The sequence below is a fragment of the Electrona antarctica genome, assembly GCF_951216825.1.
Source record: "Electrona antarctica genome assembly, chromosome: 3".
NCBI classification, from domain to species: Eukaryota; Metazoa; Chordata; class Actinopteri; order Myctophiformes; family Myctophidae; genus Electrona; species Electrona antarctica.
In genome coordinates, this window is record NC_136808.1 from 19305204 (window position 1) to 19377292 (window position 72089).

Below are 72089 nucleotides of genomic sequence, written 5' to 3' on the forward strand. Positions count from 1 at the left end.
CTTTAGTCCACTGTAGTCTGGAAATGGGAAGTTTTTTTATGTTTTTTGACCTGTGACCTGGTGCCAATTTTTGTTTTACACCTCTGCTGCTTAGCGGACAGTGTGGTGTTGTAGAGGAGGTCTCCCCGGACGCGTGCGTATGTCACACTAGTCGAAACATAGCAGGGATTTCTGTCCAGCGTCCACTTTAGTCCACTGTAGTCTGGAAATGGGAAGTTTTTTTATGTTTTTTGACCTGTGACCTGGTGCCAATTTTTGTTTTACACCTCTGCTGCTTAGCGGACAGTGTGGTGTTGTAGAGGAGGTCTCCCCGGACGCGTGCGTATGTCACACTAGTCGAAACATAGCAGGGATTTCTGTCCAGCGTCCACTTTAGTCCACTGTAGTCTGGAAATGGGAAGTTTTTTTATGTTTTTTGACCTGTGACCTGGTGCCAATTTTTGTTTTACACCTCTGCTGCTTAGCGGACAGTGTGGTGTTGTAGAGGAGGTCTCCCCGGACGCGTGCGTATGTCACACTAGTCGAAACATAGCAGGGATTTCTGTCCAGCGTCCACTTTAGTCCACTGTAGTCTGGAAATGGGAAGTTTTTTTATGTTTTTTGACCTGTGACCTGGTGCCAATTTTTGTTTTACACCTCTGCTGCTTAGCGGACAGTGTGGTGTTGTAGAGGAGGTCTCCCCGGACGCGTGCGTATGTCACACTAGTCGAAACATAGCAGGGATTTCTGTCCAGCGTCCACTTTAGTCCACTGTAGTCTGGAAATGGGAAGTTTTTTTATGTTTTTTGACCTGTGACCTGGTGCCAATTTTTGTTTTACACCTCTGCTGCTTAGCGGACAGTGTGGTGTTGTAGAGGAGGTCTCCCCGGACGCGTGCGTATGTCACACTAGTCGAAACATAGCAGGGATTTCTGTCCAGCGTCCACTTTAGTCCACTGTAGTCTGGAAATGGGAAGTTTTTTTATGTTTTTTGACCTGTGACCTGGTGCCAATTTTTGTTTTACACCTCTGCTGCTTAGCGGACAGTGTGGTGTTGTAGAGGAGGTCTCCCCGGACGCGTGCGTATGTCACACTAGTCGAAACATAGCAGGGATTTCTGTCCAGCGTCCACTTTAGTCCACTGTAGTCTGGAAATGGGAAGTTTTTTTATGTTTTTTGACCTGTGACCTGGTGCCAATTTTTGTTTTACACCTCTGCTGCTTAGCGGACAGTGTGGTGTTGTAGAGGAGGTCTCCCCGGACGCGTGCGTATGTCACACTAGTCGAAACATAGCAGGGATTTCTGTCCAGCGTCCACTTTAGTCCACTGTAGTCTGGAAATGGGAAGTTTTTTTATGTTTTTTGACCTGTGACCTGGTGCCAATTTTTGTTTTACACCTCTGCTGCTTAGCGGACAGTGTGGTGTTGTAGAGGAGGTCTCCCCGGACGCGTGCGTATGTCACACTAGTCGAAACATAGCAGGGATTTCTGTCCAGCGTCCACTTTAGTCCACTGTAGTCTGGAAATGGGAAGTTTTTTTATGTTTTTTGACCTGTGACCTGGTGCCAATGTTTGTTTTACACCTCTGCTGCTTAGCGGACAGTGTGGTGTTGTAGAGGAGGTCTCCCCGGACGCGTGCGTATGTCACACTAGTCGAAACATAGCAGGGATTTCTGTCCAGCGTCCACTTTATAAAGTCCATGCTCTCCAGTGAATAGCATTTATCCATTTAGATAACTTTTTAATTACTTATCTTTACACAGAAACATTACTTATTACTTATTTTTACACAGAAACATAATGTGTGTCCTATAGCATCGTTTAAATGCTTAATTTATAGTTTTAATGTGCAAATTAAACTTTTTTTCAATACTCTAGAGGGTACTCTTATTTTGAAGAGATCGTCCACCGGAAGTCTTATATTTGCTCACTAGATTTGCCAAAAAAACAGTGCTCAGCCTGGGGGGCCGGGAAGTAGCAGCTCTTTACAGTACAGTACAGTGCATGACAGGCAGACAGGCGGTCTCTCACGCACCGCCGTGTAACATGTGCCTGCTACAAAGTTACACAACAAGTGGTTTCCGTTCAGGAGGAAGAATAAGTAGAGTTCACAAGTGGACGGTACCCGAGAAGTTCGGAGCACGATGGAGAAGCTGAAGAAAGATGCGAATAAGACGAACCCCGCTGCCACAGCCAGCCTTTTCTCCCAGGTATTCTTCTGGTAAGTCACCAACACGGTACACGACAATACTGCAGCGGACCGACCAGCGGTGAACAGTACACTCATTTTAAAATGAGCTAGTTCTGTTTTCTTTGACCTTGAGTTTCAAACCGAGATGTGCTGTTTTACAGTGTCATGTTAAGCGTCCTGTGATGGCGCGATAACAAGGAGGCTTCGCCGGGCGGCTCGCCCAAGTTTTCTTTGCCAATTTCCAGTGACATTTCCCTGCTGAATCATTTGACGTAGCCTAGTGACCGAAGAGTATACACCTTAGAGTATATCTAAGGTATACACACACCCGCAACACGCACGCACGCGTGGCCGCGTGCTCATTAATATTGGTAAAAAGCTGGTTGATCAGACTTTACCGTTCATAACAAGTCTGGCTACTCAAAACAGGGCAGAAGCCAAACACTGCTTATTAAGAAATCATACTGTCAATTAGAATAATTGCACAGATGCCTTTCTTTTTGTGTATAAGATATTGCATGGTTGCCCCCCCAATGGATGCCCCCCCAATGTAGTATGGGGGGGGGGGGGGGGCATACTACATTGGATGTTGATAGATAGTATGCATGTTGATAGATAGTATGCATGACCAAATACCTTTATCGATATTGTGACAATAATATTGTATTGTCATATCTTTTGTAATGTTAAAAAATACCTGATCTATAGGTATAAATGTAAATCAGCTATTTCCAATATTTCACCAACAAATAAATACAATTATCTGAAAGTGTAAAATAGGACTAGACGTGTTGTCTTTTCCTGGGTTTAAGCAGAAGTCCTATTTTACGCTTAAAATCTACAACCATAATAATTATGCTAAATCACAGATGAAGAGATATCTAGTCTCATCACAACATCAATATAATATTGATTGATATAGGGTATTCTTTTTCTGTACCTGTGTTTCATGTACGGACTACTGACATAACAACTGAATTAACCCACAGGATCAATATAGGTGTATAATCCATCTATATATCTATCTATATTGCCCAGCTCTAAACTCAATTTACCCACAGAATTGAATATGCACGCACACACACACACGCAAGCGCACAATGAACTTGAACTTGTTTAAAAGGTAGGAAGGCTGCACAATCCATCGCGATCATGTTGACTAAATCAACCTGTTACACTCATTTTAAAGTTTTGTTGCAGTACTCCGTCCATTTGGTGTCTGCTGCCCCTTCTCTAAGGTCACAATGACCTTAGCGAATGGGTGGAGAAGTTGGGATTCTTGCATATTTAATTTGCTGCGGTTTGCCTTCACACTGTCATCCGCAGCAATTGGAAACGCAGCAGGGGGGACCTTTTATCAATGTGTTACATTCATAAACTAGCCTACACAGTGAAATCTATGGTGATAAAATTATACTCATAACGTGCATGTGTCCGGCCGTCTGGGACTGGACCTGGACCCTCCTCTCTCTCTCGCTCTCTCTCTCTCTCTCTCTCTCTCTCTCTCACACACACACACACTATACGGAGTATACGCACGCAGCCACGCACTAGTGTTCTACTGGGCATGGAGGCACAGCGCTGAGCGCACTGATATAACAGACAGCAGTGCAAAATGTTTGCTGCGCAGTTTCTGACAATGCGCAGCAGGATTCGTTTTATTCGCAGTGAAGCTTTCTGGTGTGAATGTCACCTAACTGTCTCTCTCTTTCTTTGTGTTCCCTTATGTACTTCCTGTATCTGTCCCTCCTTCTCTTCCTGTGGTATTATTATTAGCTGGCTGAACCCGTTGTTCCATATCGGCTCCAAGCGGAGGTTGGAGGAGGATGACATGTATGAGGTGCTACAAGAGGATGGCTCTGAGAGGTTGGGACAGGAGCTACAGAGGTAATTGAACTATAATCACATTGGATTATATCTGTGACGCTACGCCACTTCTCAACAAGTGGGTTGGGATGTGAAAGTTGTGCACAAGATGCTGTGATAGGGTCGTAGACAAATTATTGTTGAGGGACACTAAGCCCCTCCTATGCGCAGCTTTGTGGGTCTGTGTGAACACAAACATTGGCTTGTGATTGGCTGATCATTTGATTGGCTGAGCAAAGTACATACAAGTGAGGGCAGAAAAGTGAAGATGCCAAAAGTGATTGGCCTGGAATGACTTTTGTGATGATTTTATTGGATGAGCACAGAATGTGATGTATGATGATAAGAGCACCCCTCACTTCACTCAAGTGTGATTTTGTTACTTTATACACAAGTTCTGTATTCATGGTCAACAGAAACACCAGTGATTCCTGTTGGGAACCAATGGATAAGGGATGGATGTATCTTACTATTAACCGTTTCCCCGCCAAAACATTTAGCCTGCTTTATTTGTCAGGAAGCGACGCTGCCAAAATACGTAGCCTACCTTTATTCAGTTGTATAAATGTGTTTGATCTGATCTAGTGGAAAGGCTACTCACATTAGCTTTGGATCGCTATCTGTTGTTAATTTAGACACTGGACTGCGCCATCTTGATTGTGCACGCGCATGTGTCACGCTTTCAGTCACTTTAGTCTCCAAATCCCCCTCCCAGGCGGCATTTCTGGTCAAAACCACATTTATTGCACAGAGCCTGGCGGTCGCAGTAATGGCGCCGGCCTATGCTTCTCCTCGGCTTGTGAAACAATAACAATTGATCCGACAACACATACACACCATTAAGCTGACACAACATCCGGTCGCGGTGTTTTGGATCTTCAAAATAAGGGTTGAACGGGGCGATATCGAGGAAGAACTTTTTCCAAAAGGTGTACAGTATTTGTTAAAATCATGCTTTTATGTGGAAACGCCCACCAGTTCATTAAGTATGCCTGGTTTGCCTGGTGGGTGGTGATCCACCTGAACTGAAGCCGCACCCACAGCTGTAGTTGTATGATAAATTACTTCAATTATTTCCACTCTGCTGATAATAGTTTCATGGAGGATCTGGCTAACATGTCAAAGCAAGACATTATGATTTGCTTGTTCCACGGTCATCGTTAGTATCATTGGCATCACTTATTGGAGGTTTCTACACTTGATGCTAATCTAGGGTACTATAAGCAATTTTAGGTAATTTTATGGTCGGTGATGGTAGAGCTTATTGGGGGCTGAATGAGCCATTAAACCCTAACCTTACTATTAACAATAAATTACGTACCAGATATTCTTAGGTTACACTGAAAATAATTCTCTTCCGCTAGAAACTATGTGACAAATAAAAATATGCCAGATAACTTGTAGCCATGCCATAACTAACTGAACTGCTCCCAAGTCGCCTCTCCTCTTCTATACAAAGCAACTTATTTTTGACTTGAGTCAACCACCAAATCAGACCACAAGCAGCCGAGCAAACATAGTTTAGTGAGAAAAAAGGAACGGAGAAATTCAAACTGGATGGAGGGGAACTTTAATATTAGTTAAAATAGGCACTTCTTTGTAGAGCAAAGTGACATGACACCTTTCTCCCCTACAGGTACTGGGATTATGAGGTTCAGAAAGCTACCAAAGAGCTGAGGACACCTAAACTCACCAAAGTTATCATTCAGTGCTACTGGAAGTCCTATGCAGTGTTGGGCATCTTCACGCTGATTGAGGTCTGTGACTGTGCTGTTAATCCAAAATATATCCATAACACAGAATTGTTGCAATTTCAATCATTAAACGTCCCTTCTCTAGTGTGATGCAAAAGTCCTAACCTACAGTATCAATTTGCATACCATCAGACAAGATTATATTGTATTTTTGCTGCACTATATTATTGATCTCTTTACATCAGAATTATAGGATTTACGTACATGTAAGACAATGTCACAGAAAACTTCCATAAGACACTGTATTCTACTTTCATTCTATCTAACAACCCTAGCCTCTGACACTAGTATAAATATAGAATTATGAACAGTCAGGCTATTATTGCTGTGTGCCACTGCCACGTGAAACCATGCAGATCAAGCTGAGTGCACTTTAGCCTAATCTTACTGTGTTTTCCCTACTTGAGGCACAATGGAACAAAGTCGTCCGTAATACTGCTTCACTGGCCATTGTTTTACTACCCTTCAGTAATGGTCTGAAGAAATTAGCCACACTCCATATTTATCAAGTAAACATTCCTCACACAACACACTTCAGTTCATAATCATCTCCCCCTTGCTGATTTAATTAGCTTCTTCAGATGAAATGCAAGCACACATTTCAGGTCACTTTTTGCCCTGTACAATGTTAAACGATATGTAGTGAAAATAGGCGATTCACAATGTGTTGTATTGCAACGTGTTATGAGCTTGCACTTTTCACCTATAGTGCAATGCCCAAAATAGGGATGCCAGGTTACAAATAAACAATTTGTTCTTTATTTTAATTGTTTTCTTTCTTACTTACAAATTGCAATAATTTTCTCTGCCAGCGAAAGGTTTATGCTCATCTGTTACTGCTATACGTATGTGTACTTACTTAATCCATAGACCTGAGGCTGATTCTAAAAAAAAATCTTCTAAATCCTAAAAGTTTTCTGAAAAACCTATGTTTCTATGTCAGTGGTGCTCAAACTATTTCATGTCAAGGACCCCCGGAATTATATGTAATTGGCTGCCGACCCCCATCTGAAAATATGTTGTTTCAGGGACCCCCAAAAGCAAAGATTTGAGTTAAAAACGTTCCATCTGAAAGAATATACAGTATATTCAAAGATTTGCGCCATTTTTCAAAAATAGCAGATCTACAAGCTCGTGGCTCGTAGCTTGTAGATCTGCTATTTTTCAGTATAGTATAACATAATGCTTAAAACACCAAAAGGGGTTCCCGTCCTGAATGGGTTAAACAAATAACTTGAAACAAGAGCATTTGAAGAGTTCATGCTCAAAAGGTCATAATCTTCTCAGTTCTTCTCACGGGTCTCTGCTATCTCTTGCAATAACCAGGAGGTCATTAAGGTGATCCAGCCAGTGTTCTTGGGGAAAATGATCCAGTATTTTGAGAAGTACGACCCAGAGGACATGGGGAGCCTGTATGAGGCATATGGATATGCTGCTGGCTTGTGTCTCTCCACCTTGTTCCTGGCTGTGCTCCATCACCTCTACTTCTTCCATGTCCAGAGAGCAGGCATGAAGCTCCGAGTGGCCATGTGTCACATGATCTTCAGAAAGGTCAGCAAGCATACCGTTAAGATAGTGGTGGAAAGTAACTAAAGTACAATTTTGAGGTATTTTCAATTTCCAATACTTTTACTTCTACTCCACTGCATCTCAGAGGCAAATATTGTACTTTTACTCCACTACAATTATTTGGAAAATGTAGTTACTAGTTACTTTGTAGATTTTGATTATTGTTACAGAATATACATTAACCACTGCAGCCCTATATACATTTGAAAACTTGAAATGGCACATTCTGCATAATGAGTACTTTCTACGTTTGGCACTTTAAGTACATTTTGAAGCCAATACTTTTGTACTTTTACTCAAGTGCATTTTGAATTCCGGACTTTTACTTGTAACAGAGTATTTCTATATTGCAGAATTGATACTTTTACTTAAGTAAAAATGTGAGTACTTTTTTCACCATTGATTAGATCTACAATGTAATCAAGCCGCGCACCTTTGCTTCAGGAAATGTAATTTGTGACACCTGTGTGCGTTCAGGCCCTGTGCCTCAGCAGTGCTGCGATGGGGAAAACCACCACGGGTCAGATTGTCAACCTCCTCTCCAACGACGTGAACAAGTTTGATGAGGTATGCCACACTCGCTCTTATGAGCACAGCTTCTCTTGACTACATTTTCCCATGGCGTCGCACAAATAAGTAGGGTTTGAGATGGAATCTGACAGTTGGATTATAAAATATCTTGTCAGAGTTTACATTTTAGATGAAAGGCCATGGGGTCACTCAAATGAAAAAAGTTTGTTCATCCTCCAAAGACCATGAATGCACTATCTTCATTCTTTACATGGCAATCTGCTGATTAGATTTGAAGAAAGTTCATAATGTGTATGGTTCATCGTCCAGGAAGCATGAAGGTGCACACTGCACAGCAAAGTCCAGCCCATACATTGACACGAAGGTAGACAGGAACGCCCACAAACGTCACATCCGGTTTTAGCCCGGGGTAAAGAAAATGGTCTTCCCCATAGAGTTATAATAGCGTACGATCCTTTGGATCACTGTCAGGGCGATTTGTTGGATCATAGAAATATTGACAACCAAGAAAAATCCATCAGAAGGACATCTGGAACGCAATCGTTAAGTCGCCCTCAGAAAGTTGACTTATTATTAAGTATATGAGACAATTTAGCCATGGTTCACATGGCGCAGGTCTGTCATGGCGGAACTTCAACCTGTTTTACGCACTTTTCCCATTTAGAACATTATATATATATAAATATAAAGTGCTCGCCCCAGAGCCACGGATGTTACAATCCTCCTCGGGTGGGTAGAAGTACCCCTATCTTCCGCATTGTTCAATCAAAAGCGTTTAAATCCGACCGGTGGCCATTTTATCTAGAGTTATAATGCACCAACCGATAGGGCTGCATAGTTGAAAGCGCATGGCCACAAACTGATTAAACTTGGATTTGTATTGAACAATACGGAAGATACCGGTACTTATACCTGTCCTAGCAGAATTGTAACATCCATGTGGGAGTTCTTTTGCCACTTTTTGAGACTTTCAGATGCCTTGGAAATGGAATCAGAACTTACTATCCTGAAGCCAAATCTGAGCCTATGTTGATGTAAATGTGTTGTCCATAATTATAGCATTACCGAACACTTCAGGACAGGTGTGGTGTCTTTACGCTGTCCCGAGTTCAAACCCGGTTCACACAAACAGGCCTGGACTGGAGGTTAAAATCTCAGAGCTCAGCTGGCTCTGTGCCCGTTTCTCCACTTTAAAGTGTTGAGTTTCGTTTTAATCAGTGGATACGACACCTGCGGTGAGAACTCCACAGCTCTCATAGGCATGCTGTTCCCCTGGCAATGAGCTGTTAAGCACACCTTGCATAAAGGTCATGTGCTTGGATTGCTCCAGTGTCTCACTGTCTCCCCAACTCAGGAAAAGTCATTGTTGAATGGGCTCAGCTTTTAGATTACCATGCACAAGAATGTTCAATCCCCTTCCTGGCTGGAGTATGTGCTATTATGTCACCTGTCATTGTTTGCGGTATTCTTTAGTCCTGTAATTATGTTGGATCAATGTTTTGTACTTCATTAGTGGCCTATTTACACTTTTTAAATGCCTGTCCTCAGCCCCCAATCCAACCCTTGATGCTGAGTGTCAAGCATGGAGGCACTGGGTCCCATTTTTAGAGTCTTTGGTATGACCCGGCCGGGGATTGAACCCCGACCTCCAAGACTCAGGGTGGACACTCTAACCACAAGGCCACTGAGCTGGTGCAATATAGCCATGATACCACCGGACAATAACCGTGGTTATAAGAATCCCATAAAGCCCTAATACACACACACACACACACACACACACACACACACACACACACACTTACTTTTATGGCATATTTTTATGAAACAAACACTTTGCAGATAGAAAGAGGATAATTCAAGCATTTCATACAGCTGCAATGTTGGTGAGTTTGACGTCGTTTAATACAATTAGATAGGACTTTTCTGTTCAGATGTATGGGATGTCAATGGGAAATTGCAGCTAGTTGCCACCAGGTGCGTAGCGTTGATTCAATTATTGACTAGGCAAATTACGAGTGGGGGGGGGGGGGGGGTCAGATGCGGGGGTGGTTGGGAAGCGCAACTCTGGCCGATTTGCATGCTGTGGTTTGCTTCTAACAGAAATGTGCATGCACATTGGGCCCGGGTGGCCCAATGGACCCTACGCCGGTGGTTGCCACCCTGCCAGTAGCATTTAAAGTATGAGGTATAAAGTACGGCAGCCTTGTGTTCATAAAACAGAAAGATTGGGTATTGGGTAAGACTGACGTTATGTATCTTTCAGGACCTTTCACTGCTTCGTCTCAACCATTACTCAATGGCTCTTCCTACAGGAAATACGTAGGCTGCGACCATGAGACTCGTTTCTGAATTCGTCTATACCACCACTGCTTCCAGTGATTGGTTGGAGAAGACTACTGTCAAAACACCTGTTTGGTGTTCTCACTGTTCTGGCTGTTCACCCACACACACTTTGTGTCCAGCCTACTGAAAGTTATGTTGTTGTGAAGTTTATGTTCTATTAAAGTATTTGTTCACACAGTCAGGTGAGTCTAATTTAAGTTAACATGGTTATGTTTAGGGCCACGGAAGCCAGGTTTTTGTGTTCGTCCTGTTTTGGCAGATTAGGTTAGATCAGGAAAGAATTAGGGTTCGTAAAGAACGGGATGTCACTGAAATGTGAATACTACGTCTGTCTGCCGTCTCCCCTCTATTAGCATAAGGGTAACCCTTTCAAATGTGAATATATCATTGAGACAGTTCTTGTAGGATTATTTGTAGGCTAACTACAGTTGAATTACAGTGTCTTATATCTTGTGTGGTCTCTCTCCAACATAATCCCGGTGCCTAAATCTGGAGACCTCTCGAAGCCAGACAACTACCGAGGCATCAGCCTGACCTGTATCGCTGCAAAGGTCTACAACCGGATGATACTAAACGGGATTCGGCATGCCATCGACCCTCACCTGAGGGAAAACCAAAACGGCTTTCGAGAGGAGAGAACCACACTAGCCCAGATCCTGGCCCTGAGGAGACTAATCGAGGAGGTGAAGAAGAACAACCTGACGGCCGTATTGTGCTTTATTGATTTCAAAAAGGCTTTTGACTCAATACACAGAGGCACCATGATGAAGATCCTGAAGGCCTACGGTGTCCCTCCCAACTTGCTCCGGGCAATAGAGACCATGTATGCAGGAACAAGGGCCAAGGTGGTGACCCCAGATGGCGACAGTGAGGAGTTTGACATCCTGGCTGAGGTAATGCAAGGAGACACGCGCTCAGGAAGGCCATCAGTGGACGAGAGCAAGATCTTGGCCTCACTCTTACACCAAGCAGGTCAAGAAGACACCCTGCAGTAGTCCTGACAGACCTAGACTATGCGTATGACATCAGCCTGCTCTCCAACCACATGGAGCTCTTGAGCAGAGTGGAGTCTGAGTGTGCCAAGGTTGGCCTTCGGCTGAATGCCAAGAAAACTGAGGTGATCACCTATAACATCCAAACGGAACATCCACCTCTCACAACAACAGGAGGTACTGCTCTGAAGTACTTGGGCTCATGGGTCAACTCAACAGAGCAAGATCTAAAAGTGAGGAAGGCACTTGCATGGAGGGCCCTGAATGGCATGGCCAGTGTATGGAACTCCAACCTCCCCCTACAAATCAAACTCAGAAGCCAACTCTGCAGAAGGCTCTAGACGGGTGCTACACCAGAATGTTACGTTTAGTGCTCAACATCAGCAAGAGTACACATGTTACCAACGAGAATCTGTATGCTGGAATATTCAGGGTGAGCGACAAAATAGCAGCTAGGAGAATGAGACTCGCAGGACACTGCCAGAGTCACCAAGAGCTCCCAGCCAGCAAACTGGTGCTGTGGGAACCAACACATGGGCACCGGTCATGAGGACGTCCCATACTAACATACCAGTATGTGGATGTACTCAAGAAAGATGCAGGAGTGCAAAGCACCAACGAGCTGGCCGGATGTATGGAGAACCGGGATGACTGGAGGCAACGATGGAGGGCTCGTCTGAGGACGACCTAGACTCTAGGTCCTAGAGTGATATGGGCTGGCCTCACGCTGGGCAAGACCTACGCTGTAGAGTGCATTGGTGGAATTTGGCAAAAGTAGCGGGATTTTGGCGGAAGTCCCACTCAAGGAAATGACGTTGACGCTTTACAAATCGGTTTACATTCTCTGTGTAGAAGTGTTGTGATTGGTCTGAAAATATCGTATCCGGGGGAAATATATCTGACGGATGTTCCGGCCCGACACTTCCGGCTATGCACGCTCTGCATGCCTTAGGTTGTGACCAGGCTTTTCTCTTTGCAGATGATTAAGGCTGGGACTGAGGCAAGGGCTGGCCTGCAGTACACTGTTCTCCCTTAACCCAAGGTTGTGCTGTCTCAATTGTGGGCGTGAATTTGTAGGATTTGTGTGTTTTCTGGTTACATTTTGGAAATAAGATGAATTAGCTGAAATAGTGGCCTCAAATATGTGACGTTGCGGCTGAGCGGATCCCTTGGTCCATATGTTTTTACAGTCTATGGAACTGCAGCGGCCATTGAGGTTTATATATTATCTACGTCTTGTTGTTTTCATGGACAGGTGACCATCTTCCTGCACTACCTGTGGGTGGGGCCTCTCCAGGCAGCAGCGGTCCTAGGGCTGCTGTGGATAGAGATTGGCCCATCGTGCCTGGCAGGCATGGCGGTCCTCGTCATCCTGATGCCCATGCAAACCATGTTTGGCAGACTTTTCTCCAAGTACAGGTAACTTACAGACACACCTTCCATTGATTCCTATTCACTACATCCATTCCCTAGCTGCCTAAATAACCTCACCGCTACATGCCCAATGTTACCTTGGCCATAAGCCCTTAAACACAAGCCCTAGAAGAGCTTCTTGAAGAGAGGAACCGCAAAATATTTTCCAACCCAAGTTTTTTTTTGGTTCTCATAAGAATGAAGACTGAAAAGTCTGTTTCAGTTGTAAACAAGCTCCCATGACAGTTTTTGAAAGGGAAAGTGGTTTTGATTCCATTCAGACTCAGCGCTAGTCGCTAACCCACGTTAGAGTCAACGACCATATTTACGATATGAAAACCATGCATCTGTCACTTAAACACTGTACAACCTGCAGCATTAGGTGAGTAATTCATTGTATCTATGTTGGAATGCTTCAGTGGTTGAGCTGCTAACAAACATCCTCCTGCTGCTTACCAGCTACAAATACACTGTCTGTGTAGCTTTGCATCTTTGTACCATTTCTGAATATCTAGCAGCACGTTTGATATTTGACTCTGTCGCCGACTGGATATCATACAGTATGAACTGGGTTGCGACTGCGCCCCGATAAGGCCTGTATTACAGCCAATGAGAGCACACTGCTCACAGCACTGCTGTCTATCTGTCTGTATGTCGACTGTATCGATAGATGATTAGATCATGATAAGATATATAACCTTCATTCCGTCCGTAAATCCGTGTCGTACATATTGGTAGCCTATATTAGCCCAATATTGCCGTTACGCATTTCACTTGAATAATGTTGATAAAACCGCATTGCCGTGCAGAGCAATTTGAGCAAACTTTTCATGCGCTGTGTGTGTGTGTGTGTGTGTGTGTGTGTGTGTGTGTGTGTGTGTGTGTGTGTGTGTGTGTGTGTGTGTGTGTGTGTGTGTGTGTGTGTGTGTGTGTGTGTGTGTGTGTGTGTGTGTGTGTGTGCGCGCGGGCCAGAGTTATTTAATGAAACTCAAGATTATAACGTCCTGTCTCGCTATAGCGCTGCTATCACAAACATGTCGCCCTGTGTAGCCTGGCTAGGCTATCACAAACATGTCGCCCTGTGTAGCCTGGCTAGGCTATGAGAGAGAGAGAGAGAGAGAGAGAGAGAGAGAGAGAGAGAGAGAGAGAGAGAGAGAGAGAGAGAGAGAGAGAGAGAGAGAGAGAGAGAGAGAGAGAGAGAGAGAGAGAGAGAGAGAGAGAGAGAGAGAGAGAGAGAGAGAGAGAGAGAGAGAGAGAGAGAGAGAGAGAGAGAGAGAGAGAGAGAGAGAGAGAGAGAGAGAGAGAGAGAGAGAGAGAGAGAGAGAGAGAGAGAGAGAGAGAGAGAGAGAGAGAGAGAGAGAGAGAGAGAGAGAGAGAGAGAGAGAGATGCGGGTCTCGCACTTGTATCGGCATCCTGCACGTGCATGTCAAAATGAATTGGAATAAAAAAACAAATGATCTGATCATGTAGAATATATGTATCGGGTCTGGATCGCATCTTGGTGAACTCTTGCAGTGTGTGATCCCTGGTTGGCAATCAATCGTTTAGTGTGAAAGCCACAAAGATATAATGACAGCCGATTTAAAAAAAAGAGAGACTCCTGCAGTGTGAAATCCACAACGATCTGATGACTCGCAGACAACTTTAAAACTCCTACAGTGTGTAGGGGCCATAACGTTGTGGTAGATTCGAGATGTCCAGCCCCCTCCCCACACACACACACATGCGTACCAAGCCAGGTGCTCCTTTGAGAACTAGCCCAAAATAGTTCTGTGCAGCCCTGAGTATAACAGACATTTCTTCCGTTACTAGATTCCCCCTCACCCTGTCACTAAAACTGTACCAGACTTGTGTGGTTATTGGTTAAGCAATACTGGATGTTTGCATCTCATGAATCCATATTCTCCCCAGTGACTATTTTCGGCTAGGTTTATCAAATCTACCCACGTTATGATAACACAACTTTTCTGTTTCAAGTTTTCATTTTCATTCCATACTGTAATCCAGAGGATCCAGTGGCTTCCTCTAAAATAGACACACCACGGTATGTGAAATACACCATGAGACGTAGTCAAAGACCTCCGCTATGGTCTGGACACACGGGGGGGCATAGGTCATCGTTACTCAACAGACCGAGTCTACTATAGCACTTTTCTTGGAAATTGTCTTGCTTTGCCACTAAATCTGTGTTTTACACAGTCATACTGTGTTACTGATTATAAGACAGCAGTTGGATTTGTAGGGTGAGGTTGAGTTAAAGTATCCCTCATCATTAACTTTAAGATCACGTAGCTTAGTCCCCCCCACTCATGTGAACATGCTGTTCACTTTCCATTCTATGTGTGTATGTGTGTATGTGTAAAAATGCATTAACTCCCCACCCCCGGCCTTCCCTTGCAGGAGTAAAACAGCTGCCTTTACCGACAACAGAATCCGTACCATGAACGAAGTGGTGTCTGGAATTCGGATCATCAAGATGTATGCCTGGGAGAAACCATTCTCAGCGCTGGTTTCTGAAGTCAGGAGGTAAAGCAAAGTATGAAACTGAATCAATGTATTTTTATTATTCCATTTATTTTTGAGTGGTGCAAACCACTCCAACAACCAGCTTTGTTTGTATCCGTGTTTGTGTGTACCTGTACGTGGGGCCCAAAAGAATGAGCATGGTTACTATGGTCACTGACATTACGTCAGACCACAGCTGATCAGGCTATATAAGACCTTGCACCACTCAGTTCACACGGGTGTGATTTTTTTATTTAAAGGATCAAATTTCATTGCATTCAGACCTCATGGCTTCAAATGGCCATATCCTCTCAAAGCAACAAACAAACAACAACAGAATGAATATCCGGTCCTTAGCTCCTCCTCTCCCCTGTGCGGCTTCTCTTGAGTCTTGACCTGCTTTATACAGTATATGTAAAGTGTCTTGAGATAACTTGTGATTATTTGGCACTCTATAAATAAAATATACTGTAAATATATAAAATACAATTTTAATTAAAAAAAAGCATTAAATATAACTCAAATTGATTGATTGATGCAATGTAAGCTGGAATTAAAGCTTACTTTAGGATTTCACATAAAATACAGAATCGGTTTTGAAGAATTAGCAGACACTGAGAACCACCCGATGAGTCGTCAAAACTATGACGGCAAATCGTCGACTATACCTTTTTTTCACTGACAAACTAACCTATGATGACTAAAACTATGACTGAATATACTGCCAATTTCGTCAACAAATAAAAACTAGGCTGAAATGTTAGGGAGGGACTAGTGGAGAAGAGATCAAGTAAAACAAAAAAATCACACCCGTGTGAACTGAGTGGTGTAAGGTCTTATATAGACTGCTCAGCTGTGGTCTGACGTAATGTCTGACGTAATGAAATCACACCTGTGTGAACTGGGTGACCATAGCAACCGTGCTCATTTTTTGAGCACAGACAGACAGACAGACACGTAAACTAACAAAGCCAGTTGTAGGAGTGGTTTACACCACTCAAAAAAGTCATCATGGGTGCGTGTGGGTGTCACTGACTGGAAATAGCTGATCTGCAAGCAGACAACGCGGCGCAGAGTGACGCGCTGTGTGCTTGTAGATTAGTTATTTTTGGCATGCAACTACAGTAAGTGAAAATCGGCATCACAGCCCACCAATTTTAAAATCTTATGATATTTAGTCAAACTAAAACTACACTAAAAGTAAAACATTTCAGGTGACTAAAATATGACAAAAACTTAACAGAATTGTATTCAAAAGACTATGCTGTCAAAGTCAACACTGCGATGAGTGCAGCTCAAGCTTTGAGCCCAGGATCAGATGTCAACTGCCTCTCACTTACAGTACAGCAGACTGTGTTGTCCAGCACTAACATGGCCCACTAGCTGGGACACAAATGGTGTCGGAAAAAGTGTGAAACCCAAACCGGCCAACAATCACTGAAATGGACCAAAAAAACAAACATTTAAATTATATTTGTTTCACCTGGCAACCTAACTACCCAACCTAACTGCTCCTCTTATCTCCTCAGGAGAGAAATCTCCATGGTCATGAAGAGCTCCTACCTGCGAGGCCTCAACATGGCCTCCTTTTTTGCGGCCAGCAAGGTTATTGTCTTCATCACCTTCACAGTCTACGTGCTCCTGGGGAACCCCATCTCGGCCAGCCGTGTCTTTGTGGCCGTGGGGCTGTACAGTGCCGTGCGCCTCACCGTCACCCTCTTCTTCCCCGCGGCCATCGAGAAGCTGTCTGAATCCCGGGTCAGCATCCGCAGGATCAAGGTATGGGGGCGGCAAGCCGCCAAGTTGAACTGTGGAATCTGCACATTTGTGCTTAATTTAAGTTACTTACTCGCATGGAAGCAATGCTCCGAAATAAAGTGATTAATAATGACAGATTTTTCACTGCTCGCCTTTTTAGTGAAATGTGCCTTTTTGAGATCAAAACAGGTCCAAGATGCATTTAAATGCACGCCTTTTTAACTATCTCTACCACTAGCTGTTAGCATAAACCCCAGCTCCAGGGGCCAGCATACACGCTCACTTTGCCCGCCCCCCACACACTCTTGTCACACACACTACCGCTGCATTGGAACACTCACACACTCCTTACCTCTCGTCAGAAGCGTTTACATGGCGCCAGCGTCGCAGTACAAAGGCACAAATTAAATCCGAAATGTGGATGGCAGAAAATCCACCAAGGACAGCGATTTTAGAATCTGAGTTATGACGGTTTGAAAATCCTCCCTTCCACTGCTCTGCACTGTGAATATATTTCCAATCCCATAGTTGGGACGGTGGGGCGTTGCTATGGGAACCGGACCAATGTTAAAGGCTTCCGTAGGCATCAACCATTATATAGACGGAGTCTACGTTGGGGTACGTATATATACGGACTTGGTATATGACGCCACCTAGCGTTGACGTACGTATATACGTACATGGGAAAAATAGAGTTAAGCGGAGGGAGTTTGGGGTCAATCAGGTTGATCAGGTCAGATGTAGAATTGGTTAATTTTAACTTCGGCATGTATGCCTGACAAAAGAAAATCCTTTGGCATTTTGCATTTCAATATGACAATTCAATGATTTGTTTTTTCTATCAATTTCACACCCCATTTAGCCTTGAATTCATGGAGATTTATTTGTTTTTGGCGCTGCAGTTTTTCTTTCCACAGCTTTCACCCAGTGGATGTTCAAGACGTCAACTTGTTTCTCAACCCAGTTTGAAAACATCTTGTGAATACCATTGCTTTGAAACAGGATTATCTAACACAAATTAATGTTGACTGATAACACTGTTGAGCATGCATGAGGACAGGTTTGTGCAGTACAATTTAGCAATTTAGGCACTTAGGAAGATTTGTTACACGGTGGATAGAATCATGAAATTAGGCACACATGTACCTTTACATACGTGATAGCCTACAGTATGTGCGCTAGAGCGAGACAGGAAGCAAAATCTTGCACGCCACGCACGTGCACGCACGCACGCGCGCACACACACACACACAGCACACACACAGTGGCAGCGGTGGCCGAACGGATAGCGGAGCGGTCTTGATAACGGAAGGTCGCCAGTTCGAATCAGCGGTCCGACACGTTAAAATTACCACCGCTGAAGTGCCCTTGAACAACGCATTGAACCACTACGATGAAATGTGTTCTATGAGCAGGGCCTGGCTGGAAACAAGTTCTTGAGCTTAGCCCAGATACCCTGGGTAAATATAGTAATCATTTCATTTCATTTCATTTCGCACGTGGTCCAAATGTTTGCGCTGCTGCGTGAGATGCGTTGGTTTGTGAGGGGCGCCCACCTTTGTGTGTTTGTGTATACCAAATTTTAGATGATTTGATTGGCTGAGCACGCAATGTGATGTACGATGATGTATGACGATAAGAGCACCCCTCACTTCACACAAGTGTGAACTATGAAACCTTGCGTTTCATAGTTCACTGCGAGAACTATGAAACTATGAACTACGTCAACTATGAAACCTTGCGTTTCATAGTTGACGTGAGTGACGTCACATCACAAATTTACCCACAGAATGAAGGTTATATATACACCCATCTATCGATACAGACAGAAAGACTTTCTGCCTTCACAGACACCTGTCCTGTGCTCTCATTGGCTGTAAATACGAACCTTCTCAGGTGTCACAACCGTGTTCATACAACCGTGTTCATACTCCAGTCGGCAAGAGATCAGAATATCAAACCTGCTAGATATTCAGAAACGCTCGGGAAGGCATCAGCGAGCACTTTTATCGCCACCGGATATTCTCACAGAGCCTTTCACACACAGCAAGCAAAAACTTGGCGTTCAAACCTTGATCTTGCGTCAGATTGGGGGTTTTGTCGGCGAGCTCCAAAATATCTTCCTGACAGCATAATCGGAGCAAATATGGTGCAGTGTGTAGGGGACATAAAGAATCTCATAACAGGCCCGGGTGGCTGCTGTAACCGTCTGGGCACCTAGGCTGGTAATCGACAGATGTCAGGTTGACAGTGTTGCAGGCTCGACTCCCGATCCCCACGATCTTTGCTGCGCTTCACCTACCCACCTCCCCATCTCTCTCCCCATTTCCCAAATATAAAAACATATATTTGCAAATACAAACCAAGGGCAAGTAAGCTACTGAATGAATACACCTTTTGAAGAGATTGTACAATATCTGTATTATCAGAATGGGTTTAGCCAGTTTTTTTTGAGTGGTGCAAACCACTCCAACAACTGGCTTTGTTAGTACCCGTGTGTTTGCTAGTGTGACATAGCTGACATCACTGACATAGCTGATCAGACTATATAAGACCTTGCACCACTCAGTTCACACGGGTGTGATTTTGATATGATATCATGATATAGTCATATAGTCCTTAGTCCCTATTATGATGAAAGTAAAATGTAGCAACTTCAGAAAGCCAGGTAAATGATGTGTCTCTATTCAGTAAGGTATTGGTCTTGATTACCTGGCTAAATGAATGTGCCACTATACATGAAGGAGAAAAATAAAACATGTTATTTGCAGATGTATTGTTTCCTCATTTGTGAAAGGCAGAGGAACGGGAAACATAATTTAGGTGGTCACTGTATAGAATAATATTTTAGAGCCTTGCCTAAAATAACCTCTTGTCTGAAGAACTAGTTTTCCGTAATATTTGATAGCAGACTTGAGGCAAAATTATACCACTAGACTAATACTACTTTTGTGCTGTTATGTACAGTTGGAGGCCATCGATATTGTCCTTTTCTTTTTGCTGAGGTTTGCGTGATCTGTGCAAAAGGACAGTTAACCCATTTTGGGCGGGAACCCCTTTTGGTGTTTTAAACATGTTATAATTTAGCTATTGAAAAATAGCAGATCTACAAGCTCATAGCACGCCACAGAGTGGCGCGCTACGAGCTTGTAGGTCTGCTATTTGAAAAATCGTGAAAATATTTATTTCAGAAAACTGGAGGATTTAGAAGGATTTTTTAAAATGTTGAGGTCAGGCCTAAATGGGTCAAATGATAAGGGACAATATCGGTGGCACCCAACTGTAGATGCCTTTTCAATGCTTATCAAACAAGACAAGAGGGAATAAATGAGAAAAAAAGCCTGTTCTGGCTCTGTCTCTCCTGGGGTTAGGCAGGGATCCTACACCAGCAGCACACAGCAACTCCCAGAGGTCTCTACAGTATGTTCAGTTTAATTTTAGACAACGTGTTATGATGCACGTTGTGGATGCCAGTGTGAAACATTATCACCCTGCGCTCACCTCGCTCAGACAGTTAGCACATGACTCCATCTGAAACACGCTCATTGTCATTTCATCATCTGTTGTAAAGAATGTGTTAGGTAATGTAACACATCAGAGTCTTTATGGTGTGGCGGAATAGGGGCCAGCCGTCTAGAACATGGTTGGTCTGCATGTACTGTATGCAAAAGAAGACCATCTATATGGCCCCACAAAAGTAGACAAGAATGATCTACTAATCTTACTATATAGTATGCCAATCAAAGCTCATCTTGTTTTGTTTTTTAATCGACTATCATCAGTTACAGGACATGCTGAATTGTATTTTCATATTTACAGGCATATGGATTTTAGCCTAATTGTTCAATAACTTGCTGTTGTGATGAATCAAAGATTTCAGAGGTCATTTACACACTGTCTAACTAACCCTTTCTTTTCGTAGAAGAAGGAACACTTATAAATAAAATAGAGAAGGAGAAGTTCTACTTGGTTTGCCTCATTGGATCAGATTTTTTGAAATATTTCAACAAAGTAGAGCAGTGTGATCTAATAAAGTTTGTGGACTGCATTGTTCGTTTATTGATCCTCAAAGCCCAATTTATTTGTTATATGACAAAGTATATGGACATTGTTTTCGACACTGTTTTTTCCTCATTACTCCTCTTCACAATTATATTCTCTACTTTAACAGGCTTTCTTGCTGCTGGATGAGATTAAGAAAGCCAGTGATTCACTGCCATCAGAGGAGAAGAAGGAGGCATCTGTTGAGATCCAAGATCTGATCTGCTACTGGGACAAGGTCTGACAAATTCAATCTCAGTGAAACAAAACGCTATTAGGTGTTATCCACATCTCCACACAGGAAGTTCAGGAAGAGAATGTGATTTTGTTTATTTATGTTTTTGGTGTCTGATAATCACGTAAGGGACAAGTCAAGACATGAAAATAAAAAAATATGAATCCATTCATTCATTAATTCGTTAATTAATTAATTAATTAATTCATTCATTCACTCACACACACACTCACATTTCTGCACTAGCCAACTGGACATATATTGGCGTAGCCTTTTGATATTGTTGGACTTTGATACATGCATGCATCAGCCATCGCCATATCTTGCTTTGTCATGCTGCAGTATGTGTGGTGAATCATTGACCGGTCCTTGTTGTATAAAAGATGTGTGAGATCCTGTGCAATGCGTTGACACGTTGTTAGCTTGTAGATGGGAAGTTGCACCATCGTACGACAGCGTATACATCAGGCTTTTCTGTTTCCACCTCCTACCCATACCTGTGGATTAAAGTTCTCAGTCGTCACGACAGATTTCAGTCATTTGGATTCCATAGAAGCCAGTGTGTCTTCTGTGAAAGCACCGAAAAGCACCAAAAATAGCTGATCTACAAGCTTGTAGATCAGCTATTTTCGGTCATTAGTTATTTTAAGATGAAAGAGTATTTGAACTAAGTGATCAAACTAGCAATAGAATACAAGTTTAGAAGCATCTTCCAGAAACATGAATGGTCTCAGAAATGTCATAAAAGCGGTTAATGCCTCAAATCTGTGATTTGTTCAACTGGTCGGATGTTGTGTGGAACAGCAGCAACAATAGGTTTAGAATGATGATACCTAAAACATCATCATTACAATTTCATTCATGAGATTTTATTTTGCTTTATTCCATGCATACTTGTGCAGAGCCTGGACTCTCCATCTCTACAGAACGTCTCCCTCTCCGTAAAGCCACAGCAGCTCCTGGCTGTGATTGGGCCAGTGGGGGCAGGAAAGGTCAGTAGTCGCTCGCTTTGTAAATTCCCACTCAACGATGTCTGCTGAGTGTGTACAGTATGAGAGGGCAGGAAACAGATGTTCAGTGCTCAAATGTACATTCACGAGTAAGAGACCACACCTCTACTACTAAAGTTTAAACAACAATTTATTGAATGAAATGAGATGAATGTGAATTGGGATGAGGAACCCATGGTAGTGTGAGACTCAGGGTGGGGGCATACCTATTTTCGTCAGTGCCTTACCCCTTATCCCTAAACATATTTATATGGAAAAACGTTTTAAAATTGTTCTACATCAACACGTTGTGAGGTTGTAGATCGGCTATTTGAACTATTCAAAAATGTTTTTCAAAAATAGTAAAAAAAAAAAAAAGGGTAAGGCACAGACGACAATATGGCCTTGGGGCCCTATCTTGTGTCAGAGGCACTAAATCCGTAATTTGGGGATTTAGCATTGCGTAAGAAGCGTTCCCCCGTAAAAATTGCTATCTTGTACCCCAGCCTAAATCCCTAAAATACCTACACTACCCGTTACATTATGCATATGTGTGGTTTGGGCGTTACAATAATGAAACCAATCACCGTGCCACATGCCATTGTCCACGATGGCATGTGGCATCCGTGACCAACACAGTCTCGCTCGCAATAAAGCAGGGACTTTGTGCTTCCTTACCAAGTATAAGTATATAAGTATCATCTACGACGTAGATTATACTTATATACTTACATATAAGTATATGGGGAATTTTATTATTGTAATCCATTAAAGACAATTATATAAACACAATGGACACAAGGAATTGACACTCGGCTGATTATTGTAAAATTACAAGCACATAGATTTGTGTAGAATTAAGACAGAACGAGACCTTTGAGCCATTTCAAGGAAAGCGCATCAACACGCCCACGAACACACCACCCGCAAATATACGAGTCGGCAAAATGTATAGTGGGTTGTGTGGCCGCAAGATACCATTTACGGATAGTGGAAGGTTCTTAACAGTTTGACGGCATACTACGCGTTACCCGCATTTTAATCAAATATTCTACGCTGCCGAGATTGTTTTATTACCTTTAGATCATACGCTGAAGTATCTGGGCTTTTGATCGGCGAAAATCCGTCTTAAAATGGTCCGTCGGCTTGTTATTATGATCCACACCAGCGGCCCCCGTTCACTTGCATTGGACTCAATTTCCAAGAAGCCCTAGCAGCCCAGTGCATGGGTTGATTTCCGCTTTCGTCATCATAACATGATCGTCTAGCCACCAGCTCCGCGGCAAAGACGGAGTTTCTTTTTAATTAATTAAATACGGCGATTTAGACACATAAAACAAATGTCTGGTATATCGTATTAAGCAGGGCATATAGTTTGATCAATCAATTTTAAAGCCCTCAAAGAGTTAACCCGGTCGATGCCAAACTTTGCATACACCCTCCCTGGATGCCAACGATGAACCTCTGCCCCACATTTTCCAGAACGGCCTGTTATAGTGCCACCATGAGGCAGCTTTTCACATTTTTTACCTAAAACTGCACCGATCTGCGTGAAACGTTGCATACACACTCCCTAGAGGCCAAGAACAAACCTTTGACCTGCATTTTCCGCATCTGCCTTTTATAGCGCCACCAGGAGGCCGACTTTTGTAAAACACATTTTTTGATATTACTCCTCCAGATTCTGTCCACAAATCCTTACACAGTATCTCTATGGTCATGTGCTCAAGTTGGATCTGTCCGATATTTCATATTCCATCCTAATTGGCTATAATTGGCTTTCACAGCTTGCAAGATTGCCCCGTTTTGAACAAAAGCCTCAAATCATGAACGCAGCATGCAATTTACGTGAAATCTTTCACACATTTTCTTACTAGGCTGAGGAATATATCCCACCCTTTTCACATTGTCCTGTTATAGCGCCACCAACAGGTTGATTTTTGCAAAACACATTTTTGGAACAAAATGCCTCAAATCATCCAATTGCCATCAAAGGCGTATGAAGAAATGGCAATCGGTACACATGATCTCTGTAGTCATGTGATCAAGACGAGTCTGATTGGCTAAGATTGCCTTCCAAAGTTTTCAGGAGTGGCCCGTTTTGTACAAAATGCTGCACATGTCCTGCTCATCCAGAATTCTATCCTCAGAGATGCTATGAGTGATCTGGCTCTGCATTTCCTCAACAAAATGAAGAAAATTGTTGCAAAAACAAAACAAAAAAAACATCCTCCTAAACATTTTGCCAAACATCACACACACTCCTATCCTCCTGGTGGAGACATGTGCCCGGAAGGGCACTTTTTCTAGTTTATACTGTGGTGATTGCGGATTGGCTCTGATAAGTGAAGGCAGGTGTAGTTGTTAAGGTGATTGTGAGTGGTCCGTGATAAGTAGAGGGTGGTCTCCACTCTTGAACTTGAATTGATCACAGATTCATTACATTAAAAGCGTATGTGATGATCTTCAGAGAGGCCTTCTCCTACTGTATATATACCTTCTTAACTCCCAACTCTCCCTTGCCTACCTGCAAACCCCAGTCCTCCCTGCTGAGCGCCATCCTGGGAGAGCTGCCACACAACAAAGGGATGTTGAAGGTCAATGGTCAGTTGACCTACGCCTCCCAGCAGCCCTGGGTTTTCCCCGGAACCATCCGCAGCAACATCCTGTTTGGCAAAGAGCTAAACCCCCAGAAGTATGAGAAGGTCATCAAGGCCTGTGCACTCAAGAGGGTGAGAGACACTTTTATTTATTTTTTAATGTGATTGTAGGGGGGGTGGGGGGGGGGGGGGGGGGGGGTGGGGTAGGCTGATCAGTCCTTTTTATCTCGTAAACTTAACAAAAATAAAAACAAGTATTTTTTGTACATCTACAAAGGCGACAGTTGCGTAGGAGACGACCAGACGAGGGCCTCTACCTACTGAAAGAAACACGTACCTCATTCTGTCTTCAAATGCAAGAAAAGGATTTAATGGGAATGCAACGTTTCTGTCAATTAGACCTTACCTTATCTTAAGGACCTTAAGAAGGACCTTCATCAGCCCTTTTCTGGACCCTCGGTTTTTCTGTACTTTGGACGGCGGTACCCTAGGGTCCCCTTGAAAGAGAGAGTGAACCCCAATTCACTCTCCAATAGACGCAGCTGTACCACTGTTTGGTCACGGACAAATATATTGCCGCTTGAGTGTGGGTGAGATGTTTCAAATATGCAAAAACTAGCAGTAGGAGACATCGGACACGTGTGTGAATTGGCGTTAATCAGCGTTGCCGTTAAGTATTTTTAATCTATTTTTGAAATTTTGCCTTCTCTGAAATTCTCTCTTCCTCACTTCCCTTGTCCCGCCTCCCGCACCGCGATTGGCTAGCTGCACGTTGCTGTATCTGAGCATGTATCTGAGCTCAGACATTTTAGAAACAGTTTTAAAGAGGAAACATGTCCTCTTCTTATTTTGAAATTAATAAAAGCTAAAGATCGGGCCATAACAGGAGTTATTAAATAGACCAACGACACGACAGCATTAAAAATTAACACAGATTCACACACGTTTCCGCAGTCTCCAACTGCTACTTTTTGCATATTTGAAACATATCATTCCACACTCAAGCGACGTTATATTTGTACGTGACCAGACAGTGGTACAGCTGGGTCTATTGGAGAGTGGATTGACTTTCAAGGTACCCTAGAGTACCGCCGTCCAAAATACATAAAAGGTAACCAAGTGTCCCAAAAGGGGCTAGATAACCTACTGAATGAGGTTGTGGAATGTCACCATAATTTAAGGCTTTGCCATCCCAAAGGAAGGACGATGTAATCTGATCAACACATTTTTTGGGGGCTGGTCACTGAGTCATTTTATCTCCAGGACATGGAGCTGCTTCCAGACGGAGACCTGACAGTGATTGGAGACAGAGGATCCAACCTGAGTGGGGGACAGAAAGCTCGAGTCAACCTGGCCAGGTAAAAAGCCTGCTAACTATGGACCTTCATCAAATCTGATAAGAAGTACAATGGTTATGCATATGGTGTAGGACTGTCCTCGACTAAAGGCATCCTTCGACAATAATAGTTGGAATTGACTAATCAATTCGTTGATTTAATTGACAAATCTGTAAAATTTTAGCTTCCGACATGTAAGTAGCACCTTTCTTTTGAAAAGTGCTCTATACAATCTATGGATATTGACAGTCCATTAGTTTACTATTTCCCAGCAGGAATGAATCAAGTATAATTTTGCAATATGTTATAATATGTCTTAACAGAGCTGTGTACCAGGATGCTGATATTTATCTTCTGGATGATCCTCTGAGTGCTGTGGATGCAGAGGTTGGGAGACACTTGTTTGAACAGTAAGTTCAACCATGTCACATGATATTTGCAACACCATGACTCATGCTCATACAGACACTTCAGAGTGAGTTGAGGTTCAGAGTCTTACTGCACCTGCTTGGGACTCAACTTGCTTCAAACCGGTTCAGTTCAGAACCAGTTTTTAATCCATGAGCCAGACCTCCAAAATTGGATGTTAATTATGAATTGAGAGGGCAAAACCATACCTATATTAAATTGTCAATATAAGTAAATTAATATTATTATAACCCTTCCACAGTACTGGCTTTTGCATATTTTCTATTTTTTTGCATATTTTTCCTACATAACGCCTCGTTTGCATATTTAAATGTACAATTTCAGAAAATGTGTTATACAATTGTCAATAAATCATTGTCTTCGTGTAAGAAATCAACTGGGGAACTTTCATGGTGATAACTATTAGTTAAAGGCGTAGTGAAATGAAAAATACGTTTTTCACACTTTTAGACCATATCTGTGGTCATCATATGGGCATACCTAACAATGGATGCCAACAATGGGCAAATTCTCATTTTTGTGTGTTTTTATATCAAAAGTCCATAAAACCTGAAAACGAAAACGTACTGCGTGATGACGTGTCGAGGCCCACATCGATAAAAGCCAATAAAAATGAAGCTCACCCGTTTAATTCCCCATCCGTCCAAAACTGTCCAACGCAGCTGGTACTGATTACAGAAATCCTCCGTTTTTATTCCCATTCAAGATAACATCCAGACAGTGTATTACTCGGTTTCAACTTAATCACCACGCTAAAATATGTATCAGAAAACATTATAGGGTAGAAATAAGCCACATAACAGTAAACTGGTACAGCTGGCCGACAATCTGACTTGTAAACAAACACACGCCATGCGTACTGGTGTAGCATAGCTACCGTCCCTAGCTACCGTCCCATCGCCTGAAGGGATGCGACGCTCTGATTGGTTCAGAAACTTCAGACTCAAACTTCAACTTGAAACAGTTTGAAACTTCAAAATAAAATGTCCACCATTTCCGTTGCACTACACCTTTAACACTTACAGTGCTAGCATTTATTGACAAATTATGATATAATTCACGCCAGCATTGTTGATCAGCGGTGTTGATCATAAACTAGGAAGTTGGACGATGCGTGGTCAGGTCCTGTGTATTAAACGGAGCTAACCCAGTGCAGTGGAGGGCTTCACATCGTTGGCTCCCTGCCGTGGAAAAACCTTGTTTTGACCAAAAATGCCATCTGGGACAAGGAACATATCAGATACAGGCGATTGAAAGAAACAGATAGAATTGGTGTTTTTGGTGACGACGATCCAGTGTTATCACAAAAACACCTAGCAACCCGATAATGCTATGACTCAATCAATCAAAAGTGCAACCAATTACCATTGATCTACGCATTCTACGGCAATGGCGATTAGGGTAGGATTGATTCATTTGCTTTAATTGACGTGCATTAATGGCAATGGCGCCACTGTAGTGAGTTAATGAGTTTCAGAAACTCAGTTTCCCACCTCACCTTGTCTTACCTTTTGAAGTGAATTTCCTGACTTTCCAGTAACTCAACTATTTAGTCTGATTAATTCATGGCCTCAGTAACCAGGTCAGTGTAGGTCACTGTAGGACACACTACAGAAACCTTAACTTGCCTTGGAAGGTAGATTCATGGTTGATTAATTGAAGTATTTTTAGTACAGTTTGCAGAATTACAGTACATTTCAAGCACAACTCAATGCAAAAACGGTTAACTGTGAGTGGACGACACCGTAAAGCATTACACTTGTTTACAAGAGGATCCACTGTTTTCAATTCATCATAACATTTAGAGATGTACAAATATACACTTCTATATATCCAAAAACAGGAAATCATCATAAAGGGGGAAAACATATACAGTGAGAGGAAAAGGGGTGGGTGGGGGATTCAGATTTTACGGGGGCCAGTTTCGCACCGTCCGTAGGTGCCCTTTGAGATTGGTTTTGAAGGAGTCAAGGGATTCACATGTCTTAATGACAGTTGGTGATAAATAAATAATGTGTGCACACTGCACAAACACCTGTTTTAACCTGTTTTAACCAATACAATGCGACTGAACCAGTTCATAAGATAATGTGATGTTATGGTTGTCACTTTGCCTACGTCAGGTCTGACTTGTCAACAAATCTTCGAGGTCAGGGTACAGCTATGTGTAGTTGGATTACCACACATTAACACACTTGTACAAAGTTCACACATTAACACACTTGTACAAAGTTAAATCCAGCTTAATTTTACTCAGAGTGTAAAACAAAATGCCTAAGGGACCCTTATAATGTGCACCACAAAGAATTTGCACAGTATTCTGAATATAATATGCATAGCCAGTTCTGAAAATTCTAAGATCAATAACTGTAATCCTGGCTCATGAATAGATATAATAAATAAACAATCTTGCTTGTAAAAGGAAAAACTTTGTTTGGCTAAAGACAATGACTGCCACTATGCTACATGCAAGATCAAACACCAGTTTCCAGTGAAAGGAAGGGGAGCTATGAGGAAGGGGAGTGGCACCGCCACTGTCAGACAGACAATGAAAAACAGCTCCCAGTCTTCCTCTTACATAACAACCTTCCATGTACTACCATGGAACAGCATAGCAGTGACCGGGAACAAAGTGATTTACTGGGTTTTGTTTGTGAGGCTTTGGGTTTATAGTTAGGAATTTATTCTGATTCATACTTGACCAACTATGACTGTGTCCTGTGGTGAAAATAGCAGATCTATGTGCGTGCGTGCGTGCGTCCATTCAGATGTATCTGTGGCATTCTGAAGAACAAGCCCTGCATCTTGGTTTCCATGTTTACACACTGTGTGTGTGTGTGTGTGTGTGTGTGTGTGTGTGTGTGTGTGTGTGTGTGTGTGTGTGTGTGTGTGTGTGTGTGTGTGTGTGTGTGTGTGTGTGTGTGTGTGTGTGTGTGTGTGTGTGTGTGTGTGTGTGTGTGTGTGTGTGTGTGTGTGTGTGTGTGCGCGCGCATCCATCCAGATGTATCTGTGGCATTCTGAAGAACAAGCCCCGCATCTTGGTCACCCACCAGTTGCAGTACCTACAGATGGCCAATCAGATTGTGGTTCTTAAGGAGGTTGGTGCCCCAGATTGTATCCAGAATGCTCACCTTAAAACACGCACACCCTCGGCGCCCTCGTTTCTTTCCGCCGACCGATTGGTAGGGCGGTTCTTGTATTTGTTTTGCTGAGAATAAGGTTTGAAATTAGTTTAGGGTTAGGCATAGTTTTTCTGAGGTTAAGGTTAGGAATAACCGTTTAAGCATAGTTTACTTAGGTTACGTTTAGAAATACCAGGCTGAGCATTGTTGGTATTCCCCCAGGAGCCACACTTATTTACAAAAGTTGAACTTTATCATGAACTTTTATAAAAACATTTTGAAATCTCACAGTGTGGTCAGACAGCAGTGGCGTGCACAGATAGACACTAGGTGGTGCTAGAGCACTTGCCCTTTGCCCTCTGGACAGCCCTGTGCCCTTTAGATTTTTTCGGGGTGTTAATGACATAGTCAAATGTTGAAAATGAGTGGAATTCCCCTTTAAGGCAACTGGCCGGTTCCACACGCTTTACAAGATGCCCTTTTTTTCACTTGAGCACCTGCCCCTCTAAATGTCTGTGCACGCCACTGTCAGGCAGTTTAGATGTTCAGAGCACTGTGTAAACACAAATGCACTCCAGTTAGGCAGGGTGCCTGCTGGTTTACGTGAAGAAGACAGGGTGCTGATGAACGTGCAAGGGTGTTTTTATGATGCATACCTAAATTTGTTCCTCCCTCTGTGCATAGCTTTGCATGCGTTACTTAAGTACATATATAAGAGTATCTGTACTTTACTTGAGTTTTGACTGCACTACATGTCTTGGAAGGGAAAAAGAAAATTATGAATTACCGGTAACCACTTAAACTGTATTTCAAAATAGTATCAGTACAGTACAAGCTCATAACGTGTCGCATTGTGCCGTCTGTGAGCTTGTCACGATTATTATATATATATTTTTTTTGTATTATGTAGTCTTTGAATACTTTGACTAAATAATAATTTGACAGAGCAACTTTCACATGTAGTGGAGTAACGTTTGACGAGGAGTATCTATACTACTCGAGAGTCAAATCAAGTAGTACTATGGTTTAACGTACTTTGTCCACCACTGCTCACCAGGGCCACATGGTGGCGCAGGGCACCTACACAGAGCTGCAGCACTCTGGCGTGGATTTCACCTCCCTGCTGAAGAAAGAGGAGGAAGAGGAGCAACCGGATCCCCTGGAGGCCTCCCTGCGCAAGCGCACCCTGTCGCAGAACTCCGTGATCTCACAGTCCTCCTCCGTACAATCCGTCAAAGACGGAGCCGAGCTACCGGTGCGTATGGCAATCAGACATTTTCTAAATCTCTCCTCTTTTGCTCTCTCTCTCTCCCTCACTCTCTCTAAAGTGCAAATGGATCGTAATGTAAATGTACAGTAAATGAGTGAGTCACATGTTTACATTTAGTGCCAGGCCCATAGTACCGAAAAACTGATTAGCAAAAGGGTGTAACCTTGATATTTGATCCTCCATTTGGCTTGATAATGCCGTATCAGTGTTTTTCCTAGGATTAAGTTGTAGCAACAGTGATGAATATTTATCTCATCCGCGCCCAAACAATCTTTTGCCCTCAAAATAAGAAATCGGGTGTCTTTGAGATTTACAGTAGTTGTGTCATGGTGGACCGCCTCCAGTCAAAACTCTGCGTATGGGCAATACCGAGACTTCTGTTTTTTTCCTTCTCATTATTAAGATGGATCATCCAAATGTTTATTTTACAGATGTTTCCTTGCACATTCATTTCATTTAACACTTTGACTGTGTAATTAATTAATCTTTAACCCCCTTTGACCCCCTTTTTCACTAACCTTTAAAGAATCACCCAGTATTGTACGTCGTTCCATTCCACCCACGGGTGCCTTAAAAAATAGTGTGCACGAATGTCCTAATGTCGGAAAATAATTCATGATCGGTCCGTGAAAAAATGATAGAAAAACGGAGCCGATCGTATTGCGCCAAGGGTTCGGGATTTTCCACTGGGATACTTGTTTTTTTTTCTGGTCACGTGATGCAAACCTGTGACGTGTCACAAGGAAGCCACAGAAAATGTATGATGTCTCATAAATTATCAAAAGCACCCTCCAGGCTCAATAAAACAAAACTCAGGAAAGTCGTGTTTAGCAGGCAAAGACTAAATCAATTATCTCGGGAAACTCAGGATCGGCAGTCTGTGTTAATCTTTAGTTTAATTTATCCTCCATCGCGCAACGGTGTTGCTTGCTTGATAAAAAGAACAAAAATAATCTATAAAATATCAACATGTTGGATTGTGACACGAAGATACCTTGAAAATCTGTTCTTTTTTAAAGCATATGGAGTGAAGTTGCAGGACTTTTTTTGTCTTTGGCGAATGATAATCCTGATTAGCGTTGGTTTGCTCCAATGTTGACTTGACTTGACTGATGTCAAGTCAAGTTTGCCTACAATTGAAAGTTGCAGTGTAGTGCATATTAGAATACTTTCAAAATCTCATCATTGATTTTGCTTATTAAAACTAGAAGGTTGAATGTGTGTGCAGCACTAGTTTCTACACACTCAACAACTGGGTTAATCTAAAATTGCTCTCTGGTTTTCTCCCCACAGGCAGAGACAGTCCAAACGTTGGTGGAGGAGAGTCGCTCGGAGGGAACCATCGGGATGAGCCTGTATATCAAATACCTACGGGCTGGAGCCAATGTCTTCATCCTGCTGTTTATGATAGTCATCAACCTTCTGGCCCAGGTAGGCTATCCAGAAAGAGAACGTGACGTCACACCATTGAAAGTAATATCGGCGGAACCTCACAAGATGGCGACACCAGTCCATTGAACTCAATGGATGGTGGCCGGCCGCCATGTTGTGAGTTGCTACACTTTCTTGATAGGCTTATGGTTCTTCAGAACAGCTCGTCTGAAGGTAGGATAGCTTCAGGTAGGATAGCGTCTGAAAAACAATTTATAGCGTTATGAATGACTCTCCCAACTTGGTGTGTTAGGTCACATTCACACCAGCATGCTATACTACGATTAAAACGAATCCTGCTACGTATTGTCAGAAAGTGCGCTTCGTTTGGCGGGTGTGAAGGCTCATTCAAATCCTGATGCACATCAAATAACCGCATTCTACTTCGCCAAGAAAAGGGGGATTTCACTTTGCTTCAAAGCGCAGCAGAGTGCGGATCACCGCAGGTGTGAAAGCATTCACATTAAATAACATAATGTGCCAATGAGGGATGAAGAAGTTGGTATTTGGCACACAAGGAGAAAGGGGAAGGCATTATTACGCAGCGATCCTCACTTTACGTCCTAAACTAACTATTACTCGAAGTATATATTTTTAACACCATATATTTCACTGCATAGTTTATGAATTGAACACATTGATAACGTTCCCTGATGCGGTTCCCTGCTGCGGTTTGACACAGCCAGTGTGAAGGCAAACGCAGCAAATTAAATGTGCAAGGATGATGCAACTTCTCCGCCCATTCGCATCAAGTCTACCGAAGTAGAGGTGTGAATGCGACCTTAGATTTCGGAATGTATGACGGCATCCATGTTTCAGATCGAGGCCACTGCTTCCCAGGCACTGCCTGACCCAGACTCATTGCTGCGCTGCACTGCACCCATACATTTTACTAGTTTATTATTATTTTAGCAATATGAAAAAGTGGTATGTTATCCTGTTCAGAGTCAAAGGCTTATATGCTTACTTTTTTTTTCTTTTCTTTTTTTAATGTAGGCATCCTTCATTCTTCAGGACTGGTGGCTTGCTTACTGGTAAGGAAGAAAACTAAATTGAAAGAATTACTGTCTCCCCATGGGTGCAGTGTGCTTTTAATTAGCATAACCATGAGACTTAATGACAGACGGGCAGAGCTTTCTATCTTTATTGTTATTTGCCTCCAGCATTGACATTTGTCTTCCTTTTTGTCCCAATAGGGCTAAAAATCAAGACAAGCTTGATGCTGAAATTGCTAACATTTCCTCAACACAGAGTAACAACAACATCACACTGACACCGAGTAACCACAATGTCACTAAAGAGCTGGACCTGGATTTCTACCTGGGAATTTATGCAGGTGAGGATATTATTACATGACTTATCCTTATTCAATAAACCTCAACTTCTTTGTCATTGTACAATGCATAAAGGTGCGTTCAGACTTGAATTTAAATATTCGCCTCGGTTCGTCTCGCTTGTGCTGCTTGCGCAACTTCTCGTCTTTGCATTGACTTTGTATGTAATCGCGCAGCTCTAACCATCCAAGTGTGAACGCACCTTTAGAGCAGCTGCAATGTAATGTGGCAAATTTGGCAATTGTTTTTCATGTGTGAAAACATTAACCACTCCAAGCTTTTAATGCAATTCAATACAAACTCCATCTATACTTTGTCGTACAGTGGTGTTGTGCAGCAAAAATTGTTGAGCTACAAGCTTGTAGATCTGCTATTTCTGCAATGTTTGACATTATTTGCCTATAATGACATCGGCATCCAAAATTGGACACGATTTTACAGACTACAGTATTTCAGACGTTTACATAGAAAGCTCTGTCTGTTTCTTCCTTCAGGTCTGACTATAGCCACCTTGATCTTTGGCTTCATAAGGAGTTTGCTACTGTTCAACATCCTGGTGAAAAGTGCACAGGCGCTTCACCATCGCATGTTCAATTGTATACTCCGTACACCTGTCCGCTTCTTTGATGTCAATCCAGTAGGTAAGCAAAAGTCTCAGCAACTTTCTTCTGTGTATAAATTCACACATTTCTGTCTGTCTTTCTGTGTCCTTTTATCATCGTACTTTTATGTCATAGTACTGATGTCATAGACTGGCCGCCAAGTACTCTTGACAACGGGCACAATGGGTATAAGGGTTACTCTGACAATGGGTACAACGAGTATTACAGAACGACCGAAGGGGAATGCATTCCTAACGGGAATCGCCCAAGTAAAATTAATGTGTAATAAATAACTTCACACTGTGTGAAGTGAGTGCCGCTTTTTATCCCACGTACATCATAGTAAAAAGTTCACAAAGCCACGCGTAGGAGCGCCGCTCAAAGATTCCAAGTGAGCGGTGCCTTGACGATGACGTATGGTGATGTATTGACCCACATAACGTCACAGTGGGGGGGGACAATTAGGAATAGACACACATACACACAAAGTCACATGTTAAAGGGGTTAGCACTGCTCAAAAAACTAAACCTACTGCCAGTTTGCACAAGAAATTGCATTGATTAGTCCACACTCCACACACACGCACGCACAGCCCTAGGAGCCATGCTGTAAAGTGTATTAAAGTCTTTTTTTATTATAGTAAGTCTTTCTTGTGTTGTGTTCCAGGAAGAGTTCTTAACAGGTTTTCCAAGGACATAGGCCTGTTGGACGCCAACCTACCTTGGACATTTGTGGACTTCATTCAGGTATGGATATATCTCCATCTAGTGGCCACAGCCACATTGCACATTCAATCATCCTTTATTTAACCAGGTTAAAGGGTGACTCAGTCACCCTGATGAAGGCAGTTGTTCCGCAACGCGTAGGTGCATTTTAATATTTGCACTTGGAGTGTGCGGTTCCTTTCCTTGAGTCTAAGGGAAGTTATAGTTGTATCGTTTTTTTCCATGGGTAGGTCTTCCTGCAGATCATGGGGGTGGTCATTGTGTCGGCATCGGTCATCCCCTGGATACTCATTCCTGTATTGCCTCTCCTCGGTGTCTTCCTCTGGCTCCGCCGTTACTTCCTGAAAACGTCCAGAGATGTCAAGCGTCTCGAGGCAACCAGTGAGTGACAAAGGCTGCAATTTGCCTGTATAAAAATATTCTGTCAATGTGTTACAGTAAGATTTGAACCCCCCCATGCCAAAAAGAGAAATGACGTCTCCGAGGTACAGAGACTAGGGCTAGGGGGACAATGATTTACGATTCTATCGGGACAACTGACTTTGCAATGCTCAGCAAGGCGCCTAGCCTGGCGGTGCCTCTCAATCTGACTGGTTTTCCAATCATACTGTGACATAATGACAATGACATACATATATTTTTGGGGGGCTTTTTCTGCCTTTATACCTTTTTGATAGAGATAGTAGACACACAGGAAATAGACTGTGTGTCTATAGGAGAGAGAGATGGGGGTGGCACGCAGCAAAGGTCGTCGGGATCGGGAGTCGAACCCGCAACACATTGTCAGGCGGCATTAGCAGTCTAGGTACCCCGATGGCTACGCCAACCGCCTGGGCCATTTTCCAGTAATCTTAATGGAGTTCAATCCAGATGTTTAGTTTAGTTTATTGGCATAATGTATATAAAATAAAAACAAGTTATTGTCGAAGAAGAGGAATAAGCCATAGGGTTATGCAATCCTTTCCTTAATAGAAGAGATCATTAAATAGCATACATTACAAGCTCAATAAGAATAATACATAATATTCCAAGCTTACAAGGGAACAAAAAAAAAAAAAAAAAACACAAAACCTGCATGGAAAACAAAACAAAAACTATTCTTGTGTCTTAACGCCACTTTGTGTCTCCTGTCCGGCTGTCCTGTCCGGCTGCAGCTCGGAGTCCTGTCTTCTCCCACCTGTCTTCATCTCTACAGGGCCTGTGGACCATCAGAGCCTTCAGAGCCGAGGAGAGGTTCCAGAAAACCTTCGACGCCCATCAGGACCTGCACTCGGGTACGTCCACAACTCCACAAGCCCTGCTTCTTGGTTACGTGTTCCATTGAAGAGTGTCATGTAAAAGTGGTCTCACATGTGTCTTTGTAGAATGGACCAGGACATGCCTGATAAATGGTCTCACATGTGTCTTTGTAGAATGGACCAGGACATGCCTGATAAATGGTCTCACATGTGTCTTTGTAGAATGGACCAGGACATGCCTGATAAATGGTCTCACATGTGTCTTTGTAGAATGGACCAGGACATGCCTGATAAATGGTCTCACATGTGTCTTTGTAGAATGGACCAGGACATGCCTGATAAATGGTCTCACATGTGTCTTTGTAGAATGGACCAGGACATGCCTGATAAATGGTCTCACATGTGTCTTTGTAGAATGGACCAGGACATGCCTGATAAATGGTCTCACATGTGTCTTTGTAGAATGGACCAGGACATGCCTGATAAATGGTCTCACATGTGTCTTTGTAGGATGGACCAGGACATGCCTGATAAATGTTGTCATCACAGAAGCTATATATTGTGATTCAGGGTTTCCATGTTGGAGATATTTTATTTCCATCAATCCTTTGTAAACTTAAAGCTTGAAAAGAAGGCCGATGCACACCTTAAATGTTGATGACAGGTGCGTAAGACAAAGGGAGGTCCTTAAATGTTGATGACAGGTGCGTAAGACAAAGGGAGGTCCAAACGTTCACACCTTAAATGTTGATGACAGGTGCGTAAGACAAAGGGAGGTCCAAACGTTCACACCTTAAATGTTGATGACAGGTGCGTAAGACAAAGGGAGGTCCAAACGTTCACACCTTAAATGTTGATGACAGGTGCGTAAGACAAAGGGAGGTCCAAACGTTCACCTTAAATGTTGATGACAGGTGCGTAAGACAAAGGGAGGTCCAAACGTTCACCTTAAATGTTGATGACAGGTGCGTAAGACAAAGGGAGGTCCAAACGTTCACCTTAAATGTTGATGACAGGTGCGTAAGACAAAGGGAGGTCCTTAAATGTTGATGACAGGTGCGTAAGACAAAGGGATGTCCAAACGTTCACACCTTAAATGTTGATGACAGGTGCGTAAGACAAAGGGAGGTCCAAACGTTCACACCTTAAATGTTGATAACAGGTGCGTAAGACAAAGGGAGGTCCAAACGTTCACACCTTAAATGTTGATGACAGGTGCGTAAGACAAAGGGAGGTCCAAACGTTCACCTTAAATGTTGATGACAGGTGCGTAAGACAAAGGGAGGTCCTTAAATGTTGATGACAGGTGCGTAAGACAAAGGGAGGTCCAAACGTTCACACCTTAAATGTTGATGACAGGTGCGTAAGACAAAGGGAGGTCCAAACGTTCACCTTAAATGTTGATGACAGGTGCGTAAGACAAAGGGAGGTCCTTAAATGTTGATGACAGGTGCGTAAGACAAAGGGAGGTCCAAACGTTCACACCTTAAATGTTGATGACAGGTGCGTAAGACAAAGGGAGGTCCAAACGTTCACACCTTAAATGTTGATGACAGGTGCGTAAGACAAAGGGAGGTCCAAACGTTCACACCTTAAATGTTGATGACAGGTGCGTAAGACAAAGGGAGGTCCAAACGTTCACACCTTAAATGTTGATGACAGGTGCGTAAGACAAAGGGAGGTCCAAACGTTCACCTTAAATGTTGATGACAGGTGCGTAAGACAAAGGGAGGTCCAAACGTTCACCTTAAATGTTGATGACAGGTGCGTAAGACAAAGGGAGGTCCAAACGTTCACAAAAAAGATCAAAGAAAAAGGTCCTGCACACTGCAAAAAACTTTATTAAAACCCATTTTGGGCGGGAACCCCTTTTGGTGTTAGCATTATGTTATGCTTTAGCTATTGAAAAATAGCAGATCTACAAGCTCGTAGCGCGCCACCGAGTGGCACGCTACAAGCTTGTAGGTCTGCTATTTTTGAAAAATCGAAGAACCACTGACATAGAAACATAGCTTTTTCAGAAAACTGTCAGGATGTAGAAGACATTTTTAGAATCTGATCTCAGGTCAAAATGGGTTAATAATTTATAAGTCTAAAACTAGAAAAGTGCGCTCCTCTGAGAACAGATTCCCGCCAGGCCAGGTTGCCTACCCAGGGCCCACAAAGTGTGGAAGGTGTGGAAGCTATAGCCAATTGGAATGGAACTTGTAAAATCTGAGACACCACATGACTCCACAGATGATACCCATTTGCGTAAGTTTTGGACTTTGTATGAGTACTGAGTACTAGCAAAAAGTGTGTTTCGAAGACAACACACTTTTGCTGAAAAGTCTATGTAGTCATGATCGGGCCATCATGATCCACGCACAATCCAAAAAGGATTTTGATTGTACGACCTACGGATCAATAGATATTGGCCAAAACTTGAAGCGAGCTGTTAGCACCACCATGAGGCTGATTTGGAAGGATTGGTGTTGCGGTTCGTCCTTGACCTGCTGGCAGTGTGTAGGCAAAGTGTAATGGCAATCAGACACTGCGTTCATAATTTTGTGCAAAAGGGGCCCATCCCGCAAACGTTTAATGTCAACCGTAGCCAATCAGAATGACATCTGAAAATGCAGACACATACATCAGGATCACGTGACCACAAAGATCATGTGTACCGATTTGCATGTGTTTGGGACAACGTAGTAGCACAAATTGTGTTTTGAAGGCAATGCAGAATAATCCGGGGGAACATCTGGTCAAGGTGTGTCCAAGGAATCCAGAGAAAAAATAATTGTCATTGTACACCTTACGGTTCAAGAATTATAGGCCAAAACGCAAATTCTGTTTTAGCGCCTGGCCACCATGAAGCTGGTTTGAAAGATTGGAGAAAAGGTTCTTCCTTGTGTACGCGCAGTTTCACGCCGGTCGGTCATTAGCTGTTCAGACAGACAGATAGACTCGCACGAAGTGAACACTTCGGACAGTTCCGGCTTCCTGGCGGGGATAATAAGGATTTTGGATATCATAACATCATGATATGGTTTTGTGTAAATATTATATTATATTGTTGTCACAATATCCATATTGAGAGGTATTAGGTCAAACATATTAATATCGTATTTCATTTTGTACTATTGCTAAGTAATGGTGATCTTTGATGTCTTGTTTCTAGAGGCGTGGTTCCTGTTCCTGACTACGTCTCGCTGGTTTGCAATGCGGCTCGACGCCATCTGCTCCATATTTGTAGCCACTACCGCTTTCGGTGCCCTGCTGCTCAAAGACCGTGAGTTTTTTTTATTTATTGGAGGATCAATGTTTTCATCTGTACGGAGCAGGAGCAGGGTGACTGTATGTGAGCAATGTATTACTTGAAGTGGTTTTCCTGTCTTCAGTAGGAATCACATGTTCCCCCTCCTAGGGTTGTATACAAATTGTGTTCAATACAAAAGGAAAATAATCTGCAATTGTTTTTCATTTGTACTATTTGCGGTTGAAGAACCTTTGTTTTTCCTTGCAATTATCTTCAACACGGAACAGCAGCAGTTTTAAAAAAAAGATGCCCCAACTGGGGATTCAAACCATTTGCTTTGTGGTCAGAAATACAATGTGAAGCTTACAGTAGTATAGTACAGGGTTTACTTACAGTAGTATAGTACAGGGTTTACTTACAGTAGTATAGTACAGGGTTTACTTACAGTAGTATAGTACAGGGTTTACTTACAGTAGTATAGTACAGGGTTTACTTACAGTAGTATAGTACAGGGTACAGCTTACAGTAGTATAGTACAGGGTTTACTTACAGTAGTATAGTACAGGGTTTACTTACAGTAGTATAGTACAGGGTTTACTTACAGTAGTATAGTACAGGGTACAGCTTACAGTAGTATAGTACAGGGTACAGCTTACAGTAGTATAGTACAGGGTTTACTTACAGTAGTATAGTACAGGGTTTACTTACAGTAGTATAGTACAGGGTTTACTTAGAGTAGTATAGTACAGGGTACAGCTTACAGTAGTATAGTACAGGGTACAGCTTACAGTAGTATAGTACAGGGTTTACTTACAGTAGTATAGTACAGGGTACAGCTTACAGTAGTATAGTACAGGGTTTACTTACAGTAGTATAGTACAGGGTACAGCTTACAGTAGTATAGTACAGGGTTTACTTACAGTAGTATAGTACAGGGTTTACTTACAGTAGTATAGTACAGGGTTTACTTACAGTAGTATAGTACAGGGTTTACTTACAGTAGTATAGTACAGGGTTTACTTACAGTAGTATAGTACAGGGTACAGCTTACAGTAGTATAGTACAGGGTACAGCTTACAGTAGTATAGTACAGGGTTTACTTACAGTAGTATAGTACAGGGTTTACTTACAGTAGTATAGTACAGGGTTTGCATGATCATGAAATTCCTGGAAATATTTAGAAATTAGAAAAAGCATTTTCCAGTCCTGGAAAAGGTTTGGAATTTATCAAGGGTCCTGTAATTTATCAAAGTAATACATACAAATATTTGGATATGCATTGTTTTTGGCTATTACACGAAATATGTAACATGAGTAGTTTTTCGCCGAACGGGCTGCGTGATTGCAGCCTAATGTGTACCGTGACGTGACAAAAACAACAGATCTACAAGCTCACAACGTGGTGCAGCATGATCCTACGCCCTAGGATAGGTGGTGTAGCAAAATTAATTGGCACGAAATGTGGAATGGAATTATTCTATATTCCATGCTTGCTTTACTTTTGCTACATTTCCTGTCTTTGGGAATTGCACATACTGTAGGAGAGACTCATTATTGTGTTGAATGATTGTTATTATAGGCCTGGTAATTGGGTTAAATTTAAATTGAGTGTTTAAATTGCCTTGATGCTTCCTCTTGGTTGAGTTAGAGTTGGAGGCTGGAGCAGTGGGCCTGGCACTGTCCTATTCCATCACACTCATGGGCATGTTCCAGTGGGGGGTCCGGCAGAGTGCAGAGGTGGAGAACATGGTAAGATGCACCCTATGTTCTGGGTTCGAATGGGGCTTGGGCTGTGAGTTGCATGACTCCTCGTACCTGTATTTTTTTAAACGTAATATGGGCTGAACGTCAAAGGCAACACAAACACCAAGGGATTTTTTTTTAAATATATTTGACTGCAGTACCTGCTTCCATTCTGATGATGGAAGCAGGTAAAAACTAGCCTGGCTGACGCAACTATGGATTGATTCCAGAGTCTGGGAAGTCTTCTTTTCTCTCAGCATGTTGCAGATTATGAAGTGGCTGTGCCCTCAGTAAACCATACACATGTTTTCCATTATCTCTATCTCTAATGGGGGTGTAGATAATTCATTGGCAGACAAGTCGATATACAGTATGTGGGTTGTGGAGGCAACTCAACCAGTATAGTCGATGTATGTGGGTTGTGGAGGCAACTCAACCAGTATAGTCGATGTATGTGGGTTGTGGAGGCAACTCAACCAGTATAGTCGATATATGTGGGTTGTGGAGGCAACTCAACCAGTATAGTCGATATATGTGGGTTGTGGAGGCAACTCAACCAGTATAGTCGATATATGTGGGTTGTGGAGGTAACTCAGCCCGTATAGTCGATATATGTGGGTTGTGGAGGTAACTCAGCCCGTATAGTCGATATATGTGGGTTGTGGAGGCAACTCAACCAGTATAGTCGATATATGTGGGTTGTGGAGGTAACTCAGCCCGTATAGTCGATATATGTGGGTTGTGGAGGCAACTCAACCAGTATAGTCGATGTATGTGGGTTGTGGAGGCAACTCAGCCCGTATAGTCGATATATGTGGGTTGTGGAGGTGCAGTCTAGTTGAGCTGCTGGTCATTACATCCTGTCTCTGCAGATGACGTCAGTGGAGAGAGTGGTGGAGTACACAGAGCTGGAGAGCGAAGCACCCTGGGAAACCAACAAGCGCCCTCCTCCCGAGTGGCCCAGCCAAGGCTTGGTGACCTTTGACCGGGTCAGTTTCTCCTACAGCGCCGACGGCCCCCTGGTCCTGAAAAACATGAAGGCCATGTTCCGACCCAAAGAAAAGGTACGACACCTCAACCTCAATAAACAGCAGATATGTGATCTGTTTGAACACCTGGACTGAGTCAGACATGGATTCTTTGCTCCCTCTTGTTGGTTAGGTTGGCATCGTGGGAAGGACGGGTGCTGGGAAGAGCTCCCTGGTGTCGGCCCTCTTCCGCCTGGCAGAGCCGCAGGGCAAGATCAACATCGATGGCATTCTCATCAGTGACATCGGTCTCCACGACCTACGCCAGAAGATGTCCATAATTCCTCAGGTATGATGAAGTTAATCTCCGACCATGTCTGGTTTTATCGATGGTGAATTAGCACAATGGAGAAACTGGTCTGAAATTGCATGTGAGTAGTTTGTCTTACTGGTCACCTTTTAAAGTAATTCCTTTAGTAGTAGATCAGCTACTTTATTCATCATATGACAAAGTATATAGTGGTGCAGAATGCAACTAGTAGTAGAAGGTGGTCCCATGCCCTAACTGCATAATGAGATGCTGCCTTAGGTAAATAAGATATTAACCATTATTATTAATCAACTATAAGCACAAATTACATTTAAGGTACAGGGCAATTTGCACCATGCCTTTGAGCTATGCAAAACCTTGTAATGGACGATGTTGAAATGGAGTGGAATAATCCTTTCATTTAATTAACTGATCTGTTCCCTTTTTTCACATGCATACAACAACAATACATACAACAAACTGTACTAGTGTATACTTCTTACTAGTACTAGTGTGTACTTTCTCATTGACTGCTGCAGGATCCTGTGCTGTTTACTGGGACCATGAGGAAGAACCTGGACCCTTTCAACCAGCACTCTGATGAAGACCTGTGGAATGCTCTCAAAGAGGCCAGTCACACACACACACACACACACACACACACACACACACACACACACACACACACCATGGACAAGGAACAACTTTCACTAAGGAATGTCATTTCATGTATCTGTCCTCAACGCAATGACAAATAGGGGTTCCTTCTAGTGTGAACAAATACTAAGAATTTAGTATTTGTTTTTCAAAGGACATTTTGGGTTTTTTAAGTCCTATTTTAATTATTGATGGAGGCATAAATATACTGTATACTGTTTGTTGCAATTAAAATGGAAAACAACTTAAGCTTAATTCTCTGTTCACGCATGCTAGCAGCAAAGCAACAGCAACAAGTCATTCCCAATGGAATCTACTGTAGCAACATGAAACACCTTTTGCTGCTTGATAGGCATGACACGCTACAAAACAAGTTGAGCTACCTTCAACTATTTTCATCTCTACCTTTATGCGGTGAAGAGTCAATCATATGTTTTTGTTTCACCCTTTCCACTCCTCTTCTCTCTCCCCACAATTCCTGCAGCAATACGTAAAAGGAAGAAAAAACATGAATATGACTTACACTGCCTTTAACATTGTGCCTCTCCTTTCTGTCTGTCTCTCACATACATGTTCACTTTACGACAATAATTCTCACCCTCTCTCAAGCCAGTTTAGATCTGTACATTACACACGTCCTGTTTTATTTCTTGGTTGCTTCACTCATTCTCACACTCACCTGATTTCACCCCACCCTTCTCTTATGTTTTTTTTTTAGTGGTACAACCACTCCAAGGAACAGTAATGTCCCTATGTCCACGTACCTGTCCGTCCCTATGTTTAGAGTACCAGTAGGGGCAAAAGTGGCGCTGTTGTGCTAGAAACAGAGAGAGAGAGATAGTGTTGCACTGTTGCCTGCTAATTACAGAGAGAGAGAGAGGGAGAGGTGTCTGCTAAATGCTAATTCCCCCACACGGTAACTCTCGACCGTTTCGGACGCGGGGCGGCTCGCCGGAACCAGGCTGGCACCCTGGGCATCCTGTGGACATCCTGTGGGTCTGGAAGTTCCGGGGACCCACCGGGGAACCCACACGGAGTTGCACCACTCGGTTCACACGGGTGTGATTTTTTTTTTTTTGCTTGAGCAACACTCCGACTCAGCAGCAATGTAGGTAACGACGATTGGTCGTTCTGTAGATTTTTCACTGCTAGTGTGAACACAGCTTAGCATTCAAGGTTTTTCATGCAGCCAGACTCACATTTGTATTGTGTCTCCCCATCTCAGGTCCAGTTGAAGTCTGTGGTGGAGGAACTGCCTGGTAAGATGGAGACTGTTCTGGCCGAGTCGGGCTCCAACTTCAGCGTGGGTCAGAGGCAGCTGGTGTGTCTGGCCAGAGCTGTACTGAGGAAGAACCGCATCCTCATCATTGACGAGGCCACGGCCAACGTGGACCCCAGGTACCACTAACTTAAACATGCACACATGCATACCATCTAGCCCCATGGTTCTCAAACATTTTCATGTGAAGGACCCCCACATACTGTAGATATCTACTATAATTTGTTGCGGTCCCCCCCCCATCTAAGAGTTGTCAAACATTGTAACAATTTTTCAAAAATGTTTGGCAAATAGCAAATCTACCAGCTCACAACATGTTGCACCGTGTTGCAACACGGTGTGTTGTGAGACATGCTACATTTTCAAATAGGCAGAGTGTAAAATTGGGTTAAAGTGGCTACACTGATGTTGATGCTATATTAAATGGTAAATGGTGCATTTATATAGCACCTTTATCCAAGGCGCTTTACATAGATTGTGCATTACATTCACCCATTCATACACCGATTGCGGCGGAAGCCATGCAAGGTACCAACCAGCACATCGGGAGCAATTTGGGGTTCAGTGTCTTGCCCAAGGACACTTCGACATGTAGACAGGAGGAGCCGGGATTCGAACCGCCGACCCATGGATCATTGGACGACCTGCTCTACCTCCTGAGCCACAGTATTAATCACACATTTAGCCGGGGCCCCCTGGAACCACGTCAAGGACCTCTGAGGGTCCACTATTATTATTAGCCAACCAGGTGGCTGGTCTTTTCCTTTCAGTTGATGCCATGTTTCCTGAAAGTGTGTGTTTTCTGCTGTCCTTCAACCCTGCAGGACAGATGAACTGATCCAGAAAACCATACGAGACAAGTTCAGGGAATGCACCGTGCTCACCATTGCTCACCGCCTCAACACAATCATAGACAGCGATCGAATCCTGGTGAGATCCTCTTCTCCACAGCAGCGGGGGAATAACACTTCACTTTTGCTATTAATCTATCTGTGCCAAAATGTTTACCACAACAGATGAATGTTGAAATGTTTAAAATACATACTCCCTCTACACAGCACAATGAGAAGGCAGAGATGAGAATAAAGTCTGTCCTTGTTGGTTTGGCGTTCATGTCATGTCTGTCCTCTGTTTCAGCAAAGGCAGAATTCAGCATCCACGTTGGGTGACACAGAATAGTTAATTGAGATAAAGCAGCACACAGTTGTGTGGAGGATAACCGTCTTTGACACATTGTCCCCAGGTGCTGGACGCGGGACAGATCGACGCTTACGATGAGCCCTATGTCCTGCTCCAAGACCCGGACGGTATCTTCTACAAGATGGTGCAGCAGACAGGCAAGCAGGAAGCAGCAGCTCTGATGGAAGCAGCCAAACAGGTGAGATAACCCCTACCCAGTGCTAAAACAAGCTCTACTTCTATGCTGTTTGGACCTGTGGCGATGCTTTGTATCAGTTCACCCCCTGTGCTGAGGCTCACTCAATCACATGCATGTGCACACATTGTTTCTGCAATAATTGACATTGTGCAAATGTAATTATCCTTGAACAAGTATTGGTATATGAAATGTATAGCATCTCAAACAGACCTAGAATAATAATAACAGAATAATCATATCTCATTTTCAGGCTTATGAAAACAGAAGCAGACCTACAGCTAATGGACATTTAACAACAGCTGAAGGCAACCTGGTGATCTTCGAGACAGCCTTGTAACCAGTGGCTGACAGACTCTTTTCCACATAAATGCTCCAAAGAAGAGTTTTTGCCTCTTGACATTGTGTGCCAAATCCACACGGATGGCAGTGCCTTCAATATTATTGCCTTGATACCCTTTGATTCACTCCACATAATCAGGAGAGAGCAGACGACAGGATCTGTTCACAAGATCTGGCCTATGATGTGGGCCATAATGGCAGGGCCGAATGTTTGTACATATATGCTGTAATTTATGACCATCTTAGTGAGTTTGGGTAGGTCTTTTTGTAAGACTAAGTGAGTTTGGATAGGTCTTTTGGTAAGACTTAAGTGTTAAATTGTTAACACTAGTTTATTTTTTCTATTTATTTTCCATATTTTATATTTATCCTGCTGGCAAAAGCCTCCTTGTACAGGAGAAATAGTACTGGAGGGCTAACAGGTGATTGTTTGTTAAGTGCCTTGACCAAGTGACTTATGTTATTTTGCAACCTATACAATACTGAAATTAATCTTCAATCCAATGCAAAGCAAGCTGCATAATGCCTTATTTTCATGTTATTTGTGAGTATGATATCATCCATATTTGTTGTTTTTCATTCGTATCAGACTTAATCCAGAACTAGGATTAGGATTAGGATACCCTAATAATTAGGGTATCAGCTGGGAATGCCCATGTATGGAACCTTTTCAAGTGATGTCACGATGACCTGGGCACCTGGGGGCTTGCCTGGGGCAGGCCTGATGGCACGTGGCGTCACGATGACCTGGGGGCTTGCCTGGGGTGAGCGACGGGGATTTGAGTTAGGTGACGTGTCAGAGTGACGGAGATTGTGAGTGAGGTGACAAAAACGCATGGTTTCATAGTTATCTGCGACCTCTGGTCGCAAAAGATTGGAGTCCCAGAGATAGAAATGCCATTAAAGCATGTCAAACTGGGGGTTGAAATTAAATGGGTTGAGAATCACTGCTAGAGCCGTAAAAATCTTCTCTCATGGGGGTCCCTGGCATATCTTTTCAAATGGGCGTCTGCAGGCTAATTAGTGTCAATTTGGGGGTCCATGACATGAAAAAGTTTGGGAACCACTGTTATAGACAATGCTGACATTTCCCTGATTAGTTTAGTTTGTTCTTGTGTATTTTTTGCCATTTGGAAATTATATGCCATTCATTTGGGCATTGTTGCACATAAGGTTACCAAATATTTCATGTTAGCACAATCTGTACTGTCTTTTGTGAATGAGTTGACTTGGGTTTTGTCAGTTCCCAGACGTTTCGGAACGTTGTAAAAGGGAGATTTTGCTTGTGTTTTGTGTTCTCACTGACACTGCCAATGAAAGGCCATATTTTTTGGATTTTGTAGGAGCAGGGAAGAAGTTTGAGGCATAAGGAATGGAGGCAAAGTGGCTGACTGAAATCAGCCTGTGCCCCCAGGGGTGTTTACTTGAATCAAATGCTTTTCTGTTGAGTCAGTCCTTTTTGATTGCCCCAGCTCCTTACAGGGTGCCTAGACTACAGGTTGATTGCCCCAGCTCCTTACAGGGTGCCTGGACTACAGGATCGAGCAACATTCCAGCATCCTGTCAGCGCCTAGAGAGCTGGTTGAGATCTCACATTTTTACTTTCTGTTCAGATGTTTAAGGTTCTCTGTGCATACATGCAATATCTTTGTTTGTTTTTTTCCAACCAAGATTATTTTATTGTATTTTGTCACTTATGTGTAAAATGCCTTATTATTTTCCTGCTGTTGTGACAGCGGATGTGTAAATATTTTGTTCAGTACACTGTTATATAAATCTCAGTGGCTATAGTAATGTGTGTGTGGTGTTTGTGTGTATAATGAATGAATGGAAAAGACACTGTATGTGTATGCAGATTTATCCCATCCCTTTGCTGGGCCACTCTTGTCTGAACATACTGTAGTTGCATGCCAGGTTTGGTCCTCAAAACTAGTGTCATTAACCTCCGTTTTGCATCAAAAAAGTTGGCTGGAATCCCTGACACATGATAGTGATACTGACCACGACACTGATATGATACCGACATAATACTGACATGATCTGTTACAAATAAACAAGAAGAGCTGTACCTGACAAGAGAAGTTACTAAATAGATTAAATATTTGAGTTTTTCGCCCCTGTCCGTCCGCCTATCTGTGGCACCGTTGGAATGATCGCCGTGAAACTTTGCATGCACACTCCCTGGATGCCAGTGCACATCGGGCTGTTTTTTTATATTACTAGTCTCCTACAGATTTTGTCCAAATACCACGCAACCCTGCTGAAAAAAAACAACAAAAACTGGTCTACCAGGCTGGTCTTGCTGGTTTGTCTGTCAGCTGGTCACCCAGTGAGGCTAAGCTAGATACTGCTGGTCTGCAAGCTCACAATGCGTCCCTGGCTTGTAGATCTACTATTTTCCACTACATGTTTTTACCAGCTGCTGTGTAACGGCTGAGCTGGTTTATGATCGGTCACTTTGCCTTTCTGTATTAGCAAGCTATCTTTCTCATTGGCTGCCGTATAGTGGCCGTACTAGCAAGCTATCTCTCTCATTGGCTGCCGTATTGCCTGCCTCATCTCTAGGCAACCAGTCAGACACTTTTGCCTCTATAGTCTACTTGCCCAAATGTGCTGACATCACATTTGTAATGACGGCTATGGCCGTTTTGAGCCCAAGGAGTGTTTTTGTGCAAAACTAATGCTTGGAATGGATTCAGCATCATGAAAACCCCCTAGTTTGACACATCACATGCTACATAAAGCATGATGAAATTCTTCTATAGGTTGTTAATGGTATGGTCACATTATGGCAATTATGAAAATGTCTCAACATATGCAAGTTAGCATCCGGCAGTTTCTAAATGCTGGGGACCCATACTCAACATTTCTAACATAAAACGTTGGTGTAGGCCTACTCAACATAGCCTGGCTAATAAGCCAGACTAATATCACACAACACTGTCGCGGCCAGACCGTAATCCGCTGGTAGGCAACTTTTTTTTGCCAACGGCTGATTCGGTCTGGTTTATTAACCAGGCTATACTCAACATGCCTGGGTTCACATTCTGGCAAGTGGACTACTAGCCAACCTCTCAGCCATGGGATGCTTCATGCTAGCAAGCAACAGAACAGAGTTCTGCTCTGGTTCTGCGTGACCCCTCTATCACATGGAACTATGTTTTTTGTGTCCATTTCACTAAGCCCAAAAAATAGTTCCAAGTGATAATAAAGGGGTCAAAGTTGAACGAAAGTTGCGCAGTATTTCAGAAATTGGTCAACAATACAAATTATGCTAGTTTTGTGGATTAATTTACTTTTAATGCATGGCCCAGCCCCCAGTGCGCCCCACAACATTTCCGGAACTAAATATTCACCAAAACCAGAGCAGAACTGCCACCACGTACAGGACTCGAGCAATCAATTAATACAGTTGCAACCTGGCAAGTATTTCATACAACAAGTTAAAAAATGGTGAACTATGCCTTTAATTGAATAATTAACAAGCCATCACCACTTAACGATGATTGACACCTGGCAATCCCCCTGACTCAGAGTGTGAACAGCATGGCAGCAGCGCTCCAGGACAGGTTCCCAGCGCTCTCTCTCTACTACCCGGTGTTTTTTATTTTATCATTAAGTCAAGTGGCTCGAGTTGGAGCATGAGTAAAACAATTCACTAACTGCATGAGCAGGCCTGCATATATTTTTCCACCTCCAGTGCGTTGGAATCCAGGGAGGAGAATTAAAACTGAGGAGGTGATTTGTTCGGAAGAGAATTTTCCTGTAGGCCTATGTGTTAGGAATTGGAGCTGATCTACATTGTAAAGTGGGACCCTAATCAACACACAGGTAATAGCCCAGAACAATGCACTACATGGGAATGCTTGACTGTCAGCAAGAGGATTACATTTAAAGGTGGTTGCGCACTGGACGCGTTTTTCGGAAAACCGACGGAAAACCGCCACTAAAAACCCGAAAACGCGCCCAGTGTGCAACCACCTTTACACTTGAAGAGGATTTCAATTTTCAAACACTTGATTAACACTTCACTTGATTAACAGCAAGAGGATCGTGGTCGTTGATACCAACATTGTCTCATCATGATTACCTCACCTTCTGACGTTTGGCAAAATACTTCAATTACCTCAATTCTTGACGTATTTCGGAAAAACGTCATGGCGTGACTTAAGTGTAAAAAGGTCACGCTCTGACGTTTTTTATTTTTCTGTCTAAAATAATCTGAAGCTATATTATTATAGCTATATTATTATTCATGTCATGTCATGACATTAGGACCTGGGAGCTGCCTGCCCAGACAGAGCCTCTATATTAAACTCCCGTGAGATCAATGAAGCTCACGTTTGTTCTCGTTCTGTCGTGTGCATGCATGTAGCGTCAGTGCCCAGCAGCACCCGTCGCGTCCGTGTAAATCAATTTACCAAGGTATGTTACAACAAAGGCTTACACATTGTAGTCTGTTGCATTTAGTATGATTTAGAGTTGTAGGTACTTATTGTTGTTGTGCTTCTAGAAACTGTTGGTGCTGTTGTGGGGCTAGGCTGTACAGAGCAGACTACACTTGGACCCAGTGTCCACACACACTATTTAACAGAACACAGGTATGAGTCTCACACTTCAATGTGGACTTTGGCATGCAACCACCTTATGTCATACTTTTAATTCACATATTTATTATGATGGGGAATTAATATTGTTTCTGTATTTCATGGTAGAACAATATCAGAACGGATCCAGACCTGGCTAGCCTGAATCCTGCCTGCTGGGTATAAGTGCCTTGGGCCTAGGAGGTAGGAAGTTTGCTTTTAATTGTTTCCATGCTCTACAGTGCCTCTAGTATTTTATATAACCTTATTGAAAGAAACCTCCTGTACTGTATATTTTACTGAATGACCGTTGTTACCCCCCTTCCCCACTTCTAGTGTGCTTTTACCTTTTGACTAACAGCAAGCGTTTGTGCGCAACATAAGCCGCAGTGCCATGATAGTTTGCAGTGATTTATATCTTATTCTCGTAGCAGTTTGCAGTGATTTATATCTTATTCTCGTAGCAGTTTGCACAATACACATTACACAATACACAATTGCACACATACAGTTTGGTCACATGTATTTGGAAGTATGAACCAGTTTAGCATTTTGCATGTCCACATGAGGCTGTTTACTTTTGTCAATGTAGGGTGTTCAGTGTACAAGTGGAATTAAGTCAGTGTATTGGGAAGTATGAACCAGTTTAGCATTTTGCATGTCCACATGAGGCTGTTTACTTTTGTCAATGTAGGGTGTTCAAATCGTAACTGTTTTCTCTATCTTGCAGATCTTGTCAAGTTACCATGACCAAAAGAAAAGCCTGTCCACAATGCCAGGAACCAAATGTGTCCAACAGAAAAACATGTAGTAAATGCAAAGGAAGCCTCCCAACTAAAGTTAAACAACAGAAGTTGTTGGAGAAGTTCAGCTGTGAGTGGAGTAGGGGTATCAAACAAAATATGAACGCTGCACGGGAGAAAGACAGAGCAGCAGTTACCGTAAGTAAAGCGACATTGTGTACTACTAGAAACTGTACACAACCTAGCCCTAGAATGTCTCTGTTGTTACATACAGTTGGTACAGTATTCCACATACAGGAGCTATAGATCAGTGTCATGATTTGCGGTAAATTGTTGGTTAAGCTGGGTATGGTAGTGAGTAATCATGTAGTGTGTGCTGACCATTAAACTACAGCAATGTTGCTTCTAAGATTATAATCTAGATGAGACTTGTGGCAGAACAATGTATGTACCAACTGCTTTTGTTAATTTCAGGTGACCAGACTTCATGCTTTAGGCTATCAACCACTTTTACTATACGGCACCAAGAAAAGTAATGGATGGGTTGCCAACATTGAGACAATGCTCCTGCCAAGCTCCCTGTTGAGCAATTTGCGGAGAATATATGAATTTATCCTGAACGGTAAGAACTTTTTTTTTAATCTCTTCTGAATTTTGAAATGCACATTTTGTCTTTGTACACACAAATGAAAGTAAACATGTTGACCAATCAAAACCACTACAGGTCCCACTGAGGAGCAGCCGTCACAGGACACAGAGAGTCCCCCAGAGGAGGAGATGATTGTACTAGATCTGATTGAAGTGGACCCTTCTGATCCTCTCCCTGGCCCCACTGTGCCTACACCTCTCTATTCTGCTTCCTCTCTCTGTGGTACAGACTTTGAGCCAGAGGGTTGCATCCTGTGAGTCTTCGTATGTATGCAACCACTTTCTCGAATCGTTCTCCCGAGTCTCTGCTTTTCTAAAATTAAAAACACAGGCTTTATTTTGTATAGTATACAAACTTAAAACAGACTGTGACAACCTATAGAATGTGCGCCTATATATCCCTCTGACAAACATCTGATCAACTATCTAAATTAGTGATGCACCGAATATTTGGCCGCAGAAAATATTCGGCAGAAAATGGCTCGAAGAATAGGCAGAAAATATATCACCTAATAGTGTATGCCAGGGGTGCCCACACATTTATGACGTGAGATCTACTTTCAAAATGACCAGCTCAACAAGATCTACCCACTGAAAAAATAAGTGTACCATTGCTGAAAATAGTTTAAATATATAATGTACCTGGGGGGGCTTTGGAATAGGGAGGGGGGAGACATAATTGTGATTATTATTTAAGTTAAGTTTTGCCATAACCTTTTATTTTGCCAAAAATCAGGTAGCTTTAAGGTACGGCCATGAAAGCAATGGTAGGAAAAAAGATATATAATATTAATCATATTCGGATATTCGTTTTCGGCCAACTGTTTCCTATATTCAGCATTCGGTTTCGGCCAAGAATTTCCCTTTCGGGGCATCCCTTATCTAATATTAAACTGAAAGGACCTTGCCGAGCCATGAGGCCCATAGGGCAGGAGCCTATCTCCTGTTTCTGTAGCGTGAGGCAGCTTGATGTACAAGTACACCCCCTGGACATGACGCTAGTATGTCGCAGGGACTCACCCCCAATCTAACCCTTGATGCTGAGTGTCAAGCAGGGAGGCACTGGGTCCCATTTTTTTTTTAGAGTCTTTGGTATGACCCGGCCGGGGATCGAACCCCGACCTCCCAGTCTCAGGGCGGACACTCTAACCACAAGGCCACTGAGCTGGTAAACTGAAAGGACAGTACAAGTCTTTACTTCCAACTAGGGTTGTCCCGATCCGATCACGTGATCGGAAATCGGGGCCGATGATGTCATTTTCAAATGATCGAAATCGGATCGGGAGCAAAGAAACGTGATCGGGACATCCCTAGTATCAATATTATATCCATATCATGACATTCTAGTGGATATTGTCTGTGATTTTGGATATTGTACTATTGTGATATGGTTCTATAAATATATAAATATCGGATCGGGAAGAATCGGTATCGGCAGATCAAATGATCGGAATCGGATGAGGAGCAATAAAACGACCCAATGTTAACAAACGATACAGTATATGACGCAAAATATAATAAGAAAGGTGTCCTTACAATCGCATAAAGTGAGGAGAAGAAGTAATGAGATGTATAAATCATTACAATCCCCTTTCTGTACAGTATGTATATATAAATATCTAATTTAATTTGTCTATACATTTTTTTTTACACAAAAAAAAAATACTTTTAATGAGTCATAGGATTTGGTTAGTGTTATTTTAATAAGCTGAATTTCCAATAGGTAATGTGCCTATGTATTTAACTGACAGTGTGTGTGATCATTTCCATGCTTTACACAGCAATGATTTTAAATTACCTGTAATGGAGAACATGAGCTGGAATTCCACTTTCATTTGCAAGCTTGAGTTTCAAGTAGCTGATTGTGTCAGTTGCCATGTCCACTTTGATCTCAAACTTTCCCTAAGAATAAATGTAGTGGATTAAGAGCTGTTCACATCAAACACGATAACTATAGCAATGTTTTGTGGGCGTCCACACAGACAAATAAATGGCATCAAGCATGTTAGAGCGGCGCCCATGCATAGAGGCAGGGTGGGAGAGAGAGAGAGAGAGAGATCTCCGCCTGACGCTGGTGCTGAAAAACACATCCAATAGGGTTCATCATCATCTAAATCAAACAGTGAGTCGGGATGCATTGGTGGGTCCTCTTAGTTGTTTCCTACATTTATTTTTTTAAATTATTATTATTATTATTATTTCAAAACATTTTCAAAAAACATTCCCCAAAAAGCAAAACCTTTCATGGGTTAATAACAAAATCCAATAATATTTTTCAGTAATGTCATGAAAAAATGAAAGATCTAAGAAATCTAAGAAATTCCATAAATAAGAACAAATATTTAAGAAGTAGTGAAAATAGCCGATCTGGTATTTTCACTAGTTTAGGTACCGGGCGAATATCAAATTGGGTCACAGGCTGAGTGAAAAGTTTGGGAACCACCACCGGTCTAAATCATTCAGCTCACCCTCAGCATCACGTGGCATCGAACAGTATCTTCTCCTCCCAAGACTTCAGGAGTTTCTTGCCTTTGCGTTGCAGGGGATTGCTTTAGGTTATGCTTTGGTGTAAATATCGCATACAACTCTGCTCCATTTTCAATGTGTCTGTCTTTTAAGGTCCCTGTAAATTAGAAACGTTGATTGACAGAAATTAGCACATGATGTTTGCTGTGAATACAAATACTCATCACATCACTACATAATCATTTGTCTGCTGTATTCCAGCCACATATCATAACATGGACCAGTTTTCACTTTGCTTTTGATAAAATGTTGTCCAAAGTTGTAATGTTGGTCAAACAAGATGTTGAATTGCGTTCGTAAATCAAGCTTTGATCATAAAAAAGCAATCAAAGTTGAGGCAAGGAAGCAACCAGGTGCTCGAAGGAGACGTGCAGGTATACGAAATATAATAGTAAAAAGGCGCTCCTGGGATCAATCGGGATAAAACATCTATAGAAAAAAGCGGACATCCGGGCACACTTAAAGGACCACTTCACCACTTTTCAACATCTCTTCATACAATTGGTCCTCACTAATGTTCATGATAAAACACCACCATTCTTTCCTACTCATTCTGTGTCTCATAGGAGGGCTTTGGGCAGTTCGGATACCCGTCCACCAGTGACATCATCATTAGGCAGATCTTTTTTTAAACAAGATTTGTTTTAAAATATATTTAGATTTTTATTATCGTGAGATCGATGGCTTCAACTTTTGCATTGCAACTTTTCAGGAAAAGAAAGCCTGCCGTTTCTATTAGCTTGGATTCACCATCGATGATGTCACTGGTGGACGGGTTTCTGAACTGCCCACAGCCTTCCTATGAGACACAGACTGAGTAGAAAAAAATTGTGGTATTTTATCATGAACATTAGTTAGGACCAATTATAGGAAGAGAAGTTGAAAAGTGGTGAAGTGGTCCTTTAATAGTTCAAAAGGAGGAAAACTTTATTAAACCAAAGATGTTTCGACCTACACCGGTCTTCATCAGGGCTAACAAAACACAGAGCAACAAACTCATAGGGCTGGAGACAGGTGGGGACCAGTCCAGCAAACCACTTAGAAACCGATCACGTGGTTCAGCTGCAATATCAAAGTTATTCAATGGCAGGTCATGCATGTCTTACATGAGTTGAAGAAAGGGTCATCAGTCAATGGCATCCCATCAACTGTGTATAGGCAGACACCTTTTGAATTCCCAACGTTTTCAAGGTGGCAGATCCTTAACATCAGATCTTCAATTGTGTTTTGTGCAGGGTCCATATCTGAGTAGAAATTAACCTCAGTATAACCACAACTGACTTGAGGGCATTTTCCACAGCAAATGTACTAGTAACTGTAACATCAATCACTCACAAACATACAGTAATGATATTCTATAAAGACTCTAAACACAAGAGAAAATACAAACTAGCTGGTGAAAAATATGAACATTACGGTGACTGCACTGCCGTCATAGGATTAGGATCACACACACACACACACACACACACACACACACACACACACACACACACACACACACAGAAAGAATATATTAATAATAGGCTTAATTTACTCACCCCGGATACATTTTGTTTCATGACAAAGGGGGTATCTGTAATGGATGCAAAATGACTCCCAAGATGTTTTTACCGGGGCTCGGATTCTTCCAATTTCGTCTCTCATTTTAAAGAAACGATTCTTCTCCACTTGGGTAAAGCCTGGAAATACCCATTTAAGTCACAATTATGCAAAAGCAGTTGCTGTTCCACTTTCTATTTGATATGCATTGTTTAACTAAAACTTTTGTGTGGTGCGGTTGTACTTTGGAGAAGGCATAGCCTATTCCTGTATAAATGTACTGGGTGGCAATAACAATGAACTTGTTTTGGAAGTTACCTTACATACTGACTGCAATGAAAGCCAGAGACAAAGAATGCTCTGAACTCCTAAAATGCTAAAATGCTAAGCTAAGAAATGTCGTAACTGCCATGACCAAATCCGCAAAAAAAAACTTTATCAGTGATAAAGCTGAGGAAAACAAAAACAATCCTCGGGAGCTCTGGAAACTACTAAACAACCAGCTAGGCAGAAACTAAAAACCAGGTTTACAAACATAAACATCAAATCGAACGACACCCTCATCACTGACAAACTTGATGTAGCCAACTACTTAAACATCTTCTTTACAAACATTGCAACAACGCTGGTGAACAAACTGCCCTCCCACTCTGGGCGCCTTGGTGTAAAGCACATCCAAGCCTTCTACAAAAACCTAGGTGTTTGTAAATATGATTTTAAGCTGACAATGGTAACAACTGAGGAGGTACTTAAAAAACTGAGTGCCCTTCAACCCCACAAGGCCACTGGCCATGACAATATTCCCTCCAAATTTCTCAGATACTCGGCCATCTCTATAGCTCCAATCATCACCCACATAATACACCTCTCCATCAAACAGGGACAGGTCCCCCAAGATTTCAAACTGGCCAAAGTAACCCCCCTGCACAAGAAAGGGAGCAAATTAGACCCCGGCAACTACCGCCCTATTTCTATTCTTAGCTCCATCTCGAAAATGATGGAAAAAATAGTCTATGAACAGGTTGAAAAGTATCTTGCCACAAAGAAATTTATGTATGAATTCCAATCTGGCTTCAGAACATCCCACTCCACTGATACATGCCTCCTCTATTTGAGCGACCACATCAAACACAAGGTGGATGCTGGCAAATACTGCGGCATGGTCATGCTGGACCTCCAAAAGGCTTTTGACACCGTGAACCACTCCATACTGGTTAACAAGCTAAAAGCAATTGGTTTTGATAGCACATCAGTGAGCTGGATGCAATCCTACCTGGAGGGGAGAGAACAGATGGTGGAGGTGAATGGAACACTGCCCCCCCCTCCCAGTGAGCTGTGGCATTCCATAAGGAAGCATACTAGGACCTTTACTGTTCCTAATATATGTAAACGACATGACATCAGCTTGTGACTGCAATTTGTTCCTGTTCGCAGATGACTCAGCACTGCTGGTCTTGGGCAGGAACAAACTGCAGGTTGAAAAGGCCCTCAGCTCTGAACTTGGTAGAATCTTACACCTGGGAAAAACTGAATCCATTCTATTTGGATCAAATAGTAATCTCAGCAAGGCAGATGGCTTCTTGGTTAGAGTGGGTGACAATATTATCACACGAAAAGATGAAATTACCTACCTAGGTTCCATCCTGGAGGCAATTTTTTTCGGTGATAAAATGGCCACCAACGTAATCAAAAAGGTCAACCAAAGAACAAGATTCCTATACAGGATCTCCTCACTGGTTAACAAAAACACCTTGAAGGCCCTAACAGGAGCCATCGTACAAGGTTTCTTCGACTACGCTTGCACCTCCTGGTACCACAGCAGTGACAGCACAACTAAGGCCCTTAAAACAAGGCTCCAGACTTCCCAAAACAAACTGGTCAGGCTACTACTTGGCCTCACTCCCCGAACCCACCTCACCGCTGCCCACTTTGACAGGCTGGAATGGCTTAGGGTTGACGACAGAGTACAGCACCTTGCAATGGGTCTGGTCCACAAGATTCGATACACCAACAAGATACCCATGTACTGTACCTGTCTAAATACTTCCTTAATGTCAACGACGTCCACACCCACAACACCAGAGGGAGTGCAACAAACCATGTGCAACCCACATTCGGCACAAACAAGGGACTAAATTAATTTCGCTCCTATGCCACCAAAATGTGGGACACCCTACCAACAGTCATTAAGACATGCAAATCCCTTGACTCCTTCAAAACTGCTCTCAAAGACGGACGGCTGCAATTCAAAACTGGCCCCCGTAAAATCTGAATCCCCACCCACCCCTGTTCCCCCTCACTGTATATGTTTCTTTTCCCTTTTTACCTCCTATGATGATTTCCTTTTGACTATATAGTTGTGTATATTCGTACGTCTCTAAATGTTTTGATGAATTGAAAATGGTGGGCCCTATTGTAAACAAGTGTAATGCTTTATGGTGTCGTCCACTCACTGTTAACAGTTTTTGTATTGAGTTGTACTTGAAATGTACTGTAATTCTGCAAACTGTTAATAAATCAATCAATCAATCAAAAGCTACCACATTTACAACTTAGATTTCTGTTTACTGCAGTAAAGTACACAAGCTGTAATTTCATAATAAGAGATGTTGGTTATTTTGTCACAAAAGTCATATTGACATTTTTAATTGAATGTACAAATTCACTAGCCTTGGATCAATAATGTTTTCTGTGTGACTCCATATTCCATATTAGATATTTATATATTTATTTTAAAAATAAATCTATGGCAATCTGATGAATTGAAAATGGAGGACACAATGGAAACACGCTATTGCTTTCTTTCTTTAATCCTCCTTTAATAGCAGAGCTTGTATTGAACTGTAATCTACTGTACTTATTCTACAAACTGTTCAAGTTTTCAATCAGTCTTGTTGATCCAATTAAAGCTACAAATTCACATGCATTTTGTACATTTATATCCAATAATCTTACCCATGTTGTCTAAATCTTCATCAGATACACCATCAATGAAATCTCGTTCATCTTTCACACCGAACTGAATGAATTGGTTGTAGTAAGACTCCAGTCTGTGACTTTCTAGTACGTTGTACATTATGGACCTGGTAGCCATCTGAAGAAAAGGTAAACAATAATTATGTTACCTCCTTGCAGTGTAGCCTCGCCATGTAGCCCCTCTCGGAACCCTCGTAAAAGGTTTCTGACATTTGGATGTTTACGGTAAACGTCCAAATGTCAGAAACCTTTTACGAGGGTTCCAAGAGGGGCTACCTCGCCATGCAGATGATGCAGTGAATGAAGGCTTGCGTATAATAACCTTTATCAACTTTAATGATACAGTATGTGTTACAGAAATGCCCATGAATAATTTTGCAACTGCGATCAATACATGTAACTAACCTTGCACTGCTACCATGCACCACCATACAGACCACGACGACCTGCAATCTGCTCACAGTTCATTTACTGCTTCCAACTTTTTAGGTAAAGGGGCGTGGCTTGCTTGGGGGGGGGGGGTAAGAAAAGAAAAATCATGTGCATTTCAGGAACATTTTGGAAGTAAATGGTCACATCGATTCATTGTCATCTATAGAAGTCCTAAATTGTAGTCAATTATGGAATAATAGCCTTACAATTTAATATTACACAATATTCTGGGAGGGGGATGGAATGTGGCAAAGTGCAAAAAGGACTTAAAAGGATCATGGCTGCAGCAGCAAATTAAGTCAAATGTGTTAATTTCTTCACTGCAGGGTCCATTACCAGATTACCTAACATGACTCCGCCAGATGGGGCAGCAGAGAGTACACTGGGTTCCCCCCCTCCTGCTCCCATCTGGGAACTCTCAGGCAGACTTGATGCCCGGCCACAAAACGGCCTGGCCAATCAGCAGCAGCTAGAGGCGGGATCAAGGCAGCAGGCTCCCATGAATATGTAAGATTATTATTATCTAAGAAATGTATTTCATTAATTAATGTAATAAAATCATAGCTTAAGCTGTCTTGCTATAGGCTATTTTAGACAGTTATCATTCATTAGGACAATCATTGAGTCTAGCTGGCTGCAAGTATTCCAGGACAATGAAACTGTGATGAGAGAAGGGCAGCGGTGGCCTAAGGGTTAGAGGAGCGCCCTTGTTGCCGAAAGGTTGCCGGTTCGATTCCCCGGATGGGCAGGAAAAATCTGGGTGGGGAAATGATTGTCATCACTCACCCAACACCGCTGAAGTGCCCTTGAGCAAGGCACTGAACCCCCAACTGCTCCCCCTGGAGCTGCTTAGTGGCCAACCGTATAAGACCGTGGTTGTACTGGTCAGCTCCCAGGTTTTAATGTGTGTGTTTCTATGTGCAGGGTGTTGCTGAAAATGAGCACCTGTGCTCAGCTACTTCCCTGGGTAAAAAAAGAAGGGACTTAGAGACCCCACCACTGTAGGCCATCTGCGAGGAAGAATATACAGTATATCATTTTTAATTTCATAAACACTATCATCTGTCCAGTGCAACCCCAGATGTGTGGGCGCGCGCCGGTTTTGCGGGTGGTCTTTTTGTGGGGTCCGTCCCTTGTGCCATAACTTCCATGTCATGTCCTTGGACAGTAAAATAAGCAATACGTACTAATCTCATTAGTCTGAAACTAAAACTGACTGATGGCAGCCAGCACATTAAAAGTATAATTATGATAGTGGAATACAATTATCATTACTTGAAGGACCAATGGCCCTTATTGGCCCCCCACATAAGCTCTTGGCCCCCCACATAAGCCCTTATTGGTCCCCCACATAAGCTCTTATATATTGCCCCCCCACATAAGCCCTTATTGGTCCCCCACATAAGCTCTTATTGGCCACCCACACAAGCCCTTATTGGCCCCCCACATAAGCCCTTATTGGCCCCCCACATAAGCTCTCATTGGCCCCCCACACAAGCCCTTATTGGCCCCCCACATAAGCCCTTATTGGCCCCCCACATAAGCCCTTATTGGGCAACCAAACAGTTGTGTGTGATGGGGCAACACATTCACACACATGTCATAATTTTACCTCGCATTCTGACGTTTGGCAAATACTTCAATTACCTCAATTCTTGACGTAAAAAATATTACGTCATGGCGTGACTTAAGTGTAAAAAGGTCACGCTCTGACGTTTTTTATTTTTCTGTCTAAAATAATCTGAAGCTATATTATTATTTATGTCATGTTGTCAGAGCTGATATCAAAATAATCTGAAGCTATATTATTATTCATGTCATGTTAGAGCAGGTCTGAAATAAATGTCAGAGCTGATATCGACATATAAATATGAAATAAATGCTTAAACATGTCACTATGTCTAATGTTATGGCTCCGTTCTTTTGGCAAATCTAGAACTTCCTGTTTGAGAGCTAGCAAATTTAAGACATCCGGTTGCTTTCAGAATAAAAGCGTAGTTAATTAAATAATTATTACATTACATTATTAGTATTGTTATTACATTACAGTTATTGTGAAGACACACATTATGTTTCTGTGTAAAAATAAGTAATTAAATAACGTAAAAAAGTTATCTAAATGGATAAATGCCCAAGTCCATGCACTGGAGTGCCCAAGTCCATTCACTGGAGTGCATGGACTTTATAAAGTGGACACTGGACAAAAATCCCTGCTATGTATCGACTAGTGTGACATACGCACATGTCCGGGGAGACCTCCTCTACAACACCACACTGTCCGCTAAGCAGCAGAGGTGTAAAAATTTAATTGGCACACCATACAGCGAGGTGAAAGGTCAAAAAATATCCCATTTCCAGACTAAAGTCAACTAAAGTGGACACTGGACAAAAATCCCTGCTATGTATCGACTAGTGTGACATATGCACATGTCCGGGGAGACCTCCTCTACAACACCACACTGTCCGCTAAGCAGCAGAGGTGTAAAACAAAAATTGGCACGCCATACAGCGAGGTGAAACATAAAAAAATGTCCCATTTCCAGACTAAAGTCAACTAAAGTATCCTCTTTTAACCCATTTTGGGTGGGAACCCCTTTGTGTTCTCTTTTCATTTGAGATACTTTGTCCCACGAGGGGAAATTTAGCAGCAATGTACAAGTATAGTATCACAAGAGATCAGTGCAAAATTGCAATCAGAGTATTCAGTTTACAGGTGAGGTATGTAATGTTTCTGTATCTCAATGAAGAAACTTGGTTCTTGATATGTAACTTTATTTGAACTGATAGGGGTTGGTAGCATACATGTCATACATCCTATTCTAAGATCTAGAAATGTTTGTAGGTGTGGCCTTGATGTGTGGCAGTTATCATCATTGCCATCTAGTGGCTGTTATAAATCATATCACAAGGTATAAGTGCAATAAATAGGTCAAGAAGTCCCTTCACTATGAACTATGTGGCGGTTGTTTAGAACAATTGATTTATTCACTGGTGCTACTGTAAAGCACTTTACACAAAGTTATCTTCAAATGAATTATACCCCTACACGACACTGTAACAGTCATGGTGGAAAAAGTAACTGTCCCAAGTGCAAATGTATACAAATATTTAGAAAATGGCAGATCTGCAAGCTGACATGTGATAAAATCAAATTGTTTTGTTGCTGTGCAACACTGCAAACACACAGCAAGTAAAATGAATAAAACATGCAGCACTGCAAACACAGTAAAATGAATAAAACGTGCAACACTGCAAACACACAGCAAGTAAAATGAATAAAACATGCAGCACTGCAAACACAGTAAAATGAATAAAACGTGCAACACTGCAAACACACAGCAAGTAAAATGAATAAAACATGCAGCACTGCAAACACAGTAAAATGAATAAAACGTGCAACACTGCAAACACACAGCAAGTAAAATGAATAAAACATGCAGCACTGCAAACACAGTAAAATGAATAAATACTAAAAAAACACACACACACACACACACACACACACACACACACACACACACACACGGGAACAAACCCCATGAAGGGAGGTTTAAAAAAAAGAAAAGTGGCGTTCAGGGTAGGCCTTGTTCAACAGTCAAAGTCGTTGAAGTGCAGGGGTAATCGTCTCGGTCTCTTCCCCCGTCCTGTTGCTGGGAGCTCTGGAGAAATGGTTCTGACTGGTTCTGGAGAACTCATCTTCACAACTACAGAGAGAAAAAATAAAAACTGGGTATTGTGGCTACCAAATTCAATGAAAATAACCTGTATTAAGCCAGGATTACCACTGAATTTATTAAGTGTGGTGTAAAACCATGCAAAACAAAACTTACCCTGTCTTTTCATCTTCTTGTTGTTCTCCTTGCCGCTTGTCAGCCTCCCTCTCTTATTGCCAGACGGACCAGTTGTACATACAGACAGAGCAGTACTGAGAGTAGAGGAGGAGATGATTGTACTAGATCTGATCGGTCTCTTCCCCCGTCCTGTTGCTGGGAGCTCTGGAGAAATGGTTCTGACTGGTTCTGGAGAACTCATCTTCACAACTACAGAGAGAAAAAATAAAAACTGGGTATTGTGGCTACCAAATTCAATGAAAATAACCTGTATTAAGCCAGGATTACCACTGAATTTATTAAGTGTGGTGTAAAACCATGCAAAACAAAACTTACCCTGTCTTTTCATCTTCTTGTTGTTCGCCTTGTTCTTGCCGCTTGTCAGCCTCCCTCTCTTATTGCCAGACGGACCAGTTGTACAGACAGACAGAGCAGTACTGAGAGTAGAGGAGGAGATGATTGTACTAGATCTGATTGAAGTGGACCCTTCAGAAGGGTCCACTTCTGGTACGGTAGGTAGAGTGGTGAGAGAGGAATCAGAAGGGTCCACTTCTACCATACCAGAAGTGCACCCTTCTGCTTCCTCTCTCACCACTCTACCTACCGTACCAGAAGTGGACCCTTCTGCTTCCTCCTCTCTCACCACTCCTACCGTACCAGAAGTGGACCCTTCTGCTTCCTCCTCTCTCACCACTCCTACCGTACCAGAAGTGGACCCTTCTGCTTCCTCTCTCACCACTCCTACCGTACCAGGAGTGGTGAGAGAGGAAGCAGAAGGGTCCACTTCTGGTACAGTAAGAGTGGTGAGAGAGGAAGCAGAAGGGTCCACTTCTGGTACAGTAGGTAGAGTGGTGAGAGAGGAAGCAGAATAGAGAGGTGTAGGCACAGTGGGGCCAGGGAGAGGATCAGAAGGGTCCACTTCAATCAGATCTAGTACAATCATCTCCTCCTCTGGGGGACTCTCTGTGTCCTGTGACGGCTGCTCCTCAGTGGGACCTGTAGTGGTTTTGATTGGTCAACATGTTTACTTTCATTTGTGTGTACAAAGACAAAATGTGCATTTCAAAATTCAGAAGAGATTAAAAAAAAAGTTCTTACCGTTCAGGATAAATTCATATATTCTCCGCAAATTGCTCAACAGGGAGCTTGGCAGGAGCATTGTCTCAATGTTGGCAACCCATCCATTACTTTTCTTGGTGCCGTATAGTAAAAGTGGTTGATAGCCTAAAGCATGAAGTCTGGTCACCTGAAATTAACAAAAGCAGTTGGTACATACATTGTTCTGCCACAAGTCTCATCTAGATTATAATCTTAGAAGCAACATTGCTGTAGTTTAATGGTCAGCACACACTACATGATTACTCACTACCATACCCAGCTTAACCAACAATTTACCGCAAATCATGACACTGATCTATAGCTCCTGTATGTGGAATACTGTACCAACTGTATGTAACAACAGAGACATTCTAGGGCTAGGTTGTGTACAGTTTCTAGTAGTACACAATGTCGCTTTACTTACGGTAACTGCTGCTCTGTCTTTCTCCCGTGCAGTGTTCATATTTTGTTTGATACCCCTACTCCACTCACAGCTGAACTTCTCCAACAACTTCTGTTGTTTAACTTTAGTTGGGAGGCTTCCTTTGCATTTACTACATGTTTTTCTGTTGGACACATTTGGTTCCTGGCATTGTGGACAGGCTTTTTTTTTGGTCATGGTAACTTGACAAGATCTGCAAGATAGAGAAAACAGTTACGATTTGAACACCCTACATTGACAAAAGTAAACAGCCTCATGTGGACATGCAAAATGCTAAACTGGTTCATACTTCCCAATACACTGACTTAATTCCACTTGTACACTGAACACCCTACATTGACAAAAGTAAACAGCCTCATGTGGACATGCAAAATGCTAAACTGGTTCATACTTCCAAATACATGTGACCAAACTGTATGTGTGCAATTGTGTATTGTGTAATGTGTATTGTGCAAACTGCTACGAGAATAAGATATAAATCACTGCAAACTGCTACGAGAATAAGATATAAATCACTGCAAACTATCATGGCACTGCGGCTTATGTTGGGCACAAACGCTTGCTGTTAGTCAAAAGGTAAAAGCACACTAGAAGTGGGGAAGGGGGGTAACAACGGTCATTCAGTAAAATATACAGTACAGGAGGTTTCTTTCAATAAGGTTATATAAAATACTAGAGGCACTGTAGAGCATGGAAACAATTAAAAGCAAACTTCCTACCTCCTAGGCCCAAGGCACTTATACCCAGCCAACACATTAACAAACGTGAGCTTCATTGATCTCACGGGAGTTTAATATAGAGGCTCTGTCTGGGCAGGCAGCTCCCAGGTCCTAATGTCATGACATGACATGAATAATAATATAGCTATAATAATATAGCTTCAGATTATTTTAGACAGAAAAATAAAAAACGTCAGAGCGTGACCTTTTTACACTTAAGTCACGCCATGACGTTTTTCCGAAATACGTCAAGAATTGAGGTAATTTAAGTATTTTGCCAAACGTCAGAAGGTGAGGTAATCATGATGAGACAATGTTGTTGATACCATTGCCTACAGCAAGAGGATTGTTAAAATTATTTGTTTTAATTGAACTTTGTTTTTATTTCAAAAGACAAATTTAGCTTTATTTTCAAAAGGTTGAATTAACCCCATTTGTACCCCAGGTCTGTTTAATTGGTTATTGAAGCCGGAATTTCAACTGAATATTGAATGCCATTTATGTTTTATGATTTTGTTATTTTCATTGCAAGCAAATACCTGTATGTTTAACCCACCCTGGTTGAAATACTATGAGCCTGTTTCAATCAATTACATTTATATTTTAAGTCCTTTGTGCGATTTCCCTCACATAACCTGGAAAAAATAAAAATAAAAAATCACACCTGTGTGAAGTGAGTGGTGCAACTCCGTGTGGGGGTCCCCGGAAGTTACAGGACCACAGCCAGGGGGCCTGGCCGATTCCGGTGAGCCGCCCCACGTCCGAAATGGTTGAGAAATGAGAGAGTTACCATGTGGGGGTCTCTGGGGGTCCCCGGAAAATACAGACCCCCAGAAACGCGCCCAGGGGGCCGGGCCGATTCTGGCGAGCCACCCCACATCCGAAACGGTTGAGAAATGAGTTACCGTGTGGGGGTCCCTCTACTGTACTGTCACTGTACTGTACTGGCACACCCACAATCATCATATATACAGTTAATATGTGCGTGTGTGTTTGTGTGTGTGTGTTAGGTTGCGCACAGGTGGTGAAAAACAACCATGCTATTTTCGTGCTCATGCCCAGGCACCCAGGCACCCACACACATAGCTCCGTAAGGGAGTGGTTGCACCACTCAAAAAGGAGAAGCTATAAATTCCTCTCTGGTAAACCATGTCCATTATGAATATCTATATGAGTTCTTATTATACAGTGTTATAAGGAGATTATAATGGATTATACGTATGATTAATGCATTACTACTTAATTCACTGTCGTCTGGGGACACCCAAAAATACAGGTTATTGGGAACTGATCTAACTAACTTTTGCTGGTCTGTCCAGCCATCTGACCAGCTGGCTTCGCTGGTCATCTAGACCAGCCAACCAACTACATAAATCCAACTAAAACCAGCAACCATCAAAGCTGGTTTTTGCTGGGGTTTTTTTAAGCAGGGTCAAACGTGTGTGTATCACGCATCAGCTGAGCCATGGTCGGTATGACACTTGTTTTTTATTTTGATGGTGCTGTCATGCTCAGGTACAGAGCCTGCAGTGTTTGGGAATGTTGTTGATGTTTATGTTATTTTGTCAGCTGACACTCAAACCATACAGCGTGCATTTCATTATTTGATATCTCCGACAGTCGACGCACTGCGAGGCTGTGATCTGTTGCCACAGTGAGGCTGGAAAATGGCAACCGGAAGTGAGCGAGTCTCCTTCCTGAGTTCTCAAACTCTGCCCGAACCCGACCAGGCCCGACCTGACGTTTTAGGGCTAAAATGTATGCTAATTAGTAGGGCCGGGCGGGGCCTCAGGCTCCATGATTATTTTTTTTATATATATATTGAATTTGTTTATAATAATACAAATAATAGTTCTGTTCTGTCTGTTTGTGTATTATATCTGATCAGTTAGGGCCCAGTTAGGGCCGGGCCTTCATTCTCGGGCCCGATGAGAACTACCCAACCCCTATAGCACTGTCTTATGTGGCCAAATATATTGATTCTAATTCCGATTATGCTTATCGATTCCAGTCCCTATGGATTCCCCATTTCGGTTTCGTGGTGGAGGTCAAATGTTCACATAAGAAAATAATTTTCATTATTGTAACGAACTGTGTACATATTAGTATCTGAGAAAGATATTTTGAAACTATTTGAACTTCCATGAATGCCAATTAGTAGTCAATGAGCCATTATTCTTAATTCAGATTCACTTGTATAAAGCTTAACAATTAAAGCAATTTAACATAAGCATTCTTTTTTCAGAGAAAATTGTAATGATTCAAACTGCCCACAAGATGGAGCTGTATATTCAATTATAGAGTTCTGGATACTGGTGCAGTGAAAATGAATGCAGTAGGGTGCACTGAGATAGCGTTTCCCCTACATTCTGTTGCTTATGGCAATAAAATTAAATAAAAAGGAAATCTCAGTGAGAGAGTTGATATATGCAAGGAATGGGTCCCAGCCTCCAGGTTCTGTGGAAACCATCCAAGGAGCCTCTGACTGCAATTTTTATTTTCTCTAAATGAAGGAATGATGAAGTTTTTTAACCAGGATGTCATGGGAGGGGGGGCTCTTCCATTGTAGCAATATGCGCCGTCTAGGGAAGCAAATGTGACCAGATCTTTCTGGTACAGTTTATTGAATCTGCCTACTGCATGCGGGAGACACACCATATCTCAGTGGGCCGATATATGAATGTTAACTTTACCACTGTTCTGTTTCATTGCTGCTTATATCAAATATCAAAACGTTTCAAGGACCGCTATAACTCTGAGAGTGTACAAATGTAACCAAATGGACCCGTCAATTTGGTTATTGAGAAATCTGGTCTATACAAATATTGTTCCGTGGTATCATATTTTGGCAAAATATTTGGGGTTTAAATACCACGATTGTGGGTGAAAAAGCGTTTACACTTTAAGTTCTTCCTTCTGTCCCCTATACTTCTCCCATCTCGGCCAGTTCATGTGGTTTCACTTTAAGTACAATCAACCCAGGAATGAGAGCGAGAGCCTCTTTGGCACGCCGTCCTTGCTTTTATCTTTGAGCCGTTGCCTTAATTCATTTGTCTGTTGCTTTTTTCGATTCCGATTCAAGGTTTATTTTTCATTAGAGCTCTTTGTAACCGGATGCTCAGAGATGTTTCTCCCATGACAGAGAGGTCTAGGCAGTGGGGGGAAAAGTACTCAAATGTTTTTACTTAAAGATGGAGTGCCGTGATCTTTTCACCACCCTAAAACATGATCATCAGGTATTATTATTATATAAGGAGGAAGATTTGTTAAAATGTCGTTTTTATGTGGATACGCCCACCAGTTCTTTAAGTATGCCTGGTTTGCCTGATGGGTGAACTGAAGCGGCACCCACAGTTGTATGATAAATAGTTTTTTTCATTGACATGTTTGACTGTCAAGGTTTCAGCCTCCAGAACAAAACCCTAAATACAAAGGGAAGACATCAGTACACATAACAACCACACCAAGGGGTCTAAGGAAATACTGTCACCTCATAAACACATGAAAAACTGGAAAAAATACAAAAATCACCATCTTTAAGTAATAGTACCAGTAAGACGCCTAAGGGCAAAGAAGCGACCTCGAGGTCGCATGCATGCATCCGCCTGGGTGACAGCAGACTGCTGGGCGAGCACTGGCGCTTTGGCATGGGGGGTCAGATCACCATATGGAATTAATTCTGTACTGGCCATATATGGAGCGTGTCTTGAGTGTACAGGGTTTGATGAGGTCAGATCAACATATAGAATGTCAGAACAGGTTAGCTCCATATTTGGAGATCTAAGGGTGGCAGCAGGGGCAGTGTCTTGAGTGTACAGGGTTTGATGAGGGCCCAGGTAGGGCCGGGCCTTAATTTCCGGGCCTGTTGAGAAGTCTTGTTTTGCCGGCTGCCGGGCGCGGCTGCACTAATAACTTTGGGGCAGGCCCTTCTAGAGTTTGAATGGACAGGTATCAGTCAAAAGGGAGACATCGAAGAGGAATGATGGATTCAACATATTGAATGTAAGAACAGGTCTGCTACATATATGGAGATCTAACGGTTTGAGATCAGATGTAGAGTTGCTGGCCCAATATTGATGACATCAGGGATCTCCATGGGCATTCCCATATAGGGGCATAATAATGATGATATCGGGGATCTCCATCCCTGATGATGTCATGTGATGTCACGAGGCATGACCATAAGGTCATGCCTGGGGTGACCAACCAAACAACTGACTGACTGACTGACAGGAAATGCACGATTTCATAGTATTAAATCAATGGCATTGTAGACATACTCTGTTACAAGTAAAACTCCGGAATTCAAATGTGTAATGTACACACTACCAAAAGTAGAAACTAGAAAGAACTGAACTAGAAAGCAGAATGTTCGCGACACCTTGTGAGCTTGTAGATCGGCTAATTTCAAATTAAAAGTTTATATACGGCTGAAATGTATGTTTTAATGTTCAAAGTAACTAGTAAAACTAAAGTTTTCAAATAACTGTAGTGGAGTAAATGTATAATTGCCTCTGAGATGTAGTGGAGTTTAAAACATATAACAATTTGGAAATACTCCAGTAAAGTAAAAAAACATCCTCAATTGTACTCCAGCACAGTACTTGAGTAAATGTACTTAGTTACTCTGGTCTTCAGGTCGTACACAGTAGTGAAATACATTACAGCAGTACTGTATTTCAATACACACACACACACACACACACACACACACACACACACACACACACACACACACACACACACACACACACACACACACACCCTATAATGCATCCTAGTCTAATTGATACAAGACTTGTCCTGGATTTGATTGCTCTAAGAAAAGCCCATGGTTTCAAGTGGCAGTCCCCCCCACCCCCCTTTCTTCCTTCGGTTTTATGGTGCCATTATTTGTGGTCTGCTCTGAATAAGCTGTTCTCAGCCTTTATGGCAAATACAATTCAATGTTCTAGGCGGGAGATATTTTCTTTAATCTCATTTCCAGGCCCATAATCAGTACCGCATAGTACAGTACTATACCTCTGTGGACGTTTAGGTTAAGCTATCAATGCTCCCTCTAACCGCACCCACCCAACCACCCCAGTATCCCAAGCTCTTTAAAATCCCAAATACCCAGTAGGTCAGCAGACAGTCTGCCTCACCACCATTACCCCACATACCATGCTCTTGTTCAAAAGTAGTGTTGACTTTTGACAGCATATGCATTCAAAAATATTAGCCCAAAATAATACACGTTATAGGAAAATATGAACATTGACATGACGTAAACATAAAAACTACTGCACAGTGGAAAAATAAGTAATAGGTAACAATTATATTATATTATATATTTAATAAGTTCAATATTCTGTGTATATATATGTGGATGCATTGTGCTCTACATTTCAATCCAAGGCGCATACCACCATTGCCGTTTGTTCTGTGTTTTCAGCATTTACGATAATGGGCGCTCTTCTGCAACCTGTTAGTGATCCTAGGACTTCCGAAGAAGAGTACACTAGGAAATAACGCAATCTAGTTTCAATCTAGGTCCAATCTAGGTCCAGTTTCATGTTTTTATAGACCGGACCGGTTTTCATCAGAAAGTGTTTTCGGTGAAAACAATCTATATTCAACTGCCAATAACTAAAGATCGGAACATTGCAGTATTAAAGACCCCACTCTTTTGAGATATTTGTTGTGTACATCGTCATAGAACTACAGTAAATATAAGCAAAAAACGCTCAAACGCGGACAAGGGCTTAAATAGGCTATGTAGAAACAACAAAGGCAGTTTGTCTGTGTCACACTGAGTGAGACCTGAGGCCGATTCGGGTGGATCGAAACCGCTACTCCATTATGTCCAAAAATGTTACTTTTCAGAATTATAATTCAAAAAGCTTGAGCTTGGGAAAAAAGGGGGAAAAAGAACACAAAAAATTGCTTCTAAATCCTAAGATTTCTGAAAAACCTACTGTTATGAGGAACCAGCAAAGAACCAGCAAACCCAATGTGAAAGTGGTATACCACTTTTTGTAGAGTGGTATACCAAAGACCACTTTTGGAGCTCGATCATGGACCCAACGTTCATGTTCAGCCCACGTAAAGTCTGATCCCATTAAACCACATATACAAGGCCTCACATCTTTTTACTTAAGTAAAAGTATGCACAATGCGTTGCATCGTGACACATTGTGAGGTTTTAGATCTGCTATTTTCAAATGGCCGAAATGTATAGGCTCTAGAAAAGTAACTAGTAACTAAAGTTTTCAAATAATTGTAGTGGAATAAAAGTAAAATATTTTCTTCTGAGACGTAATGGAGAAGTAAAAGTATAGAAAATTGGAAATACTTCAGTAAAGTAAAAGTACCTCAAAATTGTGCTTAACACCTTG

At 42.3% G+C, this 72089-nt stretch overlaps 1 protein-coding gene across 2 annotated transcripts; it reads left to right on the forward strand.

The window, feature by feature from the left end:
• Positions 1–1945: 1945 nt before the first annotated feature.
• Positions 1946–48283, forward strand: LOC306920208 (ATP-binding cassette sub-family C member 4-like). Of its 2 annotated transcripts, XR_013789625.1 has the most exons (32): positions 1946–2199; positions 3946–4056; positions 5672–5792; positions 7116–7340; positions 7836–7925; positions 12483–12646; positions 15042–15167; positions 16676–16925; positions 21076–21183; positions 22083–22172; positions 24710–24901; positions 26033–26127; positions 26430–26516; positions 29537–29633; positions 30715–30912; positions 32221–32358; positions 33355–33392; positions 33555–33694; positions 34187–34333; positions 34962–35041; positions 35251–35401; positions 36175–36294; positions 39419–39529; positions 41145–41245; positions 42112–42303; positions 42401–42556; positions 43057–43146; positions 44400–44572; positions 45278–45383; positions 45697–45831; positions 46082–47668; positions 47709–48283. XR_013789625.1 is itself a non-coding variant. In XM_079496882.1 (31 exons), the coding sequence occupies exons 1-31, from the start codon at positions 2123–2125 to the stop codon at positions 46166–46168; spliced, it is 3996 nt and encodes a 1331-aa protein (XP_079353008.1). In that variant the 5' UTR covers positions 1946–2122; the 3' UTR covers positions 46169–48283. The 2 variants fall into 2 exon arrangements, 1 of the variants encoding a protein (XP_079353008.1); XM_079496882.1 differs by having other exon boundaries at positions 46082–48283.
• Positions 48284–72089: the final 23806 nt, after the last annotated feature.

What these genes read in the sequence shown, in the direction of transcription:
- LOC306920208 (XM_079496882.1), top strand. Translation starts at nt 2,123, where the DNA reads ATGGAGAAGCTGAAGAAAGATGCGAATAAGACGAACCCCGCTGCCACA. An exon ending in AGACTTTTCTCCAAGTACAG is followed by an intron (nt 12,647 to 15,041) that starts GTAACTTACAGA and finishes CTTCCCTTGCAG; the next exon opens with GAGTAAAACAGCTGCCTTTA. An exon ending in TGTGGAATGCTCTCAAAGAG is followed by an intron (nt 43,147 to 44,399) that starts GCCAGTCACACA and finishes TCCCCATCTCAG; the next exon opens with GTCCAGTTGAAGTCTGTGGT.